This window comes from Anomaloglossus baeobatrachus, chromosome 1, assembly GCF_048569485.1.
Source record: "Anomaloglossus baeobatrachus isolate aAnoBae1 chromosome 1, aAnoBae1.hap1, whole genome shotgun sequence".
NCBI classification, from domain to species: domain Eukaryota; kingdom Metazoa; phylum Chordata; class Amphibia; order Anura; family Aromobatidae; genus Anomaloglossus; species Anomaloglossus baeobatrachus.
In genome coordinates this window covers 526,764,308-526,836,396 of record NC_134353.1, presented here as the reverse complement: position 1 = coordinate 526,836,396, position 72,089 = coordinate 526,764,308, and the positions used below count along the sequence as shown (strand labels likewise).

The window sequence follows — 72,089 nt, the reverse complement described above, 5'->3', positions numbered from 1 at the left end:
AGCGTCGCTCCTGCTGCTCCCGACTCCGACTCAAGTTTTTCTCAACAAAGTCGTGAATCTGCCGGTACTGTGCCCTCCGCCGGGTATCCCATTCAGCTGTCGAAGGGAGTGCTTCTGGGGCTTCCAATCCCATTTCCAAGTCCACCAGCAGTCGGCCGGAGTGAGCCCTCATCAGGTATGCTGGGGTGCACTTCGTTGAGCTGGAAGGGATGTTACATGTCGACCAAGTCAGGTAGCTTTTCTGGCCACAAGTTCCGCTCCTCTAGCGGCAACGTCTTGAGGAGGCCAAGGACCAAATGGTTCATCTTCTCACACATGCCGTTGGTTTGGGCATGGTAAGGTGTGGTCTGGATCTTCTTGCAGCCGTACAGCTGGCAAAACTCCTGGAACACCTCCTCTTCAAAGGCTGGGCCTTGGTCAGTGAGCACCTTCTCAGGGTATCCATGTGGTCGACAGAAATAAGCTTGGAATGCTCTAGCGGCGGTACGGCCTGTCAGGTCTTTGACTGGAACAACCACCATGAATCTCGAGTAGTGATCCACTATGGTGAGAGCGTAGGTGTACCCACTTCGGCTGGGGGTTAGCTTCACATGGTCCAGGGCGACCAGCTCCAGCGGTTGATGTGTGATGATCGGGCGTAGGGGCGCCTTCTGGCTGGCTTCGTCTTTCCTCCTCAAGGTGCACGGGCCGCACTCTCGGCACCAGGCCTCTACAGACTCCCGCATCCTGCTCCAATAGAACCGCTCTCTCAACAGCATCTCCAGTTTCTTCCATCCGAAGTGTCCAGCACCGTCATGGTATGCCTGTAGGACGGTGGGCACACTAACTTGGGGAATCACCAACTGGCGGATTTTCTCATGAGCCTTTGGGTTAATTAGCTCACGGTACAACTTCCCTTGGTGTAGGTACAGTCGAGTCCGCTCTTTCCACAGGCGTTGGGCTTCAGCTGGGGCAGCAGGGTCTATTCCAACAGCGCCTTGCTCCACCAGGATCTTGACTAGGCGGACAGCAGGTGCCTGGTTTTGAACCTCCTGCCACTCTTGTCTGGGCAGCGGATCCAGGTTCACCCGCTGTTGGTGAACATGCACCTTCTCAGTTGGTGGCTGATGAAATGCAGGCAACTCGATCTCTTCGAGGTCGTCATCCTCGCACCCTTCTTCTGACAAGTGAGGCATCCGAGAGAGTGCATCAGCATTAACGTTGGCACGACCGGCCCTGTATTTGATCGTGAAGTTGTAGTTGGCTAGTCTGGCCACCCACCGCTGTTCTAACGCGCCCAGTTTGGCCGTATCCAGGTGGGTCAGTGGGTTGTTATCCGTGAAAGCGGTGAATTTTGCTGCGGCCAGATAATGGCGGAACCGCTCGGTGATAGCCCACACCAGCGCCAGGAGCTCGAGCTTGAAGGAGCTGTAATTCTCAGGGTTCCTTTCAGTCTGTCGGAGCTTTCGGCTAGCATAAGCAATCACTCTTTCCTTCCCGTCTTGGACCTGGGATAAGACGGCCCCCAAGCCCACATTGCTGGCATCAGTGTAGAGGATGAACGGGTGACTGTAATCAGGATACGCTAGGATCTCCTCCCCGGTCAAGGCCGCCTTCAGCTGGTGGAAGGATTCCTCATGCCTCCCTTCCCACACCAGCGGGGCTCCAAGAGGTTTACCACCTTTGGTCTGTCCCACGAGGAGATCTTGCATGGGGGCAGCCATCTTCGTGTACCCTTTGATGAAGAGACGGTAGTACCCCACCAGACCCAGAAACTGCCTTACCTCCCTCACTGTGGTTGGCCTCGGCCAGTCTTGGATGGCAGTGATCTTCTCGGGGTCAGGGGCAACACCTTCAGCACCTACCACATGCCCCAGGTACTGCACTCTGGGTTTCAGCAGATGACACTTGGAAGGCTTCAACTTCATCTCGTACTTGGCAAGAGATGCAAACACCTCAGCCAGGTGCTCCAGGTGGGCCTCATACATCTGGGAGTACACAATCACATCATCTAGGTATAACAGGACGGTCTCGAAATTCAGATGCCCTAGACAACATTCCATCAGCCGTTGGAAGGTTCCAGGGGCGTTGCACAGCCCAAACGGCATACTATTGAACTCACATAGCCCCATTGGAGTGGTGAAGGCAGTTTTCTCCCGGTCTTCGGGTGCTACAGCTACTTGCCAGTACCCGCTGGTGAGGTCAAGGGTAGAGAAGTAGTTTGCGGTTCTCAGTGCGGCCAAGGACTCTTCAATACGGGGCAGTGGATAAGCATCTTTATGCGTTATTTGGTTCCACACACATCCGCATGGTGCCATCCTTCTTCTTAACCAGCACCAACGGAGCGGCCCAGGCACTACAGCTGTCCCTGATAACCCCTGCCTCTTTCATGTTCCTCAACATGTCCTTGGCACACTGGTAGTGTGCAGGGGGAATAGGCCTGTACCTTTCTTTGATTGGGGGGTGTTCACCGGTGGGGATATGGTGTTGAACCCCTTTAATTTGCCCAAAGTCTAGGGGATGTTTACTAAAAACCTGCTCATACTCCTGTACCACCCGGTATACCCCTTCTTTGTGATGTGTAGGGGTATCGTCAGTGCCTACATGTAGTTGTTGACACCACTCATCTAACTCCCTTTGGGGCGGGTGAGTGCTGGCAGTCGGTGGTGAGGTGGGGGGAACTGTCTCGTGGATGGTGTGGGGATGCAGAGTGAGCAACTTGGCAAGTGTAGCATATCGGGGAAGTCTGACTTCTTCCTCCCCGCAGTTCAGCACCCTCACAGGCACTCTCCCCTTCCTTATGTCTACCACCCCTCGGGCGGCCATTACTGTGGGCCAGTGCTCGGAGGGCATGGGCTCTATCATAGCGGGGTAGTCACGCCCCTGGGGTCCTACTGCTGCCCTACACTAAATCATCATCTCGCTCCTGGGAGGCACAATCAACGGGGCAACATCCATCACTCTTACCCCACCAATCTCTCCTCCTGTTGAGTTCACATGTTGACGATACATTAATGCTCGGATCTCACGCTGCACAGCTCTCTGTCGACTCCCTGCCGCCGTGGCGGCCAACTGCTGCAGTAGGGCCAACACATCACTCATACAGTGCTCCATCACATTGGTCCCTAGTATTATCTTTGGGTTATGATCGCTGGGTTCATTCATAATCACAATCATACCCTGGTGTTGCAGTTCAGCTCGTCCCACGGTCATGGCTACTTGTTTGTATCCCACCTGGGTCAATGGGAGTCCATCAGCAGCAATCAGCGTGATACTAGTATCTGGGGGAGCCAGCTCGTCTGTCCCCCAATACCGTTGATACAAGGTGTATGGTATGGTGGTTACCTGTGATCCAGTGTCCAGGAGAGCCATCACCGGTATGCCGTCCACAGCCACAGGGATGATGGGTCGGGCTCCGATATACCGGTTCCGCCAGTCTGGGGAGCCATGGGGTTCTACTCCTGAGGATTGGCCCGTGGCCCCAGGGGTTGCTCGTTTAACGGGCACTGTCGAAAGTAATGGCCAGGTTTGCTGCACTTGTAACAGATTAGGGGTCTGTTCCGTAGATCATTAGCCCTTCTTCGCTGCATCCAGGGAACATCCTCAGGGCTGTCGGCGAGTTGTATCTTTGCCGGAGGCTGAGGTCTGGTCAGAGGCTGGAGTGCGGCGAGGATCTTGGCAAGGTCTGCATCCATGCGGCGGACCTGGGCAGCTAGTTCTTCTACTGTGCTGCTTGGAGCGGTAGGTACTGGAGATGCTGGTAGGGCAAGGGCCACTACAACGTGGGCTGTCTCAACTGGCCAGGGGGCGGATTCCAAGACTTCCGAAGCTGGGGGCTGCAGAGCTTTAATGGCCCGTTCCTTTAACACAGCAAAGTCCACATCAGGGTGCTCTAGGGCCCACAGCCGGAGCTGCTTGCGATCCTCGGGGGATCTCATCCCCTGCACAAACTGCTCTACCAACATTTTGTTGCTGTCCGCCTCATTGATGGTGTCTACCCGCTTCAGTGTGCGGAGGGCGGTTTGCAGACGTAAAGCGTAGTCCCGAACACTGTCCGCAGGTCGTTGCCGGCATTGGTAAAACTGCATCCTCAGCTCGGCCTCAGTACGGGTCTCAAAGGCAGTCTGTAGTTTCTCAAAGATGGTGGCTACAGAGGACCGGTCCCCCTCGGCCCAGGTCTCCGCCTCCTGCTCAGCCGCGCCGGTTAGCTGACCCAGCACTACCGCTGCACGTTGCTTATCAGTCAGGGGGTATAATTCTAAGAGCGGGCTAAGCATCTTCCGGAAAACCCGTAGCGCATCAGGTTTCCCGTTGTACTGCGGCAGCCAGGTAGCTCCGGGCATATAGGGCAAGGAGAACGGCATTACCTGAGCGAGAGCTGGGGCCGTGGTGCCCCCCGCCAGCGCGGCAGGGACCTGGGCAGGCCCGTTCCCATCCACGGGTGCCCCGGCGGCTGCGACCGCCACTCCTCCAGCGCCTCCGTCGGGCGCAGACATCTTGTTTCCGTCCCATTTAGCCTCTTTCCGGCTCCTCCTCTATCGGGCGGCGTTTTGGCCTTCGCGCCTCCACTTCTCGAGGAGACGCTCGAGCGGGAACTTTTCGCGCCAAAGATGGCGGCTTCTGAAATTTTCTGGCTGGACACCTCCGGCAGTAACAAGGCGCACCTCTACCAGATGGCAGAGCGGTAAGATCCTGTTTGTGACGCCAAGTTGTCGCGGGTGGGGAGGAGGGTGGCAACGCTGCGCTCTCCCACAGCTCGGGCCCGGCCGCCGCTGCTCTGCGGCTACTGCTGCTCGGTGGCTCGAGCGATGGGCCGGATCCCGGGGACTCGAGCGGCGCTCCTCGCCCGTGAGTGAAAGGGGCTGATTGTTGGTGGGGGATTTGATTAATGTCCGTGACGCCACCCACGGTTGTGGTGATTGTGTGGACACCACCGCTGCTCTGTATGGGGATCCCGGGAGTGATGGTATGGAGCAGCTAGATGTTAGTTCTCCCCTCCGTGGGTAGGGGGCTGGCTGTCCCGGGGCCCGGTGATGGGGTTGGTATGGCTGACAGGCGGGTTATGGGGCCTGTTGAGGTGCAGGGACGCAGGGGCAGCGCTGTGCCGCACGGCACGGAGGTACTCACTCAGCCCAAGGATGATGACACAGTTCACGGTAAACAAGCGGCTGGTTGGACGGTTCCCTCGGACGGCTGCGGTGTTGATGTTCCCTGCAAGTTAGCGGTGACTGTCTCTTCCCTGCACCTAAATACGGTCTTTGGTAGCGATGGGTTCCCACCGGTAACCCGCTCCCCGGCTTGGATATGGGCCAGAGGAGCCCCTCTTTGGCCGCAGGCGCTGGCCCTGAGGTACTGGTGCCTTGGCGCTGGCGGTGTCCCTCTCTCACGGTTGGACCTTTGCCTTCAATAGGGACTTTGCTGTTTAGAGACCCAGGAGGTCCCCTTCACTGACGGATTTGGCAAATTGTACGGCGACTCCAAGCCTTGCCGAGATTCGAAAGGCCCCTGCCAATGGTGCTGACCTCTCTTTATGTACCGGTCCGGTATCGCCGGGCCACTACCCGTCCACGGTCCTTTCAGTAACTCCAATCAGCCACTCCTACAGACGGTCACCGCCGTCTGTCAACCTTGCTGTCTCGTCCGGGGCACACACCCGGGCGCTCTCAGTCAGTTTTGCTTGCTCTCCTACTACTTCACTCCTCACACTTTCACCTCTCAAACTAATCTCTACTGTTTTCCCGCCTCCAGGACTGTGAACTCCTCGGTGGGTGGAGATCAACCGCCTGGCTCCACCCCCTGGTGTGATCATCAGCCCCTGGAGGAGGGAAACAAGGGTTTGTGTTTTGACTACGGTGTTCCTGCAGGGAATGTGGGGTGTGTGGTGATGTTATGACCTGTGACCCCTGGCTTGCCCAGGGCGTCACATAAGGTCCTAGGATGAGAAACATTATTACATAAAGGGTGCCAGGATATGGGGCATTTTTAAACAAAGTGGCTACAATGTGGGACATAAATAAAGGTGCCCAAGATGGGGACATTATGAAATAAAGGAGGCAGGATGGGAGACATGATTAAATAAATTGGACCAGGATTGGACACATAATTACTATATGGGGCCATAATGAGGAACATACACTATTGGTTTATGGTAGCAAGTGAGGATGTAATTGCTGTAGGGACAAATTAGGGGACATTATTACTGCTTTAATATAGTTTACTTTTGAGGATCCTGTCTTCCATTTTGGAACAAAAGGGAGGTACTGTTACTGTGCAAGGTGGCACTATGTCTGAAGTAGTGTAGAAATCAGGGAAAAAGTGGTGAATGTGCTCTAGAAGCAATCAATATGAAAACGTGAATATAAAATGTACTCCCTGATTCTAGGTCACCAAGCTCAAATGGACCAAAGAATCAGGTACGACGCACACAAAAAACTTCCTCTCTAGGTCAGGCTAGTCGCCACAATACCTCACTTCTCTCAAAAGACAGTCATCACAGGGAACCGCCCTCCACAATCTATCTTGGAGATTTAACAATTTTATGAGGAAAATTGGTGATATAAAAAAATCATTATTTATACATATGTCATTTTTTTACCATAAATGACCATTGTAAGAATGGAATAATCTCACCACACGGCGGGCTTTATCAAAGTTTCATCAAATTTCCATTGGACGTGGAGAAATTACTGATAAGCCTCCTTGGCTATATTATTGCTCCATCCTCCAGGTTATGAACCAGGCAGACATCATGCAACTCCCAACGCGTTTCTTTCACTTCAAAGTCATCAGCGGAGCCTGTGTTGCTTAGACTCAGCACGTCCAGATTATCACCACTCAATTCCACATAGTGGCCTTTTCAACAATAATAAGTGCCCACAACGGACATAACGTGTCCACAGACATTCATATTCATACTGCGCAGTGGAGTTGGGGAGTTGGAACTCCCAGGGAGGCGACAGGTTGGGTCGCAAACAGTGGTCCGGGACCACAGGAGTCGGGGACCGGTGTTAGGAACACTGTACAGAAGTGTAACAGACACAGTCTAGGAGGACTGTTGGCACCAGAAAGCCCAGCCACCTTACCAGTACCGAGTATGGCGGGGTACAGGACCCTAGATCAGGGAAGAGCTGGTAATTAACCTGTGGAGGATAGTCTCTTTATGAACTTTCTCCAAAAGCTCAGAGATTGGAGGCACCAGCACAACGCGGGGGATAGGGTTCTCCAAAATACACAACCCACTAAAACCCAAAGTGCCAGCCACCAAGAGCACAGCCGCCATACACATGGGTAGTGGGGCCCCGAAAGCTTCAAGCCAAGGGGCCACAATGGTCAATCAATTTGTGCACGGAGGCGGGGCTCCGGACTTACCAAGTGACACTGGTGGGAGCGGGACCTGGACGGGCTTCCCTGTAGAGACTGTGGTGCCTAGAGACTTTGGTTTACCATCTGTGTGAGTGTCTGCTTATTCCATCTGGTCCAGCAGCATAACTACCACAGTGAGTAATCTGACCCCTGCACCCTTCTTTCCAAGGCCAAGCCACCCGTTTACCAAACCCCCACTATCCGGGGCCTTCCCTACCTAAAAAAGGAAGGGACTGACACTTGGCTGCCCAATACCATCTGCCCCGGTACTCCCTTGAGCAGCAGCGGTACTCCCCTTTACCGCAACCCGCATGTGGCATGATGAACATTCATCCCCTGTAAATATCCCCTTACATTTGAAGTGGCCACAAGCCCCGGGTCCGGAGACCCTCGAGCCACAGCAACCCCGAATCCGAGCAGTTCAACTGCTGCTGGGGCGGCATACCTACGAACGATTGGATTGCTAGACCAGGGAGTTAGTTGGTCCTAGTGAGGGTCACACTCCCTCTCCAGCTGGTCTCTGGAAAGAAAATTGGTGTCTGATGCATCCACTGGGACACTACAGACTATCCTGTGGCCAGTGTGGTCATTGAGATGCTCCAGGGTACCATGATGTCAGCATGATCCCGGAAGTATTACACCAAATCATAATAGGCTAAGACTTTGGCTTGTTTTGCCACTTGTGGGTGAAGGGGGAATGCCCGGATGCTAGTTAAGAGCTAGATTGCCCCTAAAGAAGTCCAACGCAGCCGATGTCAGATGGTTTTCCCTTCTGTGTGCGTATGCGTGATGGGGAAGAGGTAGTACTCCTTGAGTAAGATATTCCAAAGCTAGGGGTGACTGGGGAAAATTTTGGGTCTGCCCAATTTGGGGACCTAATTCTAAAAGAGGTGTAATGTAACTGTCATAAATAGCGTAGCTCAGGAGCCAGGGGCCAACACCTTGTTTTCATATTTCATGATGAGGAAGGATCTGTTGTACCGGGTTAACAAGGTGAGAGAAGACATAATTGAGCAGTTTTTGCTACCAGGGCCCTATATGTGTAGGGTGTTAGATATGGCCCATTCACATGTCTTAGGTAGTTATTTGGGCTTAGATAAAACTCAAGAACAGATTTTTCAGAAGTTCTGTTGACCTGGATGTCACCAAGTCCTTAATTATTGTAGGTTTTGTCCCACCTGCCAGTTAACTGCTCCAATTTAACACTTCCGCAGTCCCTTAGTACAATTACCCAAAATAGAGGGACAGTTGAGCGAATAGCCATGGATTTGGTGGGTCCAGCTGTCAAACCTGCTTCTGGACATCAGTATATATTTGTGGTCCTGGACTATGCGACAAGGTACTCGGAAGTTGTTCCATAAAGAAACTTCTCTGTAATAAGCATAGCCTGTGAGTTGGTCCACATCTTTACCCAGACTGGACCACCAAAGGAGATCCTTCCTGACATACCAAGGAGCTCCCTTTATAAGCAAGGTGGTGAAGGAGTTGTGTAAGGCACTCTAGGTTACACAATTGAAGACGTCGGTTTACCATCCTCAAATGGACGGTCTAGTGGAGAGATTTAATAGAACTTTAAAGATTATGATTAAGAAGGTAGTAGAAAAGTATGGGATTGTTTGTTCTCTGAATATAGGATAATAGATCCAGCACTCCGTTCTTCAATAAAACGATTTCTTTATTGGAATATTATAAAGGCAGATGATAAAAACAGATATTCATGCTAATCGAGACCCACATTACGTACAATGTCCTTACTCATAGGCATGAACAGATAGAATGACACAGACATAAATGCAAAAAGTTCCGGAAGTAACACATTTAATAAGAAATAATTAAATTAATTAAATTGCACATGAAACAGAAATAACCTCCCAAAATCCACAACCAATGAAAAACAAATTAATTAAATAACTCAATAGCATATGCATGTAATACACCTGTAAAACAATGGTAATAATAGTATGTTCATCCAGTCAGCTGAGGCTGTTCCCAGTACTCCCTAACGTCCCTGTACGGGTTTTTTCACCCCATCGCCAATCACACGCCAAGGCCCTCGCTTGCCCTGAACTCACCCTGGCTAGTAAGAAGGTCGGTGAGAGCACTAGTTTTACCCCTGCAATAATCCAACACAAGGGTAGAAAGACAGACAGGGTGAAAAAGACTCAAAAGGAACACACTCCGAGCAACTTGAATGCAGATAACACCACAGCTGCAATTGTCACAAAACTTCAAATTCTTCCAGAAACTGTCCCTCTTCAAAATGGACAGTTTAGATATGAGAATCTATATCCAACATCAGATGTTAAGACATGTGACTATTTATAGCGAAGGGGAGTGATCACAAAAAGCTGCAACTTAGATTAAGGCTCCAAAGGATAGTCAGAAAGGAAAGAGTCCTTAATTCCTACAACACCAAAGGAAAGCAAATACGTTTAAACATAAGATGCAGACGTGCGCACAATAAGGTGCTGTGACCTTCTGGTCCCAGACTCACCAGAGATCCCCCAGAACGGGGCACATACATGACACTTCCATGGGTCTGGCTACTCACATGCCCCCACCCATAGTTGTGGTACATGTGTTAAAATGGAGACTTTGTTTAATGTATGGTCTGTGTGTGGAGATAGCTACACCTCCAGTGGGAGAGCTCTGTATCAAAATGGATGTTATTCTTAGTGGGTGAGCCAGCAGATTAAATGGATTTGTTATTTTCTGTACTGTTCCTCTATACCGGAGTAAGGCTTGCTTTATGTTTTTCTCTTGGAGAGCAGTTAATATGAACTGAAATAAAGCAGCCTGACTTTTTAAATCAAAACTGTTCTGATTGTCAGCTCAGTCAGCAGACCAGTGAGTAGTATAGTCAAAAGTGGAAGGAAGGAAGAAAACGGATCCGGCACAAATTCTTCTTGAAGTAAAATCATCAAAGTCTTTATTATAACTATTAAAAAGTACCGTGAAGACCAAAAATAGATGTTACAGCATGAGAACTTTACGCGTTTCGGACTTCATTTTAAAACCACAAAAGAGTCCTTAGTCATAAGTATCTCAAGTTTACCACAAAGCTACTAAAATAGACTGACTTGTTAGCTGGATAGAGAGGAGGGGCAGAAATGTCTTAATTATTTCATAGTAAACAGGTGATCACTATAACATATACCATTCTGGGAAAATAGTGCAGTAATCCATGTTAATGGTAACAACAAGGAAAAAAAAAACAAAACCAAATAATATAACAGTATACATAGACATGTTAGAAAGTATCATCCCATAATCAGAAGAGTCGATTAGAAATTCCCCATGGGTCTATTTATGATTAAATATATATCCACAAATTTACATATATATATATGGGATATGATAGATCTATAAAAACCGGGAGAAAAAAATGAAAAGATATATATATATACATTTATAAATATGTGTACTATAATATAGATCAAATCCTATAAAGAAATAAATACAGCAAAAAAATCACCCATAAGTGATTCACCCAAAATTAATTATGAATTCAAATATAAATCAAAAATGAATTTAATTTAAATATAAATTCGAGGATATAAATAAAATCGCTCCTCTGATAAAGAAATCAAGTATATATCATTTTGAATGTACATAGAATTTCCTGTTAGATGTATTAGTTTATGGATTCAAAAACTTTGATATTACCATACATATAACTATAATTATATCAGGATATCACTGAAAAATCAATGTAACCCGGTTAGATGGAAAAAGCAACTGGTCAGTAAAATACCGCATTATTCTAGATGTGCAAAAAACCTCTAACCGCTATTAATATCAAAAGATGAATCGTAAATCAGAGCGGTAGTTGAAGCCATTGGGATATCTTGAATCCAGTTTTAATATCCATTTGGCCTCTGCCAAGAGAAGGGCTTTGAACCAGTCTCCCCCACGGGAGGGTCTGGGGACAGATTCAATGCCCGTAATGGTCAGAGATGAAAAATCTGCCGCATGACATTCAATGTAGTGCCTTGTCAGGCCCGATAAAGAACGCTTCTTGACCAGTGCAGCATAATGCAAAGAAGAACTGTCTTGGGCTATCGCAGGTATGCGAACATGCTCTGAAATTCTAGTCCTTAGTGCACGAGAAGTACAGCTGACATAGCCTTTACAGCACAGTGTGCACATTGCCAGATAGACAATGTGCGTGGTAGAGCAATTGATAAATGACTGAATATTGAAATTTTCTCCATTATTGTTTGAAAAAATCTTTGTATTTTGCATGAACTTGCAAAGGCCACATCGGCTGGACCCACATTTATAAGAACCAAGAACACTAAGCCAGGTCCTATTAGATTTTTTGGGGGCATACATACTGGGTGCTATAAGATTACCTATAGTACATGCCCTCTTAGCCACTACATCCACTCCCTGCTGGAGAATCATATTTAATGTGGTGTCCTGACACAAAAGAGGAATAAACCTTTGGATAGTCTGTTTAATCTGAAAAAAATCAGTACTAAAAGGTGTTGAAAAGGTTATCCGATCTCTAGGTGTGGAAGATATAGGACGATCATCCAGAAGATTAATTCTAGATCTATTTGCAGCAATAGAAGAGGCCCTATTCAAAGTATGGCTAGAGTATCCTCTTCTTTTAAGTCTTTCCTTGATGCGAGCAGCTTCACTTTGATAAGAAATTTCAGAGGAGCACAGACGCTTCGCTCTTAAAAGCTCTCCCACAGGTAAGTTTTTTAAAGTGTGGGGCATGTGACAGCTGCTCGCATGAAGGGAGGTATTCCCACATATGGGCTTCCTATATAAAGTGGAATGAATGGAACCAGTCACTGGGTCGCCAGACAGTAGGATGTCCAAGAAGGGAGCTGAGTCAAGGTATAAATTCATATCAAACTTTAGATTGAGAAAGTTATTAATAAAGTAAGCATTGATAATCTCCATGGCCTGCTGGGGAGTGTCAAACTTACCAGTTTTGCATATTAATACCTGGTCATCAATATATCTAGCATACCAAATAATAGAATCCAAAAATGGATTATTCTCCGCATAGATATATTTCTCCTCCCAGTAGGCCATGTAAATATTTGCCAATGCACATGAAAAACTGGCCCCCATAGGACATCCAGCTGTCTGGAGATAAAAATTCCCATTGAACTGGAAGAAGTTGTGTGTTAGTAAAAAACCTGTTACTTTAAGAATACATTCTTTAAATACATCATGCCATGGACTATATTTCTCTAGATGGAAATAAAGAGCTTGGAGGGCCTCACTATGCGGTATGCTGGGATATAGCGAAACTACATCACTCATAATCCAAAAAGAATCATTATCCCAAGACATTTTCTCCAGATTCTGTAATAAGCTCTTGGTATCCCTGGTATCCCTAAGGCTACTTTCACACCTCCGGTTTTTGCTCTGCGGCACAATACGGCACTTTGCAGGAAAATCGCAACCGTTTTTTTATGCTGCCGGTTGCGTTTTTTCTGCATAGACTTTAATTAGTGCCGCATTGTGCCGCAAGGCCTTGCGTTCCATCCGGTTTTTGCCGCATGCGGCAGATTTAGCCGATGCGGCGGCCGGATGGAACGTTGCCTGGCACGTTTTTTCGTGCGGCAAACAAAACCGCAGCGCGCCGCATTCGGCCGATGCGGTGCATTTTTCAATGCATACCTATGGCGGCCGGATGCGGCGCGATGCGGCAAAAACCGCATCCGGCCGCCGCATGCGGTTTTTGCCACTGCGCATGCTCAGTAGCATGCCGCAAGCGGCAAAAACCGGACGGGCCGCATGGGAAAAACTTATGCAAAGGATGCGGTGTTTTCACCGCATCCGTTGCATAGCTTGCACAGCCGGATTGAGCCGCAGAGCTCAAGCCGGATGTGTGAAAGCAGCCTAATATAACCAATTGTGCGTTTCATTAAAGGCTGGATATGATGGTCTAGCCAATCGCTCAAATTACCAGTTAGGGAACCAGTGCTGGCCACAATAGGTCTTAGTGGGGGAGGGAAAATGCCTTTATGGATCTTAGGGAGACCTTGAAAGATGGGGCATACAGGAGAGTCCACATAAAGATATTCTTGAATTTTTTTATTATAGATTCCCCATTCAAAACCTTGTGATAGAAGGGCTTGTAGTTTACAGGAGAAATCAGACGTGGGATCTCGTGAAAATTGCCTATAAGTAGAACTGTCACTCAAAATGGTAGTGATCTCCCTCTCATACAATTTGCTGTCCAGCACCACTACCGAGCCCCCCTTGTCAGCCCTCCGAACAATAATGTGGCTGTTGCTCCTTAGATCCTTCAGTGCCCTTCTCTCAGAAGGTGACAGATTGTCCTGAGACTGAGATTTCTTGGAGAGTATACTCCTAATTTCAGATTCCATGAGGTCTTGAAATGTGTACATTATGGGAACCCTGGATGAAACAGGGTAAAAATTTGAATTTTTGGTTGAAAAGGAAGAAGGTTCAGGTGTACCGATGTAAGTATCACTTAATTCTTGCAGCTGTGTAATAGCGATCTGTTCTCTTAGATTCAAAAATAAAGGAATCTGGGTGGGATTGCTAACTGGCACATCACGTTTATTAGTTTCATCCCCATCAGTATTGAAAAAGTGTCGTTTGACCGTAAGATTCCTAATAAACTTGTTAACATCTCTAAGAGTTTGAAAAAGATCAGCTCTATTACTAGGAGCAAAATTTAAACCTTTCTGAAGCACACTAATCTGAATTGGGCTCAAGGTACAAGCAGATAGATTCAGAACTGGAATTTCCAAGGAGTCCTGATGCGTTAATTCCTCCAATAACGGCGTTTCCTGGAGCGGAGAAAATATCTTCTCTCTCCTCCGCTTATGTTTTCTGCCACCCCTTCGTGATTTGTGTTTTTTGTTGGCAAGTTTTTTGAGGGGTGGGAGGAATGAGTGCTCCTATTGGATTCATATGAGTTAGTACTGTCATCAGCCGATTCATTATCTGTGGAAGAGAAATAAATAGCTCTCCCCCCCTATGGCTGCTGGCCCCGATTCTTCAGAATGGATTTGGTTTTGGTATCAATGTGCCAGGTATACACCTGTTTAGTTTCATAATCTTTCACATCTCTACGGTATTTGTTTTGTTTAAGATCCATAATATCCGTTTCCACTTTCTCAATAGTGCTCCTAAGGCGTGTGTTAAGTTTATCAAAATCTGCTGGATCGTATGTTGTAACCAGTTAGGTGTGTACATCCTTGATTTGGGCATCCAGATTCTGGATGCGTTTTTCCTCTTCCTTAGTAATTAGTTTCATTAGCTCCAGTGAGCAAGCTGAAAGCACTGCGTTCCAGTCCTCCAGAAATTGGTCAGAAAAAACATATGTAGGGGATTTTTTCAGGCGTAAGCCCCTGGGGATCATGCTTTTTTCGACATATTTGTTGAGGGTCATAGAATCCCACCAGATTTTAAGACGTTGAATGGATAATTTTTCTAAGTCCCAGAAGGTCTAAGTCGTATCCCCCTGTGGGTGAACATTTCCTGTGCTGCGCGAAAAACTTTGCTCCGAAAAAACATCCTCCAATCTCTTTTTTCGTTCCTCACTGTCAAGGAAACTCAGAGTATCCATATCAATGAAAAAATATAACAGTTCCACGTAGCTTATGGTATAGAAGTATATATTCTTATGATAAGGTCTTCACGGATAAATAAGAGGAAGAGGAAATCTCAAAGTTGGAGAGACCGCAATTAAGGCATAATATATCAAAATATTAATGTATCTGTATCAATCTAAACAGTCATTTCAAGGGCTGCAGGGAGCACGAACAATAGGGACAAATAGCAGAACATGAGAGTAATAAGGAATGTTTCAGCTCACCTGCTGCCCAGACTGTAATGCCTTGTGGGTGCCTGGGATCCACCGGTGAGTCCCACCCGGTTATGGACAAAAGTGGAAGGAAGGAAGAAAACGGATCCGGCACAAATTCCTCTTGAAGTAAAATTATCAAAGTCTTTATTATAACTATTAAAAAGTACCGTGAAGACCAAAAATAGATGTTACAGCATGAGAACTTTACGCGTTTCGGACTTCATTTTAAAACCACAAAAGAGTCCTTAGTCATAAGTATCTCAAGTTTACCACAAAGCTACTAAAATAGACTGACTTGTTAGCTGGATAGAGAGGAGGGGCAGAAATGTCTTAATTATTTCATAGTAAACAGGTGATCACTATAACATATACCATTCTGGGAAAATAGTGCAGTAATCCATGTTAATGGTAACAACAAGGAAAAAAAAAAAAAACAAATAACATAACTGTATACATAGTCATGTTAGAAAGTATCATCCCATCATCAGAAGAGTCGATTAGAAATTCCCCATGGGTCTATTTATGATTAAATATATATCCACAAATTTACATATATATATGGGATATGATAGATCTATAAAAACCGGGAGAAAAAAATGAAAAGATATATATATATACATTTATAAATATGTGTACTATAATATAGATCAAATCCTATAAAGAAATAAATACAGCAAAAAAATCACCCATAAGTGATTCACCCAAAATTAATTATGAATTCAAATATAAATCAAAAATGAATTTAATTTAAATATAAATTCGAGGATATAAATAAAATCGCTCCTCTGATAAAGGGATCAAGTATATATCATTTTGAATGTACATTGAATTTCCTGTTAGATGTATTAGTTTATGGATTCAAAAACTTTGATATTACCATACATATAACTATAATTATATCAGGATATCACCGAAAAATCAATGTAACCCGGTTAGATGGAAAAAGCAACTGGTCAGTAAAATACCGCATTATTCTAGATGTGCAAAAAACCTCTAACCGCTATTAATATCAAAAGATGAATCGTAAATCAGAGCGGTAGTTGAAGCCATTGGGATATCTTGAATCCAGTTTTAATATCCATTTGGCCTCTGCCAAGAGAAGGGCTTTGAATCAGTCTCCCCCACGGGAGGGTCTGGGGACAGATTCAATGCCCGTAATGGTCAGAGATGAAAAATCTGCCGCATGACGGGCTGTCTGGTGTCCGTTATTCTGCCTCCTGCTGCTTTACACCGTACCCCATCGCTCCATTTCATACATCAGGACGCCGCAACACGTCACTAGCGGTCACGCTGTGCACAGTGCACAGTCCAGCAAGACTGGCACGGCGCATGCACGAGACCTTGGGCGCACTGGGTGGCATCCTGAGGTATGAAATGGAGCGATGGGGGACGGCGTAAACCGGCAGGAGGCACAAAAACGGACACCAGACAGCCCGCCCCCGTGTACCATTAACAAGATTTGCATACAGAAAGGTACCACTTTATAAAGTATTTATTTTGGTCTAAAAGGGGGCACAATAGAAACCATGCTAGAATGCAGGCCAGGTGCTGCAGAAGGGGAAACTTTTAGGTTTAGTGCAAAGTTTCTGCTGACAGGTTCCCTTTAATGGCTGTGTGTTGAGGCCACACCAAATTTTCACTTTTGTACAAGCTGTACACTAACTGCATTACATTGGAGAACTAGAGCTAGTAATACAGAAGGAAAATTATGATATCATTAGCATCACAGAAACCTGGTGGAGTGACACGCACGATTGGAACATACAGATGAAGGGATACAACTTATTAAAAAAAAAATACAACTTACAAAAGAGGAGGAGGAATTGGATTGTATGTCAAAAAAGAACACATCTCCAAAAAATTAAAGTTTCAGAGAATGAGAATCTATTAGAAAATATTTGGTTAAGAATTCATGGAGTAAACAATGGGAAGGGCATCATAATAGGTGTTTATTACAGACCACTAGGTCAAACAGAGGATATGGATGAGATTTTTCACATCAAGTGGCCACATAATCAAAAAAAAACATCAAATAGTGATCATAGGAGATTTCCACTACCCAGATATTCATTGGGAAACCCTCATATGTAAAGGCTCCATCCAATTTTTATCCTGCCTTCCAGACAACTTAATCTCTCAGCTGGTAGAAGAAAATACAAAGGGAATAGCACTCTTGGACCTAGTCTTAACAAAAAAAGAAGATATGGTTAAGGGACTAAAGGGTGCTTTACACGCTGCAACATCGCTAACGATATATCATCGGGGTTACGTCGTTAGTGATGCACATCCGGCGTCGTTAGCGACATCGCAGCGTGTAACACCTAGGAGCAACGATCAACGATCGCAAAAACGTCAAAAATCGTTGATCGTTGACACGTCGCTCCTTTTCATAATATCGTTGGTGGTGGTTGTTCGTCGTTCCTGCGGCATCACACATCGCTATGTGTGACTCTGCAGCAACGACAAACATCTCCTTACCTGCGTCCACCGGCAATGAGGAAGGAAGGAGGTGGGCGGGATATTCCGCCAGCTCATCTCCGCCCCTCCGCTTCTATTGGATGGCTGCCGTGTGACATTGCTGTGACACCACACAAACCGCCCCCTTAGAAAGGAGGCGGTTCGCCGGCCACAGCGACGTTGCAGGGAAGGTAAGTCCGTGTGATGGGTGTAAGCGATGTTGTGCGCTACGGGCAGCGATTTGCCCGTGACGCACAACCGACGGGGGCGGGTACGCTTGCTAGCGATCTCGCTAGCGAGAACGCAGCATGTAAAGTGCCCTTAAGGGTAGCAGGTACACTGGGACTCAGCGATCATGCTTTCCTTAAATTTGGGGTTGCAAGAGGGGGAAAACTTGAGAAGACACAGACTTCAAGGCTTGACTTTAGCAGAGCAGACTTCAAGGGCCTAAAGGCAAGGGTTGGTAGAATTCCATGGCACATAATTCTTAAGCACAAAACTGCACAAAAAAGGATGGAAAATCTTCCGTAAGGAAATCCTTAATGCACATATCGTTGATGCAACCTTTGCAGCCACACAAGACCCAAGAGGTAAAAGGTCCTATTTCTATCCCCGAAGAAGGTTGAATTGTGCATTATAATGAGCTATTTGACTGAAAAGGCACATTTACTATTCTTGTACAGGTGCCCTCTTCTGTCTGTGTCCACCAATGGACGGAGGATACTGTGTGGTATACTGTATGTAATTTGTGTTTCCATAAAATAATAAAAAATATATTGTATGGTGCCGTAGTCTATGTACAGAATAGTTCACCAAGTGTACGGTGCCATACACTATTCATGGGTGGGGCCTACTTTTGACACAGGGGCCCACCAAGAAATTCACCTGTTCCCCTTGTGGCAAGTCTAAGGCAGTTAATAGGTAACTAAACATTTTACTTTTTGTTTAGTTTATTTTTTATGCATTTTAATTGCTCGCAGATCAATGAGAACTTCACCTTTTTACAAAAAAATGGCTGGAAAAAAGTGCAGCCCCGGAGACAGGAAAGGGAAGAGTATGGAATCTAAAAAAGTCATAGCCTCACAACATACACACTTTTCAGCTCTCTTTTGGGAAACTGGTATTAAAGGGTAACTAAACAATTATGGACGGTAGTTACTTTTTTCCACTTACCACAATAAAACCTAATCTTTAGCATGTGTCCAGAATATACAGAAATAGTTGATATACACATGTAGGGCTCATCCACATGACCGATTTTCTTGTACGAGTGTTATTCGTGGTTTTCATGGACAGCACTCATACCCATGATATTCTATGGGGTTGGGCAACTATACAATTTTTTTCTCAGACCAAATAGTCTGCAAAAAAATAGACGATATGTCTGAATTTGATCTAAGGAGTCGGATCATAATCGGCAATGCAAGTTTTTGGGTTTGTGAAAAAATTGGAATGAAATGGAAAAGCTGGAGAACCCGTCAGAGAAAACCTGATGCCACTTTGATCAAACTTTGATCAATGTCTGATCAGAATAATTGGACCGTTTTTCTTGAATGTGGAGAAATCGGTCTTGTGACCCTTCCTATACACTTAAAATTTGGCATTCTAAGGTGAATCTTTATTCCATGTATTCAGGCATCAAAAGACATTAACCTCACAATTTCCCCTTCCCTTAGGGTATGCTGCATCTTTTTTCTGAAGCATCTTGAGTGCATCTTTTTTCCTGTGGTCACAGAAATCGCAGCTTGTGGCCAAAAAACGCATGATGTTACGCTGCGTTTTTGCTGCATTTTTGCCACTTTTTTTTAAAGGAGAATCAAAATATGATAGGATAGGATACTTGATAAATAACTAGAATACATGGATAGAAAAAAAAGAAAGTATAGATAGATATATAGATAGATAGAAATAACATATACAATAGATAATAAGAAATAACAGAATAGATAAAAAAGAAATAACAGAATAACTCGATAGAGCGATAGCCAGCTTGGTCAGCTGTTTGTTTAATTATTTCTTGGTAAAAAAATGATATGGGGTTCCCCCCTATTTTTCATACCCAGCACAGGAACAGCAGCAGCAACCTTCAGTTGTTTGCTGTACCTTGGCTGGTTATGAAAAATAGAGGAGATACCATGCTTTTTTCAATTATTTGATTTATTTAAAAAAAATAAAAATGACATGGGGTCCCCCCCATTATTCTAAAACCAGCCAAGTTACAGCAGACAACTGAGGGCTGATATTATTATTGTGAGAAGGGCCATGGTTATTTGGCCCTTTGCAGCCTAACAATAGCAGCCCGCAGCCGCCCCAGAAGTGGCACATCCATTAGATGTGCCAATCCTGGCGCTGGACCCGACTCTTTCCGTTGCCCTTGTGTGGTGGTAATTGGGGTTATAAGGGTAATAAGGAGTTAATGGCAGCCCACAGCCACCACTAATCCCTAGATTAGTAATGGGAGGCGTCTATGAGACCCCCCATCACTAATCTGTAAATGAAAGTAAATATACGCAAACTCCCAAAAAGTCCTTTATTTGAAATAAAAGATAAAAAGCACCCTCTTTCACCACTTTATTAACTCCCAAAACACCACTGCAGGTCCAACATAATCCACACGAGGTCCCACAATGCTCTCATAACTTCTATATCTGAAGCTCTCAGCGAGCACCATACAACATGACTGCCCACTGTGAGGTTCAGGCAGCAACTGACGTGAGCTGTGTGATCAGCGATGACGTCACTCAGGTGGATGACTCCAGCTGTGTCTGTGGCTAACCAGAGTGACGCCATCTCTGATCGCGGCTCAGTTTCTGCCTCAACCTCATTGTGGTCAGTCATGTTCTATGGCGCTCGCTGTGAGCTTCAGCTAGCAGTGCTGGAAGCATCGTAGGACCTCATGTGGATTACGTCGGACCTGCAGGGGTGTTAATTAAGTGGTGAAAATGGATGCTTTTTTGTCTTTTATTTCAAAGACAACATTTTTTGGATGTTTGTTTTTATTTACTTTCACTTACAGATTAGTGATGGAGGGGTCTCATAGACACCTCCCATTACTAATCTTGGGCTTAGTGGCTGCTGTGGGCTGCCATTAATTCCTTATTACCCCAATTACCACTTCACCAGGGCAATCGTGAAGAGCCGGGTAAGTGCCTGGACTGTCGCATGTGATGGATGAGTGGCGCCCCTGACCTGATCAGGCACCACTGAGTACTGCACCCATGCTGAAGTGGCTCAAAACACGGCTCGACGGGAGAGGAAGATTGGAGGAAAAGTTTGAGGATACAGATGGCCCAGACTGGGTTACTAAAAGGACCGGTGACCTGCCTTCCGAGAGGGTTTTGGGTGGGTAACGGATTTGTGGGTGGAGGGTGGTGATGTATGGTATGTTTTTATAATGTTTTATATGTTTTACCATTTAATGCATTTTAAATGTTGTCTTGCAGCCCGAGGACGTACTGGTCCTAAGGGGGAATGTGGAACCCCTGACCTCTTCAGGCACCACTGAGTACTGCACCCATGCTGGTGGGCAGTACAATACAGGTAATCCAGAAGGCTGACCGAGGTGTGGTTACACAGGCGCATAGTGGTCAGGTCTCCCACATGGACCATTGAGTAGACCCCTGGAGAATCCAGGAGGGGGCGTGGCCTCCATCTCCACTCAAGGGGTGTGGTAGAGAGCCTGGTTGCTAAGTTGCGTAGGCAGGCACAGTGGGGAGGAAGTAGTGAGCCAGTCAGTTAGTGCACCTCAGGGCGAGCAGTCGCAAGAGACCCTGGAGGCTGTCACGATCCTGACAACGCACATGCAGTGGTTACTGATGGGGGATAATGGTCACCTGGTAGTGCCACCCGAAAACCACCTGAGGCTAGAGAGAGCAGAGGGGTGACTGAGTAAGGGGACTGCCAGGGAGGTACCAGGCCCGTAAGTGTTACAGGTACCAGTGCAGAGATTTATTCAGTTTTTCCTGCCAAACCTGCCTGAGGGGGCACTTCAGACCCCCAAGACAACACCACAGAGTCCGCAGCCACGTAGCAACGAGAGGGCCCATAGCTCACAAGAGGCAAGCAGCCGGAGTAACCTGGTCCAGGCTACAAGCAAACGGGCCGGAAAAAAGGGAGAACAGGCAGCAGCAACTTCCCTGGGTGACCCCCGTAGGGACTTCAAGTCGGGGTCACCACAAAAACAGAAGGGCTAGAGAAGGTGAGTCAGTAGCCACCCTTACAAGTCAGCCTGACGGAGTGCCTAGTTTCCTCTGGTTAATCTCAGCTACGCCCGGGTACTCACCCTGCCATCTATTGTGAGTAAAAACCCTGAAAGACTGTCTGGACTGTGCCTGAGTCATTCTGTGACCTGTGGTTCCACACACCTACACAGGACCCTGGGGCCTGCCTCACTCTTGGGAGGCCACTACATCTAGCTGCATCCAACATCAGCCCCAGGTGTCCCCTAATCTGCAGTGGCGGTCCCCTGACCGCAATACCGAGAGTGGCGTCATGAAACTCCTAAAGAAGCAACCTACCTGTGACCAGACCATCCCACGTGGAGTCCCTGAAGGTAATGCACCGCTATATCTGGGCTGGGCTTCACAGATGCAGCAATTTCGGGTGGCTGTAGGCTGATATTTTTAGGATTTGAGAATAGCAGCCCCCAGCTGTTGGGCTTTATCTGTACTGGGTATCAGAATATGGGGGGATCCTACGCCAATTTTATTTATTTATTCTATTACATGATATATACCCGCCCACAGGCGTCTGTGATTGAAAGCCTCAGACACGCTGTCACTCAGTATGGGGGCTCATCTGACTGCAACGAATCACAGACGCCGGTGGGTGGGGGAAGCAGTGATTATGCATGAGCCTAATGAGCGGCACGGAAAGAAGAATGAGAGGCCGTGGGAGCAGTCTGACAGCCACCCCGGTCAATCGGTAAATAGAAAGCGCTTGTGACTACCACTTTGTGCTGGATTCTGGTCTCCATGAATTTTATATGGGGATCGGCATCTGGCCAGATATCATGGATCAATCCCCTGCTGACCCCGAGTCAGTGGGGGATTTATCTGCCAGTCCTCTGAAATGCAGGAACAAAATGCAAAAATAATTGATATGCTGCACCTTGGCAAAAAAGATGCACTGTGCGGACAGCAAAATAGAAATCTCACAGACTTTGCTGGGGGAAGGAAATGCATGCATTTCGGTGCATCTTTTGTGACCACAAGCTTCACAAAAAACGCACCAAAAACGCAGAAAAGATGTACTCTGCGGATGAGGCCTTAAAGAGCTAGAGATCACAGGGCCTTCTAAACTGACTAAAATGTGAATGTATTGTTTATACAATATTTTACCATTTAGGGCGGCGTTACATGGTACGATATATCGTGCGATATGTCGTCGGGGTCACGGAATTCGTGACGCACATCCAGCATCGTTAGAGATGTCGTACCGTGTGACACCTCCGAACGACTGTTAACGAGCAAAAATACTCACCTTATCGTTGCTCGTTGACACGTCGTTCATTGCCCGTGACGCACAAACGACGGGGGCGGGTGCAATCGCTCATGCGATCGCACGATACAGTCATGACCAAAAGTTTTGAGAATGACACCAAAATTATATTTTCACATGATCTGTTGCCCTCTGGTTTTTAATTGTGTTTGTCTGATGTTTACATCACATACAGAAATATAATTGCAATCATATTATGAGTTCCAAAAGGTTATATTGACAGTTAGAATGAGTTAATGCAGCAAGTCAATATTTGCAGTGTTGACCCTTCTTCTTCAGGACCTCTGCAATTCTCCCTGGCATGCTCTCAGTCAACTTCTGGACCAAATCCTGACTGATAGCTGTCCATTCTTGCATAAGCAATTCTTGCATTTTGCCAGAATTTGTTGGTTTTTGTTTGTCCACCCATCTCTTGATGATTGCCCACAAGTTCTCAATGGCATTAAGATCTGGGGAGTTTCCAGGGCATGGACCCAAAATCTCTATGTTTTGTTCAATGAGCCATTTAGTGATCACCTTTGCTTTATGGCAAAGTGCTCCATCATGCTGGAAAAGGCATTGTTGGGCGCCAAACTGCTCTTGGACAGTTGGGAGAAGTTGCTCTTGGAGGACATTCTGGTACCATTCTTTATTTATGGCTGTGTTTTTAGGCAAGACTGTGAGTGAGCCAATTCCCTTGGCTGAGAAGCAACCCCACACATGAATCGTTTCAGGATGCTTAACAGTTGGCATGAGACAAGACTGGTGGTAGCGCTCACCTCTTCTTCTCCTAATAAGCTGTTTCCCAGATGTCCCAAACAATCGAAAAGGGGATTCATCTGAGAAAATGACTTTACCCCAGTCCTCAGCAGTCCACTCCCTGTACCTTTTGCAGAATATCAGTCGGTCCCTGATGTTTTTTCTGGAGAGAAGTGGCTTCTTTGCTGCCCTCCTTGAAACCAGGCTTTGCTCAAGCAGTCTCCGCCTCACAGTGCGTGCAGAAGCACTCACACCAGCCTGCTGCCATTGCTGAGCTAGCTCGGCACTGCTGGTAGTCCTATCCCGCAGCTGAAACAGTTTTAAGATACGTTCCTGGCGTTTGCTGGTCCTTCTTGGGCACCCTGGAGCCTTTTTGGCAACAATGGAAGCTCTCTCCTTAAAGTTCTTGATGATGCGATAGATTGTTGACTGAGGTGCAATCTTTGTAGCTGTGATACTCTTCCCTGTTAGGCCATTTTTGTGCAGAGCAATGATGGCTGCACGTGTTTCTTTAGAGATAACCATGCTTAACTGAAGAGAAACAATGATACCAAGCACCAGCCTCCTTTTAAAGTGTCCAGTGGTGTCATTCTTACTTAATCATGACTGATTGATCGCCAGCCCTGTCCTCATCAACACCCACACCTGTGTTAATGGAACAATCACTAAAACAATGTTAGCTGCTCCTTTTAAGGCAGAAATGCAATGATGTTGAAATGTGTTTTGGCGGTTAAAGTTCATTTTCTTAGCCAATATTGACTTTGCAAGTAATTGCTGTTAAGCTGATCACTCTTTATGACATTCTGGAGTATATGCAAATTGCCATTAGAAAAACTTAAGCAGTAGACTTTGTAAAAATTAATATTTGTAGCATTCTCAAAACTTTTGGCCATAACTGTATATCGTCTCGTGTAACGCTGCCCTTAGAGCCTGACATTTTAATTTTGCCAAGAGCATATTTCATATATGAGCCCTTTTGACCAATGAAGTAGTCATTTTATATTGTCTAGTACCGAAGTTAGGGGCAGACATACTATTGGTGCAACCTGTGAAGCCACTCAGGGGCCCAGGAGGTAAGAGGGCCCATTTCTACCTCCAAAGCAGGTGGAATTCTGCATTATGATGAGCTATTGGGTTGCAAAGGGCCCATATACTGTTCATATACTGTTATTGTACAGGGGCCCTTTTCTGTCTGTGTGCCAGTGAATACAAAAATACAAAAAAAAATTACCAAATTATTTATTACATTTATAAAAAAAATGGTAAACATGTTAAAATCCTCTTATGGATATTGTAAAGATATGTACAGCAGAACAATAGATAAAGATATAAGTGGCACATCAGTGGTCCTGGGAGCCACAGTGGTGTTGTTCTCATCACTGGGAGCAATGCCATGCTTGGAAACACTGGGGAAATCTCTGCCAGATACACTCACATGCAACACCACTTCCTCTTCCGGACCAGTAGGGGGAGCTCATAACCTGTGTTGAATGGAGCCTCTCTGGACATACTGACTTGGAGAAGGGATTAGAGAGTAACAGGAAGCCAGACCTGAGAACAGAAGTACGAAGCAATGAGAACGGTCGCTGCATAAAGCGGGACACCGGCGTCCCAGACTACTGGGTACTAACAGTCTAGTAGTAACGCCGAAGTACAGATGAGTTTATTCTTCTGGCCCATCTGAAATCCAGAGGCGAAGTGGCAAGAAAGAGCCCGGGGTCGCTGCTATAGAGTGGGTCCCAGTACCGGCTCGAGCTACCCGTCAGACAGAAGATACCACACACCTTGAAAGAGGGTCGCTTATAACTACCAGGCAGAGAGAAATTCCCCTGCTGCTTCCAGGCTGACCGGGCCACCAACTCCTGGACTTCACCGGACACCAGTAAAATTTAAAAGGGAGACTCCAACCTGTGTCGTCCAGTTCTTGTCATCGCCTTCAGCCCTGCTCCCCCCAAAGTATTACTCCATTCTACCATCATCATATCCCTGGGGCCTAGCTTCATCTGTGGGAAGCAAATCCACCTTAGCTGCAGTGACATCTGCCCCAGAGGTCAGCAACAGCAGCGGCGGCTACTACCTGGCCGCGTACCGCATGTGGCGTCACGATAAAAGACTTTCCTCACCGTCACCTCCATCCTTCCTTCCGTCCACCGCCTTCCCTCCCTCCTGTACGCCTCGGGGTCACAAAACCGGGCCAGGCCAGCCCATGACGACACAGAGGATCTACACCCCTGGCCCGGCGACGAGTCGAGTAAAAACCCCTCGACCCCAGGGTGTTAGATACAGTATATGAGAGATAGAAAACATATAATTAGATAGATAAATATTTAGATAGATCTATCTATAAGACCCTAATAAGAATTTAGGGAAAACAAAACAATTAATTTCAATTCACCTTTATAAAAGGGCCAGCTACTTAGTCATACATTAAAACTTCATGGTTTCTAGGAACTATCACCTGTCATTATTTATGCATCTACAATATGTCAGATGATCTCAGCAGGAGATACTTAATTAGTAGAGTGAAGTGCCACCAGATACCTAGAGTAGCTTTTTAAAGACGATTCATCAAAGTAGTGTCTACTTATCCACCTCTTCTCTATTCAGCCATGTATAACCTACACCTTTACTTTGATTAATGGACCAAATCAAGCAGGTATAGCACTGGCCATATGCCACTCATTGTCAAGAAAGAATGATTTAAAGGCTATGGCTGTTTGCTATACAATGTCACCAATATATTCATATGGCACATCTTTTACAATCTTCCTCTCCATGCACCTATTAATACTAAAGTTGCATTATTATACTGTTACATGTTATTATGTATTATTTTATTTTATCATGCTTCTTTTGTGATAGTCACAATACATAATACAGGATTCAGCTTACTGGTGTTTCATACGCAGCACTCCTTATTAAGGGGCTTGACAGGGGTGTAATGATCGCAGGCATAGACTCGTCCTGTAGGGGGGCCCATTGATCCCAGCACATAGTTCAGATGGATGTGTGTCTGAGGATGCACATTCAGCTGAAATGTATTGCGGTGCAGAGACCTACCGGATCCCTGCTGCATAGCAATACAAGCTGCTGGCCAATTGGAGGGGGGCAGCTGACGTCGGTGTGCCTGCTGTGTCGATGTATGACATCACTGCCATGCAATGCCAATGCCGATGTTAGCTGCTGGTCGCTACAGGAGAGGCTAACACATGTCTTGGGATTTGGGGAAGGTGAAAAGAATGTTTTGTTTTTGTGCAGAGATAGAACGGGAGACGTACTGTATAGACCAGGACGGGGGACATATGTGTTGACTTCACGGTAAATTTAACCCCCTGCGACTCTCATCTACTATAAATTATTTAATCTTCGGCTCCTTGATGAAGCTCTTAGTATTCCCCATGCCGTCTCTGCTGCCTCTGCGCTTTGGTACTGAGGTGCCAGCAGCAGTGTGATGAGGTCACAGAGTACTAACTGACTTATCACGCTGCTGCACGCACTGCACAGGGAAAACGGGAGCTCCTCTGCTTCAGTCCAGGCGGCACAAAGCTCAAATGTATTCACATCTGAAAGATGCAAACATTTGAACATAGAAAAGCAGGGAGCCAGAGTCTCTGTCTGCCAGAGAGGACCGTGGGCTGCAGCAAAGCCTTTGGCACATTGCACGTGGCCCGTGAGAAATATGTTGTGCAGACCTGGTCTAAAGGCTGCTTTACACACAGCGACATTGCTAGAGATATCGCTCGTGAAAGCACCCGCCCCCGTCGTTTGTGCGTCACGGGCAAATCGCTGCCCGTGGCGCACAATATCGCTAGTACCCGTCACACGAACTTACCTGCCTAACGATGTCGCTGTGGCCGGCGAACTGCCTCTTTTCTAAGGGGGGCGGTTTGTGCGGCGTCACAGTGACGTCACACAGCAGGCGTCCAATAGAAGCGGAGATGCGGAGAGCAGCCGATTGAAAGTCACGCCCACCTCGTTGCCGAAGGACGGAGGTACGGTGTTGTTCGTCGTTCCTGGGGTGTCACACGTAACGATGTGTGCTGCCTCAGGAACGACGAACAACCTGCGTCCTGCACCATCAACGATATTTGGGATTTGAACGATGTCTCAACGATCAACGATTAGGTGAGTATTTTGGATCGTTAGCGGTCGCTCGTATGTGTCACACGAAACGACGTCGCTAATGAGGCTGGATGTGCGTCACAAATTCCGTGACCCCAATGACATCTCGTTAGCGATGTCATTGCGTGTAAAGCCCCCTTTAGTGAATCAGATCCTTAAACTTGATAATTTTTTCTCACTTCCAATACCATCTAAAAAGGCTCGTTTGTTACCCATGGGTAGGTGCTACTAGATCAATGTTATTCCCTTCATTATATACAGATATCACAACAATGTAAAAAGTTTATATGATGCACAAGAATTTTTCAGCAATTTATTTTTGTTTACGACTGCTAAAACTGGACTACAACAGTTGTAATCCATAGAAGTTAGAACATGACCGTAAAGGGTAAAGAAGAGAGAACCTCCTTTACCATAGCATTCTTAGGGTATGAGGCAAATAAAGTTCATTTTAATTAATAGATCTTGGAGTATTAAAACATTCCACAATTGGATGTGATACATCTTTTTTCCTATGCTGAGATAATCTTATGGATGTGTCCCTGCTATGTGCTGTGCAATGGCCGTGTCTGAACATACAGGGACATGGTCTGATCATACCACATCTCCTGGGCTGAGGAGGAAGCAAAACAGAGTATACAGTATTACAGCACAGGATTGCCGCAGATTCTTTCTGTGAAGTAAAACATTTTGCTTTTATTTAAATCAGATCTTTTTTATTAAACAATTAGGAATCAATACAGAGAAAATATATTCATTCTTAACTAGTAAAAGCGTACATTAAAAAAACATATGTTGTCTATAAATCAGGTTATTCCTCTCTCTCTCTATATATATATATATATACAGTTAGGTCCAGAAATATTTGGACAGTGACCCAATTTTCGCGAGTTGGGCTCTGCATGCCACCACATTGGATTTGAAATGAAACCTCTACAACAGAATTCAAGTGCAGATTGTAACGTTTAATTTGAAGGTTTGAACAAAAATATCTGATAGAAATTGTAGGAATTGTACACATTTCTTTACAAACATTCCACATTTTAGGAGGTCAAAAGTAATTGGACTAATAAACCAAACCCAAACAAAATATTTTTATTTTCAATATTTTGTTGCGAATCCTTTGGAGGCAATCACTGCCTTAAGTCTGGAACCCATGGACATCACCAAACGCTGGGTTTCCTCCTTCTTAATGCTTTGCCAGGCCTTTACAGCCGCAGCCTTCAGGTCTTGCTTGTTTGTGGGTCTTTCCGTCTTAAGTCTAGATTTGAGCAAGTGAAATGCATGCTCAATTGGGTTAAGATCTGGTGATTGACTTGGCCATTGCAGAATGTTCCACTTTTTTGCACTCATGAACTCCTGGGTAGCTTTGGCTGTATGCTTGGGGTCATTGACCATCTGTACTATGAAGCGCCGTCCGATCAACTTTGCGGCATTTGGCTGAATCTGGGCTGAAAGTATATCCCGGTACACTTCAGAATTCATCCGGCTACTCTTGTCTGCTGTTATGTCATCAATAAACACAAGTGACCCAGTGCCATTGAAAGCCATGCATGCCCATGCCATCACGTTGCCTCCACCATGTTTTACAGAGGATGTGGTGTGCCTTGGATCATGTGCCGTTCCCTTTCTTCTCCAAACTTTTTTCTTCCCATCATTCTGGTACAGGTTGATCTTTGTCTCACCTGTCCATAGAATACTTTTCCAGAACTGAGCTGGCTTCATAAGGTGTTTTTCAGCAAATTTAACTCTGGCCTGTCTATTTTTGGAATTGATGAATGGTTTGCATCTAGATGTGAACCCTTTGTATTTACTTTCATGGAGTCTTCTCTTTACTGTTGACTTAGAGACAGATACACCTACTTCACTGACAGTGTTCTGGACTTCAGTTGATGTTGTGAACGGGTTCTTCTTCACCAAAGAAAGTATGCGGCGATCATCCACCACTGTTGTCATCCGTGGACGCCCAGGCCTTTTTGAGTTCCCAAGCTCACCAGTCAATTCCTTTTTTCTCAGAATGTACCCGACTGTTGATGTTGCTACTCCAAGCAGGTCTGCTATCTCTCTGATGGATTTTTTCTTTTTTTTCAGCCTCAGGATGTTCTGCTTCACCTCAATTGAGAGTTCCTTAGACCGCATGTTGTCTGATCACAGCAACAGCTTCCAAATGCAAAACCACACACCTGTAATCAACCCCAGACCTTTTAACTACTTCATTGATTACAGGTTAACGAGGGAGACGCCTTCAGAGTTAATTGCAGCCCTTAGAGTCCCTTGTCCAATTACTTTTGGTCCCTTTAAAAAGAGGAGGCTATGCATTACAGAGCTATGATTCCTAAACCCTTTCTCCGATTTAGATGTGAAAACTCTCATATTGCAGCTGGGAGTGTGCACTTTCAGCCCATATTATATATATAATTGTATTTCTGAACATGTTTTTGTAAACAGCTAAAATAACAAAACTTGTGTCACTGTCCAAATATTTCTGGACCTAACTGTATATATATATATATATATATATATATATAAAAAGAAAAAATGAAAAAAATTCTTAGATCAATGATATATAAATTGAGCCTACAAACAACATGGCTCCACAGATAAACAAAAGTTAAATTATGCAATAATACCTCAGTCTAATAGAAAAGTCTCCTCCATCAGCCGTGTCGCTCCTGTGACGCCCTGGACTAGCCAGGTAGTCACAGACACACCAACACCCCCCCCCCCCCACCCTAGGCAGTTACAGCAGCCAAACACAAAACCCTTGTTGCCTCCCTCCAGAGTCTGATGTCCACACCAGGTGGGGCGGAGCCAGGCGGTTGGCCCCACCCACCGAGGAGTTCACAGGCCTGGAGGCGGGAAAAGTGGCAGTTAGAGTTAGGAGGTGAAAGTGAGAGGAGTGAACACTTGGGTGTCTGGGTTGGAGCCCACTGTAGAGATAAAATTATAGCGCATATGAGAAGCACCCGTGGAGTGATTTCTGTATATCTATATTATAGAATTGCTCACCTGGTTAGGTTGTGCGCCCTCGCACAACCCCGGTGTTAGATGTATAATTCCTCTGGGGGATGAGGGACTGTCTCAGCTGGCGTTATCCGTTGTTTTGCTGGGTGGATCCAGGTTTGTTGCCGCTGCTGGCTTCAGATTGACCGACTTTTTGAATCCTGGAGCTCTGTGCGGACCTGTGTCCTCCCGCTGTTAGTTCAAATGATCTGATGGATTCTATTACTCACAGCAGCTCTACCCGGATTCCCTTATGGGAGTAGGCATGTAGAAAAAAGATTCCGGTCTTTGTGAGCGCTAGTAATAGATCTTTGGTCTTTGATCTTTTAAGAAATTTGGCTTTATTATTAATAACATAAAGCTCTTGTATTAACACAACGCGTTTCAGCAAGATACACTTGCCATCCTCAGGTGTAACAAGAGCAAGTGTATCTTGCTGAAACGCGAAAAGCCAAATTTCTTAAAAGATCAAAGACCAAAGATCTATTACTAGCGCTCACAAAGACCGGAATCTTTTTTCTACATGGGTTGGAGCCCAGACACTGACAGCAAGGTTGGCAGACGGTAGTGGCCGTCTGCAGGAGTTAGTGGAACTCCGCAGAGCCGTAAGGACCGGGGTCGGGCTTGGAGCCGCCGTCAATAGTCAAATCCGAATGTGACAGGAACCCCAGGGGGTTCTCAACTGCTAAAGTCCCGATTGAAGGCAACCGTCCACCCAGAGAGGATATACAGCCACCGCCACAGGCTAGAGATCCAAGGGCCAGCGCCTGCGGGCAAAACGGGCTCCTACGGCACCTATACGCCGGGGAGCGGACTACCGGTGGGCAACCACAGGAGTCAAGAACATTTTCAAAGGTGCAGGGAAAGACAGCCACCATCAGCTGTCCGGGGAGAGCACAACAACAACACTGCAGCCGGCTGCGGGACCCGTCCATCCGGCCGTTTTGGTTTACCAGAGACTTTGTCAGTGATTGTCTGAGTGAGTACACCAGTGCCGTCCGGCACCGCCCCGTGCTGTCCCTGCAACCCTGCACCCCAGCCATCCGGCCTCCCCGTTACACCATCGGGCCCTGGGATCACCAACCCCTGCCCACGGAGGGGCAACATCTCAGATGCACCCTACCATCTCTCCCGGGATCCCCCTTACCAGCAGCGGTGGTGCCATTATCACCACGACCCGTGGGTCGCGTCACGAACAATCTCCCTAACCAAACCACCATCCCCATTTCACTCACGGGTGAGGAGCGCTGCTCGAGTCCCCGGGTACGGTCCACCGCTCGAGCCACCGAGCAGCAGCAGCAGAAGCCCCGGACCCGACCGTGGCGAGCGCGTCCCCTCTGCCCGCGACACTCCGCATCATATTTCCAAACCCGCTTGCCTCTCTCTCCCCGTTTAGTCATCAATCACACCCTTCTGGCCCTTCCCACAGAGCCGCCAAAAGTCCACTTCGCCACGTAAAACACTAGTTTTAACTTTTACTCCCCAAACGTTCCATTCACTGCAAGCACAACAGTAACTTGTCCAACATTGCATCCTGCACCAGACATGGCTGCCAGATTTTGTAAAACTTTCTCAGTGTTTTTCTCTTTAAATAAACTACCCTTTCCAATCTAATGACGTTATTTAATTTATTTTTAAGCTCTGATAACGTTGGTGGTAGAGGATCTAACCAATGGTATGCCAGTATCTTCCTTGCTTGATACAGGATACGGGCTAGTCCCAGGGCTGTTGGAGAGTCCGGGTCTACTCCTCCCTCCCACAGACTCAACAAACATAAACGAGGTGACGGCTGTATTGTGATATGATATATTTGATCTATGAGTCCCATGGTTTGTTTCCAGAAATCACCAATGTGTCCACACTCCCACATAACATGCATCAAATGGGCATCATCCTGTCCACACCTAACACATTGTGCATTTGGTCTAAGGGGTACTTTGCACACTGCGACATCGCAAGTCGATGCTGCGATGCCGACCGCAATAGTCCCCGCCCCCGTCGCAGCTGCGATATCCTTGTGATTGCTGCCGTAGCGAACATTATCGCTACGGCAGCTTCACATGGACTCACCTGTCCTGGGACGTCGCTCTGGCCGGCGACCCGCCTTCTTAGTAAGGGGGCGGGTCGTACGGCGTCACTGCGACATCACACGGCAGGCGGCCAATTGGAGCGGAGGGGTGGAGATGAGCGGGATGTAAACATCCGCCCACCTTCTCCCTTCCGCATATCCTACGGGAGCCGCAGTGACGCCGGTAGGAGATGTTCCTCGCTCCTGCGGCTTCACACACAGCGATGTGTGCTGCTGCTAGAGCGAGGAACAAGATCGGACCATCGCGTCAGCGTAATTATGGATTACGCCGACGCTACACCGATGATACGATTACGCGCTCATTAATCGTATCATCTAGGCTTTACACACTACGATGTCGCCTGCGATGCTGGATGTGCGTCACTTTCAATTTGACCCCACCGACATCGCACCTGCGATGTCGTAGTGTGCAAAGTACCCCTAAGTCCCATCCTGAATAATAGGCTGGGAGTTTCATATACCCTGTGGATGAGATATATTTGAGAAAGCCTTTGGCACTCAGAGACCGCCAGTTTAGGGACCTGTTCTAGAATGTCGGACCACTGGTCTTCCGTCAGGGGACCAACGTCCCATTCCCATTTACTTTTAACAGTCAGTGGGTATGTCTCCAGATGGGCAGGTAGTAATCTTTTGTATAGTTCAGAAATAAGACCTTTAGAGGACTCAGATGTAAGTAGCATATGTAATGTTTGATTATGTGTCACTGTCACCGGATTTGTCCTCCTCTGTCTGTTCAGTGCAAAAATATTTGCTTTTAAACATATTTTACGCACCTGTGATACTATGCTGTAATGTCTGTAATACTTTGCTTCCTCCCCGGCCCAGGAGATGTGATATATTCAGACCATGTTCCCATAGCAGACACTCGCTGTATGATTTCAACCATATCTGGCTGAGATAATGCAGTGCATTGGGCATCATGTATCAACTGTCAAGTACCCTTTAACAGACAAAAAACGATGATAAAATAAACAATTTTTCATATTTTCAAAACTGAGTGAAATCAATGAGCTAAATCCTGCGTATTTAAGGTTTCACTTCAAGTCTTAACCAGATCCTTATCCTTAATCTATGTTCACACAGGGCATCTATTGTTATGTGTGTTTTCAGTGCATCTTGAGACTGCATCTCATTGTCTGAAAATGCACCAGCGGCAAAAACGCATCAGAAACGCATGCGTTTTTTACACTTTTTACCGCGTTTCGCCCAATGCGAAATGTAAGTGAAATCTATTGACTGGAAGGGCTCAAAAACTCAGTAACAATGCAAAAAGAATTGACATGGTGCATCTTGAAAACCGCAGCCAAGATGAAGCCAACAAAAGATGCCCAGTGTGGACAGCAAAATAGAAATCTCAATGACTTTGGGAAGGAAATACATGCATTTAGGTGCATCTTTGTAACCTCAAAAACACACCAAAAACACAGCAAAAGATGCCCTGTGTGCACTTAGCTGTTCGCCAAACTATAGCTACCTGCCGGACCTCTTCATACACATGAACGTTCGGATCATCTGAGTGTGCATGTGTTCTCAATAAGATAGGGGAATAAGCTCGGACCAGACAGCTCTGGAAGAAAGTTAACTTCATAATAACAATAGGATAGCGTAAATGACATTCCACCACATGGTCTGTACCGCCCCTGCAGCAGTCGGATTGCTCGGATCCGGGGTTGCTGTTGCTCGATGGTCTCTGGACCTGGGGGCTTGCTCTCACTCGAAAGTGAAAGGGGGCAATTTACAGGGGATTAGTTTTCGTGATGCCACCCATGGTTCGCGGTAAGGGGAGTACTGCCGCTGCCGATGGGAGTACCCTGGGAAGATGGAGTGGGGCAGCCAGATGACGTTCCCTCCACGTGTAGGGGAGGCCCCGAGACTGTGGATGGTGGAGGTGTTGGGGAGTGTGGTGCAGGCCAGGCGGGCAGATTTAGGGGAGCGCAGCGTACTCACTCAGGCCGTGTGGATGTTGGTGCTTCCATTAATCAGACCCTGACACGGGAGTAAACCAAGTCTCTGGGTGCCGCTGCCACTTGGGGGAGCTCGTCCGGGAATCCGTTCCCGTGGGTATTGCTGATGGTTCTGGATCTGCCTCCATGCACTGAGTTTAGACTTTTCTGAGTGACCCCTCAGCCTGAAGCTTTTGGGGTCCCGCTCCCCACAATTAGTTAGAGGAGCTGTGCTTTCGATGGCTGACACTTGGGATCTCAGTGGGCCACATAAGCTGGAAAGCCCTATCCCCCTTGTTGTGTTGGTGCCTTCAATCTCTGAACTTTTGGGGAAAGTTCATAAAGAGACTATCCTTCACAGGTTAATTATCAGGTTGCGTGAAGCTACTCCCTGATCTAGGGTCCAGTACCCCGCCGTGCTCGGTACCAGTCCGGTTACTACATTTTCCGGTGCCGACCGTTCTCCAAAACTGTCTGGGCACCCTTCTCTAATACTCCAATACCCCGCGACCGGGTCTCTGACTCTTCCGGTCCCAGACCACCATCTGCGACCTAACCAAAGTCTCCCAAGGAACTCCAACTCCCTCAGCTCCTCACTCTCTGAGGGCTACCTCTCAACTGACTATGTCCCTCCAACCAGTCTGCCTGACCCCTAGGCGGGTGGCCTTTTTCCAGCTAGACCACCCACTGGTGTGCCTGACAGGGTGTGGTGTGAGGTCTGGTTAGGATTTGAATGCTAATGGAGCAATACCAAAGGTTAGGATCCCAGAACCATGGAGGGCGAGTTCTGCACTATAAGGGAAAGGAGTGCAGTTCCCTGTGACACCCTAATTAGTTTAGGGGCGTCACAGATCCATAGCTTCCGCAACATTTACTGTTAGAGGAGAGTTCGGAGCCCCTACTTCACACTGGATAGTTGGCTTCTCCTGCCACAATGAGCTTGCTTCCGAATGGCCAGCTTTAGTGTAATGTAAACTGTAATGGCATTTATGGAGGAAATAAGCGTGCAGTAAGTCTCTAGACAAACACATAACACTGTAATGTATTTTCGCAGAATTTATAAACCTACCACATGGTAACAAGTCAACACCCCATCTGTCAGTAGTAGTGTTTACTGAAAGCTTCACCCAGAAAGACTGGCATTTTGTGCAAATAATTCCATATTGACATTAGTGTCAGAGAATACAACATTGTGAGTTTCCAAGGAACCATGAAGTGAGCAGAACACAAACAAGTTGTTACTTTGTCAGTAGGGAGTGTGAAATATATCTGAGCTGAACAAATTGGATATTCTGATGTGTATCAGCACGGGGCCATGGGTATTGCTCCATGGTAACTGCAATGGGATAAGACAGATACTGTACCAGCCGGCTCACTCACGCTTTCTACAGGCTTCTGTCTATGGGGATGCTAGCATCACAATAGGTAAGCAAGTCATTGCAGCATTAAATTTTGTAGAATTGCACGAAAATATACGTGGTCATTAGTCATAGACACATATACAGTGTAGCCCTGTGCACATGAAGGATTATAGCATTTGCTTAAAATGACAAATGGTTGTGGTATCTCTAGTTTCAGGTCCAAAATTCACCTGATCCTTCAGGCATAGCCTTCACTGGTGTAATTAATGTTATAAAACGCCGATAAATGTGATAACTATATTTGTATAAACACATATCGTGGCCAATAAACTCATCACTTTAGTGGACTTTTCTAAAAAGCTATGAAGTACAGTAGATCTGCAACTACAGTGGCTATTAGTTCAGTTAAGATGCAGCATTATTAGTATATTCACCATTCAAGTCTATGGAATTCTGTCAATATTCAGCATTTTTACATGCAGAAAATGTCCAAAAAGGCTTCTGCAGATATGCACATTTTAATTCCCAGAGGAGAATTACACGGCTTATAATAGGGTTATAAGTCTTCTTATGCTGACTTGGTACTCTCCTCAAGGAGAAACTAGACCCGTAGACCCCCTATGTAATGATAAAAATACCAATGTCACACTTTAGTTCCGTATTGCTTGAGCTCTTGTCTTTAATATTTTACATGACTTGTTACAAAATAGTTAAATTCTTCTAACAGCCAGGTCTTTCTGTAACTTGGACTAATAATATTTTATGTCTCTTTGAAGATCAGAATATAAACTTGAACTTTTAGAAGCTTATTAGATCATTTGGATAGCTACTGCACATTCACTTTTTTATAGGCCTGCCTATCATTGACTTTAATAGAAAAGTATCCAAAAAAGTAGGCACCATTAAGAAATGTGTAGGTCAGTCGTTGGCCAAGTGTGGCCCGTTGGCCATTGGCTGTACTGGTATTGCCCGTGGACTGGGACAGCCAAAGGGCTTTATGCCCTGGTATCCTGCCCTCCACACAGGGTCTCACTTTCATTAGTATCAGTATCCTTGGAGTCACATACTGGTGATAACAATGATGGAACAAGGGAACGGACTGCTCCATCTTTTATTATTGAGCCTGGGCATCTCAGAATGCCACAGGCGTGCTGTACCTCAATACAGAGTGTATGAAAGGAGCAGGTTTTTATTTTACATACTTTTGAGGGGGATGGGTGGTTAGGGATATTATATTGCGTAAGGAGGCTGTGTGAGGACATTATTCTGAATGTGGGACTGTGTATGGACATCATTCTAAATCGAGGACTGTTTGGGGACATAATATTGTGTAAGAGTGTTGTGTGAGAACATCATTCTGAATGGGTGACTGTGTGGGAACATAATATTCTGCATGGGGTGGATCATTCTCAGTGGGGGATGTATGGGGTACATAATAATATGTAATGGGATATCATTCTGTGAAAGTGGCTGTGTGAGGACATTATTCTGAATGGGGGACTTTGTGGGAACATAATATTCTGCATGAGGTGCATCATTCTCAGTGGGGGATGTATGGGGTACATAATAATATGTAAGGGGACATCATTCTGTGAAGGTGGATGTGTCATGACATCATTCTGAATGAGGGGCCATGTGAAGACACAATTCTGTATAAGGAGGTACAGTATGTGGGGACATCATTCTGCATGGGGGCTGTGTGATGACATAATACTGTGTATAGGGGCTGTGGTGATACATCATTCTGAATGGGGGGCTGTGTGAGGACATCATTCTGTATGGGGACTTTGTGATGACCTACAGTAATACTCTGTATGGGACATTGTGGAGACATCATTCTGATTTGGGGGCATGTGTGGGGACATAATACTGTGTAAGGGGGCCGTGTGGGGACAGAATACTATGTTAAGGAGTTGAGTGGGGATATCATTATGCATTGGCGGCTTTGTGGGATATAATAAAGGGAGCTGTGTGGAGAAGTCATACTGTGAAGGGGGTTTTGAGGGGGCATCATACTGTTTGAGGGGGTATATAAGCTTTATAAAAAGCAGTAAATTATATGGTTTTGATTAGCTGCCATAGGTAAGAATATATGTTACATATCGTAACATATATTAAATGTAGCAAAGAGTCAAGATACTTAATTCTGCTCAACAGTAAGTGATAAAAATTAATATAAAACAATAATAATAAGCACAATAAAGTTTTGCAGGTTGGTTCAGCCCGTCTCAACAACCACAGTCTCTCATGGAGCCCCTTGGAAAAATTAATTGGCCACACCTGGGCTATATGCATATGCTATATGTGTCCTAGGCTTCACTATTTGAGAAAAATAACAATGATGCTGAAAGGAGTATTTTTTATTATATACATGCATGTCACTAAGCTTAGCCAAAGATCATGAAATGTGAATAAATATAAAATTTAGATTGTGAGCCTCAGTGGTGACAGTGTTGTGGATGTATGTAAAGCACTGTGGAATATGTTAGCGCTATATAAAAAAATAGATTATTATTATTATTTTTTTATTATTATTATTATTATTATTATTATAAGATATACCAAAAAACAAGTGCAGGAACATAATTTATTATAAAATAGATCACATTTTATTCACAATTATTTAGCAAGTAATAATTAAATAAAAAAGTAATGAGATACATCATGCTGTTATATGACTTTTGTCTATTAATCTTTGCATTCTCTTGTATTTCTTCATGCTCTCCCTAAGGAAGCTAAGCCCAAGTCATGTTAGATTCTTACTATTTACAGGAGCTTGATGAGGAAGAGGTATTAAATATTTCTCCTGCATGCATTTTCTATTTTTGTATACTTTTTACCAATAGTAGATCCCAATAGATTGCATTACACGTATGATCCTTATAAAGCATGTGAGTAAACAAATATACAGAGTTGTTGTTTGATTGCCAAAAGCATAAAAATATAAATTTTATTCTAGAAAGCCATGCATGAATTTAATAAGGATTGGAAGCTTTCAGGCATACAAAGAATTTTCTACAATAGTCTAGTCAAGGAGCTGGGAAGTTACGGATCTGAAGATGGAAAGTTTATCTGGCCAACCAGCGTATCAACAACTTTAGATGGTGATCTTGTCATAAAAGACAGTGGAAATCAAAAAATTCAGATGTTTTCTCCTGACGGTCAGCACAAGCAAACATTTACATATGGTTCTGAAAGCAGCAACTGCCTTGGAGATGTAGTGTGTACAGAAGAAGGCCTTCTATTGGTGTCCAACGGATATAAGGGTATTAAAGTGTTTTCTAAAGAAGGAGAAATGATCCATCTTTTGAAGTCCTCTAAAGCAGATTGGAAACATTCCTACGGATTGGCAATAGTAAACTCCACCAGTATTGCCGTTACAGACTGGACTGATGGGGGTAAAGTACACATTGTTGGAGTGGACTGGAGAATGAATGCTATTGTGAAAACCAATGTTGTGGATGGTCTTCAAAGGCCAGAACATATTGCAGTTGGTCAGGTATGGACTTCTAATGATACCATTATTATATCATCATTCAGTTTTAAATGTATATTTTAGAGTAAGGGTATTTGCACACGTTTTTGCTCCGTTTTTTTTTCCAACTTGTTTGTTGCAGCGCCTTTGCTGCCAACACACGAGTATTTGTAGTGGATGTATCACTTACACTATGATAAAATGTTTCTTATTCATATCCAAGAAAAAGAATAATAAACCAGCAATAGTTGTAATGCATACAAATCTAGAAGCAGTTTTGCAGCTTTCCTAACACCCACCATATATGTAACAATATCTAGCCATATATCGTAATATGGACTTTTTAAACTATTATGATAAAAATATATAATGTACCATACAAAGTACAGTTTGTAGTAAAAGTACTAAGTTTTTAATCAAGTAAATATTATTTTTTTTCCAAATATTAGACAAAACAGTCCCCAATACTCCCCCCATTAGAAAATTGGTATAGTTGGCAAGATAATAAGCACGTTTGCAATAGATTTGCTGTCATTCTTCTGCTATGGGAGCTTTTATCTTTCATAATTTACAGCTTGCTGCCAAGGAGGTCGATAACCAGAGCCTGGCCAAGTTTGTGCACTAGCTACAATGTCAATCTACACTTTTACTTTTCATTGTTTTTAATAGTCTCCTTACATGACTTGAAGGTGTGATCGTCTGATCACTTGTGCTATATACAACAAGGTCACAGCATTGTTGTATACAGTGAAAATCACAGTCTCCTTTGAAGCCCGGCCATAGGCAGGTTTCAAAGGAGCGCTGTTTTGACAAGCACGGCGATCTTCAGCAGACCTCCTACTGCCATAGTAAGCCATTAGCGACCCACGATCACGTCACGAGTGCACTGATGGGTGCTTAAAATGGCGCGCCCCCATGCCAGTGTTTGTTAAAACTTGTTGTAAGAGTTTGACAACAGGATGTAACATACTAACAATTGCGTGCAGAGTTAAGCTCCATCCGCGATTGTTAGAGGCAGGTCCTGGCTGTAATACACAGCCCTTGCCTGCCAGGGGGCTCACCACAAAGTCTTCTCCATACAACCACTTCCAACTTATGCCGACTTATGCCGCAGATATATGGCGCATGTCATGAAAGGGTTAAATATTCTGAACAATACATTTTACATTGATTTGTTGAACAGCATGAGGAATTGTGAAGGGAAGTGCCAAATTTACCAGTCTGGCAGACTGAAGTACTGGACCACTCCTTGAGTTCCCACAGAATTTCTATAAGGCGTTATCAGACTAAAAGATTAAAAATGTTTGTAGTTTTCTGTTGTTTTTACCAGCCCGTACTTGATAAAGGGAAAGCTTGTTACAACCTGTCTTGAGTACCATCTGCTGTGTGTAGCATTTCTAACTTGGCAAGCAACCTTGTTGTTTTACTTACTTATAAAATAGGCATAGCTCATACTTGGGATGGGCAGCAAGAAGCCTGCCGGTATTTTGTTCTTACATGACAAAGAAATGTTCTAAAATGCAAAATAAAATCATTAAAAGAGAATACTGTTCTCCTTACTGCCCAATGTAGCATCCAATGGGAGGGACATTTGTATAGACCTTGTATTTGGGGTGGTCTAAAGGCCCCTCTACCATATATAGTGACTTTAGTATTTTAAATAGTAAAATGTATAAAAGGAGTAAACAATGTTTTGAAAGTAAAAACACTATATGTATTGCTTTAAAAGACTGCGTTAAAGGAGTTGTCCCTTTTAGAACAGTTTTCCTCATATGTTCAGTTCTTTGGTAAGAAAACAAACAAACTGTACTTTACTTACCCTTCTAAGGTCCACCGCAGTGTCCGTGGCACTCCCTATAGTGTCTGGAAGTCTTCAAAAAGAGCCTGGACAGACATCTGTGTGGGATGATTTAGTGAATCCTGCTTTGAACAGGGGGTTGGACAAGATGACCCTGGAGGTCCCTTCCAACTCTACCATTCTATGGTTCTATAAAGTCACCATAACCAGTCATTGAGCTCAGCGGTTCTGAGTGGCATGTGCCATCTACATGGATAGAGCCACTGAGCTCATAGATTGGCTGCAGCAAAATGAATGTGATGTCACTGCTGCAGCCAAGTAACAGAGACTAAGGGGTACTTTGCACACTACGACATCGCAGGTGCGATGTCGGTGGGGTCAAATCGAAAGTGACGCACATCCGGCGTCCCTCTCAACATCGTAGTGTGTAAATCGTTTTTGATACGATTAACGAGCGCAAAAGCGTCGAAATCGTATCATCGGTGTAGCGTCGGTCATTTCCATAATTTCGGAAGGACCGATGTTACGATGTTGTTCTTCGTTCCTGCGGCAGCACACATCGCTGTGTGTGAAGCCGCAGGAGCGAGGAACATCACCTTACCTGCGTCCCGGCTGCAATGAGGAAGGAAGGAGGTGGGCGGGATGTTTACCTCCTGCTCATCTCCGCCCGTCTGCTTCTATTGGTCACCTGCCGTATGACGTTAAGGTGATGCCACACGATCCGCCCCCTTAGGAAGGAGGCGGTTTGCCGGCCAGAGCGACGTCGCAGGCCAGGTAAGTGCATGTGAAGCTGCCGTAGCGATAATGTTCGCTTCGGCAGCTATCACAAGATATCGCAGCTGCAACGGGGGCGGGGACTATCGCACTCGGCATTGCAGCAATCGGCTTGCGATGTCGTAGTGTGCAAAGTACCCCTAAGACAGCGGTGAAGACACTGAGATTGACCCAGGAGGATAAGTAAAGCCCAGTTAGTTTGTTTTCTACAACATTACATATCAGAAAACGTTTTCTGAAAGGGAACAACTCTTTTGTTATGGCCCTCTTATTGTTGCCCTTCTTCAGTCTCTGCCTACTCTGCTTTGGCAACACCGAGATAATCCCCTCCTTTTTCAATGTAGAGTAGACAAGTTGAGTTCATTCTACAACCAGTATATCTAAGCCATGTGGCTTCACCTAATAGATTACATTGCTATACTAAAATGCTGTCATATATTTTTTCTCTCATAGGATGAAGACTTGCTGGTGACAGAAGGACAACTGTTTGGACAACACACGGGTTGTTGCCTCAAGATTATAGACAATGAACGTATAATTAAAAAGACAATCGGACCCACTTATGGCAGCCATTTCAATTTTATAAACCCCTCTGGAGTTTGTGTGGATGTAAATGGGAATTTTCTAGTAGCAGATAAAGGCAAGAACAATGTCACCATGTTTAATCCAAACTCATCTTTGGTTGCTCTCGTCGTGACACAGGATCTAGAAGGTCCATGTGGTATCACAATAACAAAGAACGGTCTTCTGGTTATTACTGATTGTTACCATCACAGTGTGAAAATGTACAAATATAAGCAGGGGATAACATTATAAATGACCACATTTTTGCTGTAGAGAATGTACTGTAATGTTTGAATAATAAGTGGGGAAAAATAAAAAAATAGAAATGGAATTCCTACAATAAAAAAAGAAGAAACATCTCATCTACTGTAGGAGCAATGTGTTATTACTGATCATGCTAATCATTGCAAAGTATGTTCAACTATATGATCGATGCCAGAGGGGCTTGCTAATAGAGGGAGGGTACATATTGAGACATCTCCTTAAAATACTATATAAAAGATGGAGAGAGGGATGATTAGTGGTTATTCAGCAATGCTGGTCAATAATTATGCTGTGGTTTATTGCTTCAACACGTTTCTAAGCTTCCTCTCTTCTTCATAAGGAAAAAGAAAAAAGTATGTGTGACACCCAGGGGGCAGGGGGTTCAGGTCTGGTCTCGTACCTGTTACTCATCACCAGGCCGGAGCAGATACTGGTTTTCGGCCAAGGGGTACACAAAAAACAACAACCAGTACAGTCTGTCTTTAAAGTCGGTCAGGGTTTTCGGCAGTGGGGCTCTCTTTCTGGGCTCCACCCATGCTTTTGCGCTCTGTGTGGGTACCGCCCACGATGGCACGCCCCTTCTTTTCCCACTCAGAATAGTCAATGGCGACTGTCCTTTTTTAAGCAATACCTTTAACACAGTCGTGTAAGGCACACAGTACCCGGGTTTTGCCGGGGCACGTTATCCTGTTCGTGATGCCAAGTTCTGGCACCCAGGGGCAGGGGGTTCAGGTCTGGTCTCGTACCTATTACTTGTCACCGGGCCGGTGTGGAGGTCTGGGATGTTGCGGTGGCCTGCCCGGCTTCGTGCCCCGAGATGTCCACAATAAAAGGGAATATAGGAGATGGAGGTTGGGAATGATTGTCGTGACGCCAACTGCAGTACGCAGCCAGGGAATAGCTGCCATTGCTGTCGCTGTCCTCCGGGGCAGATGGTAGTAGCAGCATAGATGGTTTCGCTCCCCACAGGTGGAGTGGGCACTGGGGAGGATGATGAGGGGAGTAGTGGTGGCCGTGGCTGTTGGCGCCGGGGCGCCGGTAATAAGAGTTCGAGTCAGCTGCTGCGGTTCCAGGTGTCTTTACTCAATCATATGCCGCTTGCCCGGGAAGTACCGGTCACCCACTGTGATGGGCCCCGTCGACCTCGGATAAGTTGGAAGAAGCCACCGGTGTTTGAAAAATGTCCTTTCTAAGGATTCTGATTTTCCAGAATCTGCCAGGACAGGAAGATTGCACATCTCCCTTGCCCCTCCAATAGTGAGGAACCCTGGCTGAGCGTTCCGCTCCAAGCCTCAGGCCTCGTGAAAGAAGAAAAAGGAATAAGATGGTGGTGGTGTCGTGTCGCCAGAACTGATGTCTCGGCTAGACTGACTTAGGATTGTGTAAGGTTGCTCTTACTTCTACCCCAAATGGAACCCGCCCACCAGGTGGGTGTCCTAATGACCGGGAAAGTCCCAAGATTCGTGTTGGCCAAGGCCCCTGCCTACCCTAGCACAGCTCCCCAGTGAGAAGGCTCCTAAGCTGTATGTAAAGTGTGAATGTGGAACACCGGTGATTAACCCCCTCCTAACCTGAGGTGAATACCGCACCTTAAATAAGGTGCAGTACTCTGTGGCGACTGGAGCCGCAGGGGCGCCAGATATGAGGATGAAAAAACAGCTTTGAAACGTGTTGAATCAATAAACCTTTGTTTTTTGAATAATGCACAGCATCATCATTGACTGACAGTGGGGAATAACCACTAATAATCCCTGTCTCCTACTTATTGGCTCTTTGATCCTATGGATCTGCAGTAGCGGTCTTTTATATGCCTTTTTCCTTCCACTGAGGTGAGCACATGTGATAATTTGTATTTATTGTAGTCTTGGATTAAACCCATCTCTCCTTGCTAATATATATATATATATATATATATATATTGTGAGACTGTGACCGGGGTTATCTATGACGGCCGGTACGTCTCGCCCCGGTTGTGCTCACTCCATGATAGAAAGTAACTCCACTCCGGGGTTAATGCTGTTTCCCTACAAACTGAAAGGAGGGTTAAAAGGGAACAGGAAGATGGGCGTGGTCGCCTAGTGTGTGAGGGAGTGAACACAACTCCCTGAGTATCTGCCGGAGAAACAAGTGTATGCTGTATTGGACTTGTGATTTGTGCAATAAACCGTGTGCTGTGACCCTTGGTGCCTGGATACCGTGTCTTCTGCTACGCAGCCGACCACGCTACCTCACATATGGTGGAGAATCGGCGGGCATGCCAGCCCGGTGAGGTGTAGCTTCCATTTCTGGTGACCCGGTAGCACATGTCCTGGATTCAAGCGGCTATACTACAGCCCAAACCCGGCGACGCCATGGAGGACATACTAAAGCAGCTGGTTCAGGCCAATGCACGTCAACAGCAAGCCTTGCAATTGCAGGAACAAAGACATCAAGAACAAATGGTTCTCCTGGCCAAGGCGATCCGTGCCGGACCGGCAGCAACAACCCCGGGACCGGGTGACGACGGCAGCGTCCGGAAAACGGTGAGACAAGCGTTGCAAAAGATGACCCCGGGGGATGATGTGGAAGCGTTCCTGGCGGTGTTTGAGCGGGTGGCCGAGCGGGAAAAGCTGCCGACCCCCCAGTGGGCTGAGGTATTGTCGCCCTATCTGACGGGGAGCCCCATAAAGCGTACCTGGACCTCTGTACCGAGGACATCATAGACTATGCGACCCTGAAAGCCGAAATACTTGCTCGGTTGGGGGTGAATACCTATGTACGGGCTCAGCGGGTAAATCAGTGGTTCTATGAGGAAGCCAAACCCGTACGCTCCCAGGCCTATGACTTGTTGCATCTGGTAAAGAAGTGGTTGCAGCCTGACACTCTGAGCCCTGTGCAAATGGTGGAAAGGGTAGTGGTGGATCGCTTTGTGCGTACCTTACCCGTCACCATTCAACGGTGGGTAGGACAGGGCGACCCAAGTACCCTGGACCAATTAGTAGCTCTGGTGGAGCGGCATGTGGCTACGCAGGACTTGATATGGGACACTGAGACTTTGCGTGCCGCCCGTCGGTCCGGCCCCTCCAAGCCTCGGGCCAAGGACCCACCGCTGACACCGGTGCGGGAGTCCGTTACCGTTCAGTCTGAGGTCGCGCCCGCCGTCCCTGCGGTCCGGAAGGCTATGTACCCTAAACGACAACTCGTCAAGGAGGTATCCTTCCCTATTAGATGTTGGCGATGCCAGCGGGTGGGACATATGGAGGCCCAGTGTCCACTCACCACGGAGCCCATGGATTGTGGGGTTACCCGGCGGGGTTCAATGTATGCTCAGGCGGTATATACCGCGGACCTTGTCTCCCCGGAAACTGAGCCCCACTTGTGCCAAATACAGGTGAATGGACGTCCGGTTACAGGCTTGTTGGATTCCGGAAGCTTAGTGACCCTTGTGCGATCAACCCTAAGGGCTAACATAAAGGCCACAGGGCGTACCGTGGGGGAGGTTTGCATACATGGGGACCGACGAGACTATCCCACGCGGGTTGTCACCATCACAGCACCCTGCGGACAGGTGCAACATGAGGTGGGACTTAAGAACTCTCTTCCCTATGACGTTATCCTAGGAAGGGATCTGCCGTATTTTTGGACTCTATGGAAGGGGCCTCCTAAGTCCCTTCAGGTATTGGACCGTCCGGGACCTGAGCCCGACAATACCGAATCCAGGACGCCTGCCGTAGGGGTCACCATGATAGGGACAGAGTGTGAACCCGATAGGTCACCCCTAGAGGTATTGGCAGGAGAGGCTGAGATGGTCGAGCCCATCCCGGAGTTGGAGGCGTCCCCGGATACGTTTGGGACAGCCCAACTCCAGGACCCTACGTTAATACATGCCCGGAGTCGGGTGACAGTGGTTGACGGGGTGGCACAGCTACCCGGTGCCCAGGTAAGGTACCCCCATTTCGCCCTGAAGCAGGATTTACTCTACCGGGTAGATGAAATAAGGGGCGTGGGGGTAGAGCAGTTGGTGGTGCCCCAGCCGTATCGCCGGCGGGTCCTCGACTTGGCTCATAAACACCTGATGAGTGGCCACCTAGGGGTCAAGAAAACGCAGGAGCGAATATTGCAAAGGTTCTATTGGCCCGGGGTCTTTGGGGAGGTTAAACGGTTCTGTGAAACCTGCCCGGAGTGTCAGCTTACCGCACCCCTGGCCCACTTTCGCAGTCCGTTGGTGCCCTTACCCATTATAGAACTCCCTTTTGAACAGATAGGGATGGATCTGGTGGGGCCCCTCATAAAGTCCACTCGAGGGCACCAACACATCCTAGTGATCGTTGACTATGCCACCCGGTATCCCGAGGCGATACCTCTCAGACATACTGCAGCAAAGCTTATAGCTCGGGAGTTGTTTGCTGTGTTCTGCCGGGTGGGGTTGCCCAAGGAGATCCTTACGGATCAGGGGACCCCATTCATGTCTAAAGTGACCAAAGAGCTGTGCCGGCTACTCCAGATCAAGCAGTTGCGTACGTCTGTGTATCATCCTCAAACGGACGGTTTAGTCGAGCGTTTCAATAAAACCCTGAAAACCATGCTTAAAAGGGTGATTTCAAAAGACGGGAAAGACTGGGATATGATGCTTCCCTATTTGATGTTTGCCATCCGAGAGGTGCCACAGGCATCCACGGGGTTTTCGCCTTTTGAGTTGTTATACGGGCGACATCCCCGGGGATTGTTGGACCTGGCAAAAGAAACCTGGGAGCAGGAGCCCACCCCCCATAAAAGTGTGATTGAACACATTTTAGGAATGCAGAACCGCATAAGCGCGGTCATGCCAATTGTGAAGGAGCATTTACAGGAGGCTCAGGCCGCGCAAAGCGGCCGCTACAATAGACAAGCCACCGTGCGGACCTTTAAACCCGGGGATCGGGTGTTGGTATTAATCCCCACGGCGGAGAGTAAATTCCTGGCTCAGTGGCAAGGCCCCTACGAGATAAAGGAAAGAGTCGGGGTGGTCAACTATAAGGTATTGCAACCCGGTAGGCAGAAACCTGAACAAATATACCATGTCAACCTGTTAAAACCTTGGCAGGAACGGGAAAGCCTGATGGTTGATTTTTCCCCATCTCCCTCCTCTTCAGGTCGTTCAACCCCGGCTCCAGCGCCCTCCGGAGAGGACGAACCGGAAGTAAGGATTGGAGAAGCCCTTACCAAGCAACAGAGGCGAGAGGCCAGACGGCTGGTTCAGCAGAACCCCGATGTCTTCTCCGAGCTGCCTGGTAGGACCAGTCTGATACGACATGACATTGTCACCGAGCCTCACCTGAAGGTACGCCTGAAGTCATACCGGGTACCGGAGGCTCGAAGACAAGCCATATCAGAGGAAGTGAAGACAATGCTACGACTAGGGGTCATCGAAAAATCCCGGAGTGAATGGGCTAGTCCTATTGTCCTAATACCAAAACCCGATGGCTCCTTAAGGTTCTGCAATGACTTTAGGAGATTGAACGAAGTATCCAAGTTCGATCTCTACCCCATGCCCCGGGTGGATGAGCTGATTGATAGGCTGGGACAGGCGCGATACTTCACCACGCTCGACCTGACCAAGGGGTACTGGCAGGTGCCACTGACGGAGTCCGCAAAGGAGAAAACCGCTTTTGTTATGCCGGAGGGTCTCTTCCACTATGTTGTCTTGCCTTTTGGGTTACACGGCGCTCCGGCCACATTCCAGAGGTTGATGGACTTGGTGCTGGAACCCCACCAGGCGTATGCATCAGCGTATCTTGATGACATCATTATTTACAGCTCCGATTGGCAGACCCACTTGGAACAGGTACAAGCGGTGGTGGACGCGCTCCGAACAGCCGGACTGACAGCCAATCCCAAGAAATGTGCGTTGGGGCTCACGGAAGCCCGCTACTTGGGCTATGTAATAGGCCAAGGAGTGATTAAGCCCCAAATTAACAAAGTGGAGGTGATCCAGAAGTGGCCTAGACCCCTGACCACGAAGCAGGTTAGGGCTTTCCTGGGTATTGTGGGGTACTACAGGAGGTTTGGAAAGGATTTTGCGGGACTATCGGCCCTCTTGACGGACCTTCTCAAAGGCAAGAAATCCGTCATGGTGCGCTGGACTCCGCAGGCCGAGGACTCCTTCCGGGCCCTGAAGGGGGTCCTGTGCGGACAACCCGTTCTTGTCAACCCTGATTTCCGGAAGGAGTTCATAGTACAGACTGATGCCTCTGAGGTCGGCCTGGGGGCAGTGCTGTCTCAGGTGGTTAAGGGGGAGGAAAACCCCGTCACCTTCTTGAGTAGGAAGCTCACCCCTCCTGAGCGGAATTATAGCGTAGTGGAGAAGGAGTGCCTGGCGATTAAGTGGGCCTTGGAGTCCCTGCGCTATTACCTGCTGGGACGGCAGTTTCGCTTGGTGACTGATCACTCTCCGCTGGTCTGGATGAGGTCCGCCAAGGAACGGAATGCCCGGGTTACCCGGTGGTTCCTTTCTCTGCAGAACTTCTGTTTTACGGTTGAACACCGGGCCGGTAGGTTGCAGGGCAACGCCGATGCCTTGTCCCGCGGCCCGTGTTTGATGGCGGGAGTTCAACCCCGCACGCTTGAACTGAGGGAGGGGTATGTGAGACTGTGACCGGGGTTATCTATGACGGCCGGTACGTCTCGCCCCGGTTGTGCTCACTCCATGATAGAAAGTAACTCCACTCCGGGGTTAATGCTGTTTCCCTACAGACTGAAAGGAGGGTTAAAAGGGAACAGGAAGATGGGCGTGGTCGCCTAGTGTGTGAGGGAGTGAACACAGCTCCCTGAGTATCTGCCGGAGAAACAAGTGTATGCTGTATTGGACTTGTGATTTGTGCAATAAACCGTGTGCTGTGACCCTTGGTGCCTGGATCCCGTGTCTTCTGCTACGCAGCCGACCACGCTACCTCACAATATATATATATATATATATATACAGGGGCGTAACGACCGCGGTCGCAGCGGTCGCCACTGCGACCGGGCCCGCAGGGTTTTAGGGGCCCGGCAGCCGCTCTGCACAGCCGGCTCCTCTCTGTAACAGAGGAGATGCGCTGTGTAGTGGCCGACTACGCGACCGCCAGGGGGCCGGCCTGTGAGTCAGGGGGCCCGGTGTCAGCAGGGGGCAGAGGGGCCCCCTGACCTGGAGAGACCCACCAGGCGTTTCTGAGCTGCGGCAGAGCAGAAGCGCTCCTGCACAGCAGACGAAATCCATCCTTCCAGGACCTGCGATGATGTCATGCCCATGTGAGTGTGTGGGAGGAGACACAGGATTGCCGGGCAGAAAGCATCAGAAGATATCGATTCCTGAAGGAGACATGGACACATGATGACTGGTAATGAGAAAAGAGGGGGCACGAGGGGGAGGGGAGTGCAGGGTGAGTGGCATATGAGGGCTGCAGACTGTGACAGAAGGATGTGAAGGGGTGCAGAGTGTTTGAGAGGGGTAAGTTGGGGCACAGGCAGGGTGAGATATGTGGGGCAGGGTGTGTGACATATGGGGGTGTAGTGTGTGTGCTATGGGGGGTGCAGGCTGTATGGGGAGCAGTGTGTATGACATATGGGGGCAGGGTCATAACTACCGTGGTTGCAGGGGTCAAAAGGAGAAGAGAGGTACTTGTTTTTTTATTTTGCTGGCTCCATGACACATGGAGGCCTGGAGGGGCCTTGCTGCATGACACATGGAGGCCTGGAGGGGCCTTGCTGCATGACACATGGAGGCCTGGAGGGGCCTGGCTGCATGACATGGAGGCCTGGAGGGTCCTGGCTGCATGACATGGAGGCCTGGGGGCCTGGCTGCATGACACATGGAGGGCCTGGGGTGGCTGGCTGCATGACACATGGAGGCCCTGGGGTGGCTGGCTGCATGACACATGGAGGCCTGGAGGGGCCTGGCTGCATGACACATGGAGGCCTGGAGGGGCCTGGCTGCATGACACATGGAGGCCTGGAGGGGCCTGGCTCCATGACACATGGAGGCCTGGAGGGGCCTGGCTGCATGACACATGGAGGCCTGGAGGGGCCTGGCTGCATTACACATGGATGCCTGGAGGGTCCTGGCTGCATGACATGGAGGCCTGAGGGCCTGGCTGCATGACACATGGAGGCCCTGGAGGGGCCTGGCTGCATGACACATGGAGGCCCTGGGGTGGCTGGCTGCATGACACATGGAGGTCTATGGGACTGCATAAAAAACATGAAGGACACCTTATACATGGACTAGGGGTACATTATACATGGAGGAGTATGGGGCTGCATAATACAATATGAAAATTGATGGGGCTGGATTATAATACATATAGGACTATGGGGGCTGCATTATAATATATGGAGGACTATGGAGGCTACCTTATACATGGACTATGGAAGTGCATTATAAAACATGGAGGACTATGTGGTGCAGTATAATATATGGAGAACTATGGGGTGAATTTTAATACATGGAGAACTATGGGAAATGCATTATAATTGAAGGGCTACTTTATACATGGAGGATTATGGGGGTGCATTATAATATATGGAGGGCTATGTATCTGCATTCTAATATATGAAGGGTTATGTGAGACCCTTTATACAATTATTTGGAAGGCTATGTGGGGGCTGTTATAGTATTTTGAGAACTTTATACAGGGGGGACAAAGATACAAGTATGGGATGGAAATGTTTTGTGCTGAGGGAAAAAGGCTCTTTCCCTCAGCAGCCAACTTTCCCATGCTCTGCTATACATCTCTCAGCACCCAGCTTTCCCATGTTCTGCTATACATCTCTCAGCACCCAGCTTTCCCATGTTCTGATATACATCTCTCAGCACCCAGCTTTCCCATGTTCTGATATACATCTCTCAGCACCCAGCTTTCTCATGCTCTGATATGGGAAAGCTGGGTGCTGAGGACAAGATAAATATCAGAACATAGGAAAGCTGGGTGCTGATAGAGGGATTTCAGGGTGCTGTGGGTGAGAGCCAAGTGTCAGCGTCATTATCCTGTACCCCGAGTGTCAGTGTCATTATCCCTTACCCCATACCTCCCAACCGTCCCGGATACAGCGGGACTTTCACGCTTTACGTTGTTTGTCCCGTTGCCACGATCGGGACGGCCGGCTCCCGGGCTCCGCCCACCCACTCTCTCTCCGCCTCCCTGCTTTTCCCGCCTACCATCCCAGTAGACGTGGCATAACAGAGAGGAGCGCTGCCTGTGCTGCTGCTGGTACAGTAAAATCTCCCCAGCGCTGATTTCCCTCCCTCCCCCCCCTCACCCCCTGCCGGAGCCTCTCTGTGCGGTCGGCCGGCCGCCTGTCTGTGCGGTCGGCCGGCCGCCTTTCTGTGCGGGCGCCCCCCGGCCGCCTGTCTGTGCGGGCGCCCCCCGGCCGCCTGTCTGTGTGGGCGCCCCCCGGCCGCCTGTCTGTGCGGGCGCCCCCCTGCCGCCTGTCTGTGCGGGCGCCCCCCTGCCGCCTGTCTGTGCGGGCGCCCCCCCTGCCGCCTGTCTGTGCGGGCGCCCCCCTGCCGCCTGTCTGTGAAGGCGACCGGCCACCTCACTGTGTGGGCGACCGGCCGCCTCACTGTGGCTCCCTGCGTGTCCATGCTGGAGGCCCGCCGGCTGCCTGCGTGTCCATGCTGGAGGCCCGCCGGCTGCCTGCGTGTCCATGCTGGAGGCCCGCCGGCTGCCTGCGTGTCCATGCTGAATGGGTGTGGATGGGGAGTGGATATGGGCGTGACTGTGAAATGGGTGTGGTTAGGGGGCGTGGCCTAAAAATTTGCCGCGGCGCGCTACGCGCGCCGCAAACTTTGTCCTTCTTTTCCTTCTTTAAAAGTTGGGAGGTATGCCTTACCCCAAGTGTCTGTGTATGTGGAGGGGGGGCACAGGTCTAAACTTTGCACCGGGGCCCATCCAACTCTAGTTACGCCACTGTATATATATATATATATATATATATAAAATGAAATATATGTCTTTTCATGTGAGGATACAATTTGAAGTATATTTCCAGTTTTCACCCAAAACATCTGCAGCAGAGTTATGACAGTGCACACAGGGAAAAACGGTCAATCATCAGCTAGTGCGTAGGAGCTCATACATACTATGGACTCACCACTGTTAGCGCATAATTAAATGAACTCTAGCACTTCAAGTTTTAAGCCATGATTTTGTGAAAATTACTGAAACTAAAAAAGTCAATTTCACACCAATAATTATGGTATCTCACTATTTTAATGATGCATTCAAAGGTAACATAAACCTGGAGACAGATGACCTTAAAGGAGTTTTTGGTCCATTTAAAAAAGTAAATACAGGCATACATGCCCCTGCCCTCCATACCAACACTGCCACACCTTTCATCACTGTCGGACCAGAAGAGATAAGTTGTTCTTACCAGTGGTGCTGATTTTCTGATCCAACTGAGATGTTCTGAGTGGCAAGGTGGACTCGGGTTACATATGCATTTTTTTTTCAAGGATCCATTTCTATTACACATGTTTCTTTATACTTTTCTTCTGTTCCTTTCCTGGTTTTCGCTAAGGCTGCTTTCACACTACGTTTTTTTAACATGCGTCATGAACATTTTTTTGCTGTAAAAGCGGATCCTGCTTTTACAAAGATAAACGCATGCAAACGCATGTGTTATTTTGCAGGATCCTGTCACTTGAAGTTTATGGGTGGGCATTGAAGTCATGTGATCGGGAGTGAGGGGAACTGAACGTGATAGACTGGGAGCCGGCATCTGACAGCTGCGGACACTGGAAACCAGGGTAAACATTGGGTAACTAACGAAGTGCTTTGCTTGGATACCCGATATTTACCTTGGTTACGAGCATCCGCAGCTGCCAGGAGCTGGGCTGCCTGCTCCCAGCAGACGTAACCAAGGTAAACATCGGGTAACTAAGCGAAGCGCTTTGCTTGGTCACCCGATATTTACCTTGGTTACGAGCGTCCGCCGCTCTCAGGCGGGGGAGAGAGAGATGAGAGAGAGAGGGGAGAGAGAGGGGGGCAGAGGGAGGGGGAGAGAGAGACTGATCACGCCAGGCTGGTTTCTGGGCATGCTCAGTAGAGCAAGCAGGATCCTGTCTATCAGCATGCTAGCGTTCACATGCGTTTGCGTGCAGGATAGTCAGGATCCAGTGAAAAACAGTATTTGGACGCAGCTCAAAAACGCTACAAGTAGCGTTTTTGAAAAAAGTTAAAAAACTGCAAGTCGCTAGATCCTCACTATAACGCACGCAAACGCATGTGAACGCATGTTGACGTGAGTCCATTGCAAATGCATTGAAATGAAAACGCATTTGCACTGGATCCGTTTTTGCATTAAAAAAACTTTCATGACGCATGTTAAAAAAACGTAGTGTGAAAACAGCCTAACAAATACTAAGGTAAAAACTCACCAAATACTCATTTTGTGCATGCGTGGTGCCCCTGAGGCTTCAGTTGCCACAGGGTACTGCACCTCATTTAAGGTGCAGTGCTCAACCCGGATCCAGAGGAGGTCGGTACCGGTTTCACCACTTACATAACTCATACACACAACCAGGTTGCCCTCCCCACTGGGGACCAGGCTAGGGAAGAAAGTCTCCAAACATGGGGGGCAGCCACCCAATAATGACAGGGACCCGGGAGAGGAGCAGCCACCAGCGGGAGTTAGAAGCCAACACAACAGTTAGAGAGTTCTCCAGCAGGAGAGGAAAGGAGCAGACGGTCTCACCGGTGTCTCTGGTGGGACACAGGAGTTCATACGGTCGCCGAGGGGAGAGCTTCATTGCTCCCTCGGGATCATTCTTCAAGTTGATTTTCCAGAATCTGCCAGGACAGGGAGATTGCACATCTCCCTTGTCAACACAGTGCCTGAAGCACAATGCCATATAGGATCCGGGGCCTTGATCCGAGGCAGGTCTCATTGCGGAATCGCGGCACCTGCAAACAGCACGGGAGTTTCACTTAACACGGACTGGGGTCCCTAAGTAGCTTTAAGCCTCAGGGATCCATCTTACATGGCGCTACAAGGAAGGACTCATCAACCAGCACACCGGACTGACCTCCAAAGGGATCCAGGTTCGACGAGGCCCATCACATCCTATCCCCTTTTATTGTGGACACCTCGGAGCACGAAACCGGGTAGGTCACTGTGACATCCCAGAACTCCACACTGGCCTGGTGACGAGTAACAGGTATGAGACCAGACCTGAACCCCCTGGATCCCACACATGGTCTAAAACTAAAATAAAACATGTACTTTTTTACTATAATTTTCCATTCATAGGAATCCAGCCTCAAGTTGGATTATATCAGGAGAAGAATTTTTATCAAGAGAGTACAAAGCATAGAAATGCACCTGTGGGCACAGAATATGGTTTGTATAGATGTGTGAGCTGATTGAACAGCTCTCTGAATTCTAGATATCATATGTTATTTGTACTAGTTAAAGTATACACTACTCCCAAAAAGTTAGGGATATTTAGCTTTCGAAGGAAATTTCAGGATGATCCTAAAATGCACTCTAACCTTCTCAGATGAACTTAATGTCACCTTCTCTAAACCTTTGAATGCACATGTCCAGATGTTCAATGTTTCACTACTTTTTGCCCAACTTGCTGTTCTCTAACACAGAACTTATTGGCAAACTTGACCCTTAAATCACCCAACAAATTTCAGGGTTTAATTAGAATTGGTATTTAAACAGTCCTCATAATCATGCTTTTCACATTTTGACATTATGAGACCAAGATGACATCTAGCAATTGATCAACAGTACCTCGCAATTGCGAAGCTTCAATCAGGATGTTCTCAGACGAAAGTGGTCACTGAGTTTAGAGTGTCAAAGAGTGTCATCAGTAAGATGCAACAGAGATACAGAGAGACTGGAAGAGTCATAGAAAGTCATAGAAGTGGACGCCCTTTGGCCACATTCCACACTGATGACCAATTCATTGTGAAAAATGCCTTATAGAACTGGATGATGAATGCCACACAATTCCAGGCACATTAAAGTGAGGTGAGAGGCCCCTAAGTGTTACGTCAGACAATTCAAAACTGTTTACATCAGCACTGTCTGTGTGCTAGGCAACCTTCATGGTACCTGACCACATCAACAGGCACAGGCATCATCTACTCTGGATAAAGAACTAGGTGGCCTAAGTGCTGTTCACTAATGAAAGTCGATCCACACTGAGCATTAATGATGACCTCCAACTATGTTGGAGACGTCAAGGAGAGTGTTATGCATCAGCCACTGCTGTCACTTTGGTGGTAGTAGTGCTACAGCGTGGGCACTGGCAGGTGTGTCTAGTCAATGAAGAACTGCCCTACACTTTGTGAATGGTGCAGTGAGGACAAGCCTCTACTACTTGAATAACATCATAAATCAAGTCATTGTTCCTCTGTATGAACAATATAGGCCTATTTCATCTTCATGGACGACAATCCTCCAGCTCATTGAGGTTGCTTCATTATAGAACGGCTGCTGGAAACTTAGGTACCTCAAAAGGAGCGGCCTGCACTTTCTCCAGAACTGAATCCCATGGAAAACCTATGGGTTCAGCTGAGTCACCGTGTAGTGGTTCGTAACTCTGCAGAACCTCAATGACCTGAAGGCCTTCCTTCAAGAAGAATGGGATGCCATGCCTCAGCAGACAATAACAATAATAGCTGCAATTGATGCTCAAGGGCACATGACAAGTTATTGAGGCAATGACATTTTTTGGGGGGGTATGCCCACCACTATTGTTGGCTTTAGTTTCACTAAGTTTCTGAGATGAGGAATTCATCACTGCATGCTTCTATTTGAATGCCCTACTTTCATGATAAAATAACACTATAGGGTGAACTTTTTACATTTTCCATAAATTTCACCCTAAAGCCAATTATCCCTAACTTTTTGTGAGTAGTGTAATGCACGTTGACCATTTTGCATACACTTAGGCTGTCAGAAGTGGCAAATCACATACAGTGCCTTGGGAAAGTATTCAGCCCCCTTGAATTTTTCAATCTTTTCCCAGATTTAAGGCTTCAAACATAAAGATAACAATTTTAATTTTATGGTGAAGAATCAACAACAAATGGGACACAATTGTGAAGTTGAATGAAATGTATTGCTTATTTTAAACTTTTGTAATAAAGAATAAACTGAAAATTGGGGCGTGCAATATTATTCGTCCCCTTTACTTTCAATGCTGCAAACTCACTCCAGAAGTTCATTGAGGATCTCTGAATGATCCAATGTTGTCCTAAATGACTGATGATGATAAATATAAGCCACTTGTGTGTAATCTAATCTCCGTATAAATGCAACTGCTCTGTGATAGTCTCAGAGTTTTTTTTAAAGCACAGAGAGCATCATGAAGACCAAGGAACACAACAGGCAGGTCCGTGATACTGTTGTGGAAATGTTTAAAGCCGGATATGGTTACAAATCGATTTCCACAACTTTATACATCCCAAGGAGCACTGTGCAAGCGATCATATTGAAATGTAAGGAGTATCATATCACTGCAAATCTACCAAGACCCGACGGTCCCTCAAAAATGTCATCTTAAACAAGGAGAAGACTGATCAGAGATGCAGCCAAGAGGCCCATGATCACTCTGGATGAACTGCAGAGATCTACAGGTGGGAAAGTCTGTCCTTAGGACAACAATCAATCGTACACTGTACAAATCTGGCCTTTATGGAAGAGTGGCAAGAAGAAAACCATTTCTTAAAGATATCCATAAAAAGTGTCGTTTAAAGTTTGCCACAAGCGACCTGGGAGACACACCAAACATGTGGAAGACGGTGCTCTGGTCAGATGAAACCGAAATCAAACTTTTTGGGCACAACGTCAAACGATATGTTTGGCGTAAAAGCAACACAGCTCATCACCCTGAACACATCATCCCCACTGTCAAACATGGTGGTGGCAGCATCATGGTTTAGGCCTGCTTTTCTTTAGCAGGGACAGGGAAGATGGTTAAAATTGATGGGAAGATGGTTGAAGCCAAATACAGAAAACCTGCTGGAATCTGCAAAAGACCTCAGACTGGGACGGAGATTTGTCTTTCAACAAGACAATGATCCAAAACATAAAGCAAAATCTACAATGGAATGGTTCCCAAATAAACGTATCCAGGTGTTAGAATGGCCAAGTCAAAGTCCAGACCTGAATCCAATGGAGAATCTGTGGAAAGAAGTGAAAACTGCTGTTCACAAACGCTCTACATCCAACCTCACTCAGCTCGAGCTATATGCAAAGGAAGAATGGGCAAGAATTTCAGTCTCTCGATGTGTAAAACTGATAGAGACAAACCCCAAGCGACTTGCAGCTGTAATCGCAATGTGACGCCCTGGGCAAGCCAGGGGTCACAGGTCACAACACCACACGCACCCCACATTCCCTGCAGGTACACCGAAGTCAAACTGAAAATCCTTGTTGCCTTCCTCCAGGAGCTGGTGTCCACACCAGGGGGTGGGCCAGGCGGTTGGCTCCACCCACCGAGGAGTTCACAGCTCTGGAGGCGGGAAAACCAGGCAGATTAGCTTGAGAGTGGAAAGTGAAAGGAAGTGAAGTGAAGTGGTAGAGGAGCCAAAGTAAGAGCAACAGAGAAAGTGACAGCGAGAAGCCTGAAGTTGGTCCGGGTGTGTGCCCCGGACTCAGACAGCAAGGTTGGCAGACGGCGATGACCGTCTGCAGGCGAGACTGATTGGAGGTTGCCGAAAGGACCGTGGACGGGTGGTGACTCGGCGGTACCGGAGCGGTATACAAAGATTAGTCAGCACCAGGGCAGGGGCCTTTCGGATCCCGGCAAGGCTAGGAGTCGCCATAATTTGCCAAATCCGTCAGTGAAGGGGACGACTGTCTCCTAACAACCAAGTCCCGTTTGAAGGCAACAGTCCAACCGTTAAGGGGAGACACCGCCACCGCCAAGGCACCAGTTTCCCAGGGCCAGCGCCTGCAGGCAAGAGTGGAGCTCCTCCGGCTCATATCCAAGCTGGGGAGTGGGTTACCGGTGGGAACCCATCGCTACCAAACAACAACACATAGGTGCAGGGAAGAGACCGTCACCGTCAACTGCAGGGGATATCAGCAGCGCAACCTTCTGAGGGACCCGTCCAACCAGCCGTTTGTTTACCGAGAACTGTGTCGTGTTTACTGGCTGAGTGAGTACCTCCGTGCCGTGGGCACAGCGCTGCCCCTGCGCCCCTGCACCTCCACAGGCCCCATAGCCCGCCTGTCCACCATCCAACCCCATCACTGGGCCCTGGGATCACCAACCCCTACCCACGGAGGGGCAACACAACGACTGGCTGCTCCACACCATCACTCCCGGGATCCCCAGCCAGAGCAGCGGTGGTGTACACTCAATCACCACAACCGTGGGTGGCGTTACGGACAATAAACAATCCTCACACCCAAACCCCCCTTTCACTCACGGGCGAGGAGCGCCGCTAGAGTCCCCGGGATCCGGCCCATCGCTCGAGCCACCGAGCAGCAGCAGGCCGCAGCAGCCGCGGCAGCCGGACCCAAGCAGTGGGAGAGCGCGGCGTCCCCTCCTCCGCCCGCGACAGCAGCAAAAGGTGGCGCTACAAAGTATTAACTTAAAGGAGCCGAATAATATTGCATGCTCCAATTTTCAGTTTTTTATTTTTTACAAAAATTTAAAACAAGCAATAAATATTGTTCACCTTCACAATTGTGTCCACTTGTTGATTCTTCACCATAAAACTTAAGTTTTTTATCTTTATGTTTGAAGCCTGAAATGTGGAAAAAGGTTGACAAATTCAAGGGGGCCGAATACTTCGCAAGGCAGTGTATAGAGTAGATGCAACTGTTTTTCAACATGTCAAAAATGTGTGCTCCCTAACTATATAAGGTTAAGTTATTCTGGCATATTAGGCCTGCTTTATTTATTTTACTATGCACACATATGCCAAAGTGTAGCAGTCTGTTTTTTTCTCTTTGTAGCTGCAAATGACTTTGATGTGCAATTATCGTGATTACATGACGGGTTACTTTTGGCCCCTCCATAATGTGACAGGTTGACTAAAACTGCATTACTGTATTCTTTACCCATTTCACTGTGCTAGTTTCTAAAGTAGCATCAGCCCGGTATTAATGTATTCTTAAGAAATTGCTTTGGAGACCTCTACCAGGCAATTTCTGATAGAACTATACATTTTATAATTCTCAATGAATTATACACAATACAAATGGAATATATCAATTGGCACTAACACGTATTAACAAGTAAGGAGTATGTAATTAGAAAGATTACTGCAGCTTTTTATGACTCATGCTCATGGCGATATTTCTCTGTCTGGATATTTAAAGGCAACCTGTCATGTCGAGTAAGGCTATTAACCTGCAGATACAGTGGGGAAAAAAGTATTTTTCAGCCACCAATTGTGCAAGTTCTCCCACTTAAAGAGATGATAGGCCTGTAATTGACATCATAAGTAGACCACAACTATAAGAGGCAAAATGAGAAAACAAATTCAGAAAATCACCTTGTCTGATTTTGCAAGATTTTTTTTGCAAACTATGGTGAAAATTAAGTATTTAATTAATAACAAAAGTTCCACTCAATATTTTGTTATATATTGTTTGTTGGCAATGACAGAGGTGGAATGTTTTCGGTAAGGCGGGCTTTGCACACTACGACATCGCAGGTGCGATGTCGGTGGGGTCAAATTGAAAATGACGCACTTCCGGCATCGCATGCGACATCGTAGTGTGTAAAGCCTAGATGATACGATTAACGAGCGCAAAAGCGTCGTAATCGTATCATCGGTGCAGCGTCGGCGTAATCCATGATTACGCTGACACGACAGTCCGATGTTGTTCCTCGCTCCTGCGGTAGCACACATCGCTGTGTGTGAAGCCGCAGGAGCGAGGAACAACTCCTACCGGCGTCAGTGCGGCTTCCGTAGGATATGCGGAAGGAAGGAGATGGGCGGGATGTTTACATCCCACTTATCTCCGCCCCTCCGCTCCAATTGGCCGCCTGGCGTGTGACGTCGCTATGACGCCGCACGACCCGCCCCCTTAACAAGGAGGCGGGTCGCCGGCCAGAGCGACGGTCGCAGGACAAGTGAGTCCATGTGAAGCTGCCGTAGCGATAATGTTTGCTACAGCAGCTATCACAAGGAAATCGCTGCTGCGACGGGGGCGGGTACTATCGCGCTCGGCATCGCAGCATCGGCCTGCGATGTCGCAGCGTGCAAAGTACCCCTCAGTCTTCACAAGGTTTGCACACACTGTTGGTGGTATGTTAGCCCATTCCTCTATGCAGATCTCCTCTAGAGCAGTGATGTTTTGGGCCTGTCGCTGGGCAACACGGACTTTAAACTCCCTCCAAAGGTTTTCAATGGGGTTGAGATATGGAGACTGGCTAGGCCATTCCAGGACCTTCATATGTTTCTTTAGAAGCCACTCCTTCATTGCCCTGGCAGTGTGCTTGGGATCATTAGCATGCTGAAAGATCAAGCCACATTTTATCTTCAATGCCATTGCTGATGGAAGGAGGTTTGCACTCAAAATCTCACGATACATGACCCCATTCATTCTTTCATGTACATGGATCAGTCGTCCTGGTCCCTTTGCAGAGGAACAGCCCCAAAGCATGATGTTTCCACCCCCATGCTTCACAGTAGGTATGGTGTTCTTTGGATGCAACTCAGCATTCTGTCTCCTCCAAACATGATCAATTGTGTTTCTACCAAACAGTTCTACTTTGGTTTCATCAGACCATATGACATTCTCCCATTACTCTTCTGGATAATCCAAATGCTCTCAAGCTAACTTCAGACAGAGCCAGACATGTACTGGCTTAAGCAGGGGAACACATCTGGCACTGCAGGATCTGAGTCCCTGGTGGCGTAGTGTGTTTCTAATGGTAGCCTTTGTTATGATAGTTCCAGCTTAAGTAGGTCATTCATTAGGTCCCCCAGTGTGGTTCTGGAATTTGGCTCACCATTCGTGTGATTATTTTGACCCCATGGGGTGAGATCTTGTGTGGAGCCCCAGATTGAAGGAGATTATCAGTGGTCTTTTATGTCTTCCATTTTCTCATTATTGCTTCCACAGTTGATTTCATCACACCAAGCTGCTTGACTATTGCAGATTTAGTTTCCCAGCCTCCCAGGCTCTGCAAAGATCCAGTGTAGAACAGTGACTGTAGCCGCACTGGCATGCCCATTACCATTAGGGTACTCTCACACGAGTGAGAAAAACGGAAGAGTGCAATGCGAGAAAATCTTGCATTGCACACTGACCAATGTTAGTCAATAAGGGAGAACAGCTGGTCAGCTTTTCTCGCATCGAGAATCTGAATGCGAGAAAAGTAGCAGCATGCTGCGATTTTCTGCCAAAGTGATATTACTCTTACCCATACAAGTGAATAGGTGCGAGAGATACATCGGACTGCACTCGGATGTTATCCCAGTGCAGCGCGATATACGTGTGATGCCCTGGCCTATCAGGTCGTCACAAGGGTGCCGTGCAATCTACCCTTCTGCATGGTACCTGCTCCTCCTTGGTTACGGGTCCTGTCACTTTGGTGTTGCTACCAACAGGTGTACACAAATCCTGAGGAACACTCTGCACCACACCCACCAAACACCCATTGGGCAGCCTGAGGGGAATAGGGCCACCCAGTTGGGGGGCTGGTAGAAGGAGGGCAGAAGTGTCAGTGCAGTTGAAGAGAGTTGAAGTTCAGCAGTGACAGTGAGAGGTCACGCTGTGGAGCTGGGCTCCTGTACCCGTCCCAGCTGCCAGACGTTGGCCTGGCCTGACAGGGAGCGAAGTGCCGCTACAGAGAGCGGGCTGGCTGCCTTGTGCTACAACCGGGCAGGGACCAGGGACGACGGGGTACGCGGACCCTAGGGTGGGAAGTAGCTTCACCCAGCCCAGTAATTTACTCAACGGGAACGGAATCTTCAGGAACTGTTCCCCACCTGCTCCAGAATCGGGGTAGTAGCACAACGAGGGGGATAGGACTTCCCACAACCGTCCAGAAAATTCCAAGCGTGAACCCTGAGAGCAAGCTCACCCTGCTAGCCATGCAGGTGAGCGGGACCCGAAACGCTTCAAGTGTAAGGGATCCACACATAGACACACAGAGCCAAGGGACAAGGCTTCAGGTCAATCAGCAACACCAAAAGGGCACGGACCCAGCGTGCTCGCCCAACGACTACAGAGTGCTCAAGAGTTTGGTTTACCTGGTGTCAGCATCAGTGACTTTGGACTGTGTGAGTACACATTATCCCCCTTGCACCCGACGGGCTCCCCACTCCATCCATCACTGGACCCCGGAACACCACTTCCCTGCCCACGGAGGGGTTAACAACTTAAGCTGCCACACACCAGCGTCCCCGGGCTCCACAAACCGGCAGCGGTGGTCCCTCACATTACCACACACCGTGGGTGGTGTCATGAACACTACCCCAAAACCACAAACTATCCCCCCCTTTTATTTTCGAGAGTGCCGCGCGCCGCCGCCTTGGATCTGGAGACCCCTCGAGCCACTGCGGATCTAGGTCCGAGCAGCCCGTCGGCTGTCGCGGGGGCGGCACATATGCACAGGTTGACCATAGTGGAGATAGGGGATTAACCCCTCCCTCTCATCTGCAGCGCCCGCCCTCAGCTTCACAGCTGTGTCCTGATTGCAAGATCGGGTCACAGTCGCATGACACTTTGCTCATGCTCGCAGCAGAGCCTGAGTCAGGGGTCATTAGCATATTGCATCCGATGCTGTCGCATCGGATGCCATGCGCTAGTGTGACTCCAGCCTTAGACTAAAACACTGAAAGCTGGCAGCTCCCGGGAGTAATAATATTAATTTTGTCTTGGTAGCCATACTTTCAGTAAGGAAGATGGGCACATATCTAATGCTATTGTGGCGCCCTGGACAAGCCAGGTCGTCACAGATACTGCAACAACACACCCCACCCCCCGAGATAGGCACATCAGTCACACACAAATCCTTGTTGCCTTCCTCTAGGGGCTGGTGTCCACACCAGGTGGGGTGGACCCAGGCGGTTGGCCCCACCCACTGAGGAGTTCACAGTCCTGGAGGTGGGAAAGGAAGTCAGTGTAGTGTAGTTAAGGAGAGTGAAAGTGAAGGAGCGAGAAGTGGTAGTTGAGAAAGAGCAGACTGACCGTGTCCGGGTACGTGGCCTGGGCACCAAGAGCAAGGTTGGCAGACGGTGATGGCCGTCTGCAGAAGAGGCCGATCGACGCGGAACCGTAGGACCGGGGATGGGCGGTGGCCCGTCGGTACCGAACCGGGGAGCGAAGAGAAGCCAGAACAAGCCGGCAGGACCTACGGACCCCGACCAGGCTTGGAGTCGCCGTTAAACCAGTCAAATCCGTTAGCGACTGGAACCTCCGGGGTTTCCTAACAGCAAAGACCCGATAGAAGGCAACCGTCCAAACCGAGAAAGGGAAATACAGCTACCGCCACAGCTAGAATTCCCAGGGCCTGCGGGCAAAAGGGGCTCCTCCGGCACACATCCAAGCTGGGGAGTGGGTTACCGGTGGGAAGCAATCGGGACCGAAGACACACAACAGGTGCAGGGAAAGGCAGCCACCACCACCCGTCCGGGAGTAACCACCGCAGCCGGCTGCGGGACCCGTCCATCCAGCTGTTTGTTTTACCGGAGACTCTGTATTCATCATTGGCTGAGTGAGTACCACCGTGCCGTCAGGCACCGCGCTGCCCCCGCGACCCTGCACCTCGCCAACCCTGCCTCACCCGACACCTCACCGGGCCCCGGGACCACCAAATCCCCCTACCCACGGAGGGGAGAGAAACATCTCGGCTGCTCCCTGTCATCGCTCCCGGGATCCCCGTCCAGAGCAGCGGTGGTGTCCCAACCTCACCACAAACCGTGGGAGGCGTCACGGACCATACCCTCCAACCACAAACCACCCCTTTCACTCACGGGCGAGGAGCGCCGCTCGAGTCCCTGGATCCGGCCCACCGCTCGAGCCACCGAGCAGCGGCGAGCAAGCAGCAGCCCAGAGCCGGACCCGAGCGCGGTGAGCGCAGCGGCCCCCCTCTCTGCCCGCGACACTATTAACCTGTATGTTAATCTTATAACAGCAGGTTAAGGGTTCAGTCACATCCGTGTGTGAAATATGGCTCTGTTGTTGCTCCTGAAACTGTCTTGGAGTGAGATGTAAGTGACATGCGAGTGCTCTGTGAGTTCGTTTTCTCTTCCGTGTGACATCTGTGTGCATTGCGTTTTCTACAACAAAAAGTTAATTTGAATAGCCTGTTAGTAAGAAATTGGATTTTTGATTGCTAACCATAGAAAGGCCAAATGCTGTGCACATCAATATTGCTGGTGAGAGGCAGAGGTCAGCATAAATGTGTCCTTGAACAGAACAGAAATAGTCCTGTATAACTAGGTGCTGTCACGTGGATTTGAGACAAGTTACCCATCCCTGTCAGTTCATGGATGTCCATCCTGGGTCCATCCTTTGGTGATCCAATATTCAACACAAGGACATTTTGAACATCTGTACAGAGAGCTACGCTGACACCCAGACAAAACGTTTGCATATTGCTGCATGTCTTTCAACACCTTCGACCGTCTTTTGCAGGAACTATGGACAGGGATCACTTATCATAACACACGTTTGACAGTGCATTTCTGTTGTAGAGCTTCTGTTGGCGACAATGAGGTAAGGGATGAATCAGCGCTGACACTCTCCCTTTTTATGTGTAACATATTGGAGTTCGTCTGTGGGCTTTAATTAATTTAGAGTCCTTATTTTGTCCTTTGGGATCTTGCGATATTCATGATCTCCCAATGTTAGATGCATATACTGATAGTGTTTGCGCCTTCTGCTGTAGCTCTTTTCAATGTGCTGTGTATATGACTTTAAATTGTGGCTTGTTCTCCATCCACTGGTATGTTAATATTTTTTTCGGCAACCTTGTGACCCCCAAAGCAGATTAGTTTGTAAATATTAAAAGGTGTCTTTACAGGTGACATGTGTTTTGACACTAAGATCATTAGATTTTTTTGACCATCAGGTTTTTGGTTGTTTTTTTGGTTGTAGTTTGGCCACATAAACTCTGTTTCTTGTAATGAATCAACGCAAATTAGGTTTTTCCATTGCTCTCTTTAGATTCCTGTCGACTGGCCTATCGCATGCAGCCTTGCATCTGGAATTCCTACTTGGAAAATTCACAGTCTCAGGCATCGTGCAAGACACCGTACCTGTCAGCAAATCTGGATTCGACGTAAGATCCAAGTGATGCCTCAACCAAGCTCAAAAGATTGGGTCCGCATTGCCCAGGGATTGTATAATAAATGTACATTTCCTAATTGTCTTGGTGCAGTTGACGGGAATCACATTCATGTTAAGAAACCGTCGAACTCAGGGTCAATATTGTAATTACAAGCAATAGTCAGTAGTGCTGTTAGCTGTTCCTGACTAATTATCGTTTTGTAATTGTAGATATTGGGGCCTATGCAGATTGCAGAAACTGCAGATTCTAGAATGTTCAATTCTTTGTTAATGGGTTGGCGACTTCAAAGCAATGAGCTGGGTGTCCTCCCTCCTCATCTTCTTCCTGGCTCCAGAGCTGAACCTGTCTCATTTGTGATGGTGGGAGATGAGGCCTTATCCTCGTCGTAATATGAACCGTCTTTGGCGGATCTTTACCTACAGGCTAAGTAGGACACAGTGCCTTGTGGAAAGCACCTTTGGCATTTTGTGCACTAAATAGAGGACCTTCAACAGTGCCCTCCAATTGAGCGAACAAAATGTCAATTGTATCATTAAGGCCCGTGTTCTACTCCATAATGTCTGCAGAATCCACAATTTGCCCAACTTGGTGGATGAGGATGGAGAATGTGCCACCAACATGCCTTGTATAACACAGGTTCCTCTCAAACATAATTACCTATCTGGCCTGAGAGTGCATGAGCTTTTTTGTGATTATTTTTTGTTGCTGGAGGGGTCAACACCCTGGCAGGAAAATTATGTTGTCTGCTGCTTTTTTTCCTAAAAGTTTTTTATGGTCTTAATCCCCCACCCTCAGCTTTTTTTGAGTTGAAAATCATCATTTTTTTGTTTGTTTGTTTTATAAATACACTTCAACCCAAAACAATGTCCATCAATAAATGTTAAACACATTTTACAACACAACACTGGTTTTATTTTTCCATGTTCCAAAAAATTAAACACTAAAAGAATAATCTCGCTTCTTCTGCCTTTTTTGGCGGGTGCTCAGAAAAAAAGAAATGACATAGTCTCAAGAATAATCTGGCAGTGGAGATTATTCTATAGACCAGGGGTCAGGAACCTTTTTAGCTAAGAGAGCCGTAAACACCACATATTTTGAAATATAATTCCGCGAGAGCCGTACAATATGTTTAAAGGGCCATTGACAGATCAATCGCTCCAATGTTCACTTAGTACAGCAAGGAATGCTCCTCCCTGCTGTATGAAGCCACAACTGGACTGAAACAATGGTAATTAGCAGTAAAAAAATCAAATAAATAACTTACATTGTGAACTTGCGATGCATGACATCAGTCCAGCAGTCTGGCTTCTTCTTTTTCCTGCGCATGACTGGAAGCTGGCATTCTTCCCACCTGATGTTGAGAGAATGCCAGCTTTGAGGCATTCGCAGAAGAAAGAAGCTGGAATATTGGACATGTCACACAACGCATTGTCAGTTATGTCAATTATCTATTTTATTATTTTACAGCGAATTATTGTTTAGGTCCAGCGGTGGCTTAGTGCAGCAGAGAGGAACACTCCTTTGTGTACTAAGTGACCGCTGGAGCAATTGTATCTGTCAGTGGCCCAGACACCCTGCACCACCCATATCACACACACACACTGCTCCCCATACAGCCTGCACCCCCCATATCCCACACACACACACTGCTTCCCATACAGCCTGCACCCCCCAGATCTCACACACACACACTGCTCCCCATACGGCCTGCAACCCCCATATCCCACACACACACACACTGCTTCCCATACAGCCTGCACCCCCCATATCACACACACACACACTGCTCCCCATACGGCCTGCACCCCCCATATCCCACACACACACACACTGCTTCCCATACAGCCTGCACCCCCCATATCACACACACACACACTGCTCCCCATACGGCCTGCACCCCCCATATCCCACACACACACACACTGCTTCCCATACAGCCTGCACCCCCCAGATCTCACACACTACACCCCCATATGTCACATACCCTGCTTCCCATACAGCCTGCACCCCCCATATCACACACAATACACCCCCATATCTCACACACCCTGCTCACATATCTCACCCTGCCTGTACCCCAACTTACCCCTCTCAAACACTCTGCACCCCTTCACATGCTTCTGTCACAGTCTGCAGCCCTCATATGCCCCTCACCCTGCAGCCCCCCTCACCCTCATGTCCCCTCTTTTCTTATTACCAGTCATCATGTGTCCAAATCTCCTTCAGGATTCAGTTCTCTTGCTTTCTGCCCGGCCTCCTGGGTCTCCTCCCACACAGTCACATGGGCGTGACATCATCGCAGGTCCTGCAGGATGGAGATTCCGTCTGCTGTGCAGGTCAGGACTAGCACTCCTGCAGCTCAGACATGGCTGGTGGCCTCTCCAGGTCAGGGGCCCCTCTACTGACACTGGGCTCCCTTGACTCACAGTTCGGCCACTACACAGCAGCACTACACATAGACGCAGAGCGGCTGCCGGGCCCCTATGTGTACTAGTGCCGCTGTGTAGTGGCCGGCCTGTGAGTCAGGGGAGCCCAGTGTCAGTAGAGGGGCGGCTCACTTCTCGTTCCCCCGCTGATCCGGTCTCCTCGGCGCATCGTCCATTGCTGTCGCTCGCTGACCTCTCAGCAGGCGCGCAGTGATGACGTCACCGCGCTCGCTGCAGAGCTGTCAGAACGCCGACAGTCACAGCGGGGAGAATGATAAGAGAGGGAGCGCGCCGCTCACTCTCTCATCATTGCTCTCAATTGTATCGGCACCTGCGATGCCGATGCAATTGAAAGCTCGATCCTCGGCGGGGGGCGGTGACAGCGCGGCCACCAGACCCCCTGAGTAGCCGGGTGCTGGCGCCGGCCCTGATCCTTCCCATAGACAGGTAGGAGCCCTGTCTGCGAGCCAGATACGGCCATCAAAAGAGCCATATCTGGCTCGCGAGCCATAGGTTCCCGACCCCTGCTATAGACTAAAAACTTAACCAAACTCAAACCTGGGCATAAATTTGAAAAAAAACCAACCCAACTCATAAATTATAATATCCGGATGAAGAAGAGGAACTGGTGGTAGGGTTGGAACTGCTATGACGAGGAGATGTGTGATAATAAGAGAAGGTGGTTTGCCGGGGGTTAGAATGCCGCACCAGACTTTGGCAAAAAGCCTCATCACCATCATCGTTCACCATGCGAGCTAGATAGTCGATTACCCGACTATCTACTTTGTGACGGGTGATGTGAAGGAGTTCTTCCATTCTTCCTCTGCAGGTAATTTCTGCTGCTATGGGGGAGGTGTCCAGTGGCAAGGTTGGACGTCTGCTGCAGTGCGCTTGGTCCCCCCTCTGCGCTCCGCTGTTGGTGCACCTGAAGGTCCCACCTTTTCTTCCTGCGTTTCTGGCGCCTCTGCCTTGGAAGCAGTGTCCCATTCCTGTAACTTTGTTTCTGTTCTGTAATGTACAAATTACATGAGATGTGGAAAGACAGTAAATTTCCTTCCGCCCCAACCAAGAAAAAAAATAAACAACCCATCATGAACTTATGGCCTTAGGTCCATGATTATCTCAAGGATATTTAATCTGGCCTTATTTAACGGGTCTTTTTTTTTGGAGGCCCCTTGGCCACTTAAGTCTTTTTGCCGCTCCCTCCTATATTGGTTGCGACAGCGTCTGGAGAGAACTATCACTGTAATGTTTTAATAAATGAGAACAGGTGATCAGTACATTCGCGAACGACGAGTGTTTTTATAAACACACAAAAAAAAATATTTATATCTACTGGATTAGTAATGGGGTTTTTGATAGACAACCAACCATTAGTAATACCAAGTCTTGATTCTACCTGTCATTTTGCAGCTGGCATCAAGCCCATACATTACCTTGTTCTCTACTGCACCAGGAAGAGCCAAGGCGAAGCGCCAAGATTGAGGCATCTAAAGGATATGCAAAATGTGGGGTAGTTGCAGCCTGATATATTTAGGCTGGGAAGGAACCAATAACCATGGACCTTTCCACCCTGAGAATTACAGACTTCAGCTGTCAGCTTCATCTTGGCTGGAGATCCAATTTGGGAAGGGGGGGACCCCATATTTATTTTTTTAATTATTTATTTAATTTTAAATAAACTAAAAAATAAAGCATGGGAGTGACCTCTTTTTTTGGTTAGCAATCAAGTCAAAGCTGCCAGCTGCAGCTCTCGGCCTTACCTTAGCCAGCTACCAAAAGGAAGGGAGGCCCAATGTCATTTTTTTTTTCCAATTAATTATTTATTTTGTACCCTTTAGTACCACATGAAAGGCACAAATGGGTGCCAGCTTAGAATATGTAGGGGGCAAAAGCGTACATAGAATCATAGGCACCCGTAGCAAAATTTCTAATTGGGCCGTCCACCCCAAAAAAAAAAGTAATAATGTTTCGCACAAAAGAGCATAGTTCACAACTTTGCAGCCCTTACAAAGTAATTTGCCTCCTATTGAAGCCCCTAGATTCCCCTTTCATTGCAGCCATTATGTATGGTGGCAATAAAAGTTCCCCACAAACACTGTTGATACTCCATAGTGAATTCCTCCACACGCACAATATGATGACAGAACATTATATTGGCATTTGACATCTATTCATTTAGATTTTAACAGTATGTAATAGTTCATGTTAAAAACATCACGCAGGCGTGTCCAAGTGTTGGATGTTTTTCTGGAGCCCATTGACTTGCATCAGTGAGGCATGGAGGCAAGGCCGGCATCAGCGCCCAGGCAAGTTCCGGTGCCCTGGACCACTGGGGGCCCACTCGCCATCGGCAGGGGTGGTGATGTAATTTGCAGTCCCTGTACAGATTTCTGGTGACTGAAGTGCACAGGCCAACAACTGCACTTTCATGGCTACCGACCTTTTAAATACGCACTTGCATGCAGGATTCAGTGCTGAACGCTACATGCAGGGGCTATAAAGTTCCCCGATAGGTGGAGTTAGCACGCCATGCACTTCTGTCCCACAGATGAAGAGAGAATGGAGCCGCAGAGCCACACCGAGCTGCTGCATACCTCCCCAGAGGCTGCATGTTCATCCACCCCTGTGCTGTATACCCGACAGAGGCTGTATGTCCCCCCCATCTCAGTGCTGTATACCCCATTAAAAGCTGTATGTCCCCCAGATGCTTTCTATTCCCCCATCCCAGTGCTGTATACCTCCCAGAGACTGTATGTCCACGCACCCCAGTGCTGTATGCCCCACCAGAGGCTATATGTCCCCCTACCCCAGTGCTGTATACCCCCGAAAGGCTGTATGTCCACCCACCTCAGTACTGTATACTCCCCCAGAGCTATATGACTACCCATTTCAGTGCTATATACCCCCAGAGTAGGGTCGGATTGGGGTATCTGGGGCCCACCAGGGGAGATGACTCCAAGGGCCCACTCTACAGCTATATACAAATACCTGTTAGCCTTATCCCCGTTATGGTGGAGTGTCGACTGTAAAATACAGATGGCTCTTTATATAACCTAAACTACCCACCTCTTATAAATCAAATAGTTCAGGACCTCCAGAGATGGCAGGACCTCCCGTTGAACATCATGGGCAGAGCACAATTAATTAAGATGATGTCCATGTCTAAGTTGATGTATCATATCCAAACTCTACCTTTGCTCT

At 47.3% G+C, this 72,089-nt stretch overlaps 1 protein-coding gene across 1 annotated transcript; it reads left to right on the top strand.

The window, feature by feature from the left end:
- The first annotated feature begins 36,360 nt into the window (after window positions 1-36,360).
- On the top strand, window positions 36,361-43,276 carry LOC142295910 (E3 ubiquitin-protein ligase TRIM32-like). The gene is made up of 4 exons (XM_075339027.1): window positions 36,361-36,427; window positions 39,095-39,153; window positions 39,323-39,862; window positions 42,864-43,276. Exons 2-4 carry the CDS (start codon window positions 39,112-39,114, stop codon window positions 43,224-43,226), a joined length of 945 nt encoding a protein of 314 aa, XP_075195142.1. The 5' UTR covers window positions 36,361-36,427; window positions 39,095-39,111; the 3' UTR covers window positions 43,227-43,276.
- The last annotated feature ends 28,813 nt before the right edge of the window (window positions 43,277-72,089 follow it).

Coding starts and splice junctions, on each gene's coding strand:
- LOC142295910 (XM_075339027.1), top strand. CDS start 39,112: ATGTTAGATTCTTACTATTTACAGGAGCTTGATGAGGAAGAG. Junction 39,154..39,322: donor AGGAGCTTGATGAGGAAGAG/GTATTAAATATT, acceptor ATTTTATTCTAG/AAAGCCATGCATGAATTTAA. Junction 39,863..42,863: donor AACATATTGCAGTTGGTCAG/GTATGGACTTCT, acceptor TTTCTCTCATAG/GATGAAGACTTGCTGGTGAC.